This window comes from Camellia sinensis, chromosome 5 (assembly GCF_055761805.1).
Source record: "Camellia sinensis isolate YWXY chromosome 5, ASM5576180v1, whole genome shotgun sequence".
NCBI classification, from domain to species: Eukaryota; Viridiplantae; Streptophyta; class Magnoliopsida; order Ericales; family Theaceae; genus Camellia; species Camellia sinensis.
Window position 1 is genome coordinate 156416480 of NC_138965.1, and position 72089 is coordinate 156488568.

A 72089-nucleotide genomic window follows, 5' to 3' on the forward strand; every position below is an offset into this window, starting at 1 on the left:
CTTCACAAGCCCAATAGTACCCTTCAATCCGGGTGTGTTTGTTTGGACGAATTAGATAAGGAGGGATTGTAATCCATCAGACTGTTAGTCCTGAGATACATTGTCCTCGGACTATTTGGTTAGACTGGATTTGTATCCTATGTTTGTTTAGTCATGGGATTCGATGTCTGGATTGAACTATTTTTAGTAAATTCAATGTTTGGTTACACGGACTGGATAAGAATAAATGTTCAAAGGACTATTTTACTCTTGTAATTTATAATTTTTATTTAATATATAATTTTAAATTTGTAATCTATAATTTATAATTTAACAGCACTAAAAAAAATTAATTTATAAGGCCATAATTTTTAATTTATTATTTTCAATTAAATTAAATTTATAATTTATATTTTTTATTTAATATATAATTTTAAATTAACAATACTAAAAAAATTTAATTTATGAGGCCATAGTTTTTAATTTATTATTTTTAATTAAATTTAATTTATAATTTACAATTTATAATTTATATTTTTTATTTAATATATAATTTTAAATTAAAACCACTAAAAAAATAATTTTATTTAATATATAAATTTAACTTTTTTAACAACACTACAAAAATTTAATTTATAGTGCCATAATTTTTTATTTATTATTTTTAATTAAGTTTAATATATAATTTATATTTTTTATTTAATATAAATTATAATCCCTCAAAGCAAAAAATTATGTAATTTATATAATTTAAATTAACACTAAAAAAATAATTTATAAATGTTTAAAAGATTATTTTATTATTTTCTAATTGTTTATTGAGTAATAGCACGAGGGTAAAATAGACATTTCACATATTAGTTCCACGGGATACCAATCTCATGGAAATAATCTCATCCCTCCCCCTAGGATACAATAATCCCTCATATGAAGGACTAATAGTCCAGAGGGACTATTAATCCGAAATAAAAAAATTGAACCAAACAATAAATTATTAGTCCGGATGGACTAATTGTCCAATCCCATAAAATAATCTCTCAAAACAAACACACTCTTCAATCTGTGCCAACCTCTGTATTTTCAATCCAAATAATAATTTTTCCATCACCTTCCAAAAAAAAATACAATTTTATGCTTAAGTCAAAAGCGTTTACACATCAATTTGGAGCGTAGTTATTAGGAATGGCAACGGGGCGGGGCGGGGCCAGGGATCACACTCCCCATCCCCGATCCCCGATGCTCGAATTTTCCCCGGCCCCGATCCCCGACGGGGACTCATAGCCCGGTCCCATCCCCGCCCCCGATCGGGGATCGGGGATCCCCGACCCCGAAAAATCCCCGATTTTTTTTTATCTATAAAAATCTGTAAATAATGAACAATGAACATCATAAATAAATTTATCATCTACACAGAACCAATGAACTAATGAACAATGAACATCATCTAATGAACAATGAAAATCTGTAAATTTATCATTATTCATCTTCAATAATGAACAATGAACTAATACACAATGAACATCACAGATCTGTTTATAAATTTAGAAAAAAAAAACAGATCTATATACTCATTCAGATATATATATATATATATATAATCAGATATATTTGTATAAACAAATCTATATAGTCATATATATATATAATATACATATATGTAAACCTAGATCCAACCCAGATATGGAGGAGCTCGGTGAAGATCGGCGGCGATGACGGAGATCAAACCAAATATGAGATCTGAGATCTGTGTATCTGTGAGATCAACACAGATCTGAGAAAGAGAGAGTGGTGACTGCGATTGCGACGGTGGCTGCGATCTGTGACGGTGGAGAGGTGCGAGAGTCGAGAGAAGCATTGCGGAGGCATCGCAGACAGTGATGGAGGCACTGAGGAGGCACTGTGTATCTGCGAGAGTGAGAGAGAGAAGCCAAGGAGAGGCACTGTGTATGAGAGAGAGAGAGAGAGGAGACTTGAACACTGATCTGATCACCGTTTATGTGAATGAGTGTGAATGAGTGTGCCAAACATATATTATATATATAAACGGGGGTATATTAGTAATTTCATGTCGGGGAACCGGGGCGGGGATCGGGATCGGGGCCGGGGTCGGGCCGGGGCGGGGCTTGAACACTGATCACCGTCCCCGCCCCGAATAGATCGGGGATTGATTTTCAAATACCGTCCCCTCTCCGTCGGGGGTATTTTTCGAGGAAAAACCGCTAAAATCGGAGTCGGGATCGGGGATCTCCGTCGGGCCGGTTTCAAATTGCCATCCCTAATAGTTATCATTTAGGAGGTCAATACAAGAATTCAATAATCATTTATTTAAAGTGTTAATTAAAGATCTCCTCGAATTTAGAAAAAAAAATTAATTTAAAATTTTCCTTTTATGTTTACGCCTTTTAAATTTTGCTCATTCATCTTTCCACAAACTCGGTACATCATCAACTAGAACATGGACATAGGTTACTCATTTAATTCATAAATAAATTTTTTTTAAAAATGTTTCATTTATTTTGAACATTTGATCCACTAAATTCTAATTCTCATATTTAAGATATTTTATTGACAATTTTATCCTTACAAATATTTTTTGAATCCTTAGCAACTTTGGTAATGTAAACATTAATGCACGTTTCACCCTATTATTATTATGAGTGTTTTGGTAACTATGTCACTTATAGAATTTATTGGAACATAAGAAAATAATTTAAATTAAATATAACATAAGTAGGTGAAAAATGATTTATGAATAAATACTCCTTCATTTTATTTTGTGTATTTTATTTTTATTTTCATTTTATATTATTTGAGAGTTCTATAAATTTGATTGTTAAGAAGGTTTTATTATAGTAATATGTATGATTTTAGAATCCTTTAAAATATTGATTGTTGATTTTTTTTAAATACCAAATTGAACATTGTCTTTCAAATCGATCTAATTTAATAATGGGGCACTTATCAATAAGTTTTATACACAAAATTCAAAATCTATCTAATCTCAAAATAAAATATTTGTACCAATTAGTCCTACATATTTTTAATTGTTACCAAAAACTCTTCTTTTTTTTTTTTATAACTTTAAAAATGCTACTATATCCAACGAAACTTCCGTCAGACTCACCGAAAACTCACCGAAATATTCAACATCACTGAGAAGTTGTCGGAGCATCAGCGGAAGTTCACTGGAGTGTTTTGAGCATCACTGGAAGTTCGCCAGAGTGTTCTGAACGTCATTGGAAAATGTCAAGAACATTATCAAAAACTCATCGGAATATTTAGAATATAACTGAAAAAAATAAATAAATGGAGAAATTATAGTTAAAAAACATATCAACAACAAACAACAATAAAAAAAAGTATTATTATTTTTTAATTTTTGTAGGGCTTAAGCAAATAATCTGTAATATTGATCAAATTGAAAAGTAAATTTTGAAACTGTAAAATGTTACAGTTTCAAAGCATTATTCTATTAAGCTGGAAAACATGTTATGAAACTGCAAAATTTTGCAGTTCTAAATTATGATTCATTTCAGCACCAAAAAAGCTGAAACTGTAAAATTTTACAATTTTCACTGTCTATAGCTAAAACTTAAAAACAACTTATTCAGAACTTCAAATTTTTCTCCATTAAAACAGAAAAATAGACGTGTGTAACAGAGAAAAGGTAGAAAAATTGAGAGATTGAAGGAAAGAATAGATATAGAAACAATATTGTACTCTGGCAACTATTTTTTGTTTAGATCTAATCGGATCTCATGTAGATCTACTTAGATTCGATGTAAATCTGAGTAGATCTACATCAGATTTGAGTAGATCTACTCATCTTTTTTGCCGTCGGTGAGAATGAAGTCACGAGTTGATGCCGATGGTTGGTGGTTGGTGGTGAATCCCAATCAATGGTGATCGTCGGTCACCGATGACTATATATTAAAGAAAGAAAGAGAAGAAGGAAAGTGTGATCACTGGTCATCGGACATGACAAAGAGAATGAGAGGAAAATGCAAAAAAAAAAAAAAAAGAGAGGAAAACGTAAAGAATGAGACAAAAAGCAGAGAGAGAGACAAAGAGGAAAATGTGTAGGATTTTTGGATCTTCTGAAAAAGTTATTTGATTAAGGCCTGGTTTGGCATACCCCAAATAATTTTAAAAGTCAAAAAATTACTAAAAAATTAAAAAGTTATCATTATTCACAAAAAAATAATAATAATAATTTTACACACAAATTATTACAACTCAATATGACGTCCACGGACTGTTGCTGAGTTTTTTGAAAAAATTGTACAGGTGAGATGCACAAACAACACGGTGCTGTTCGGCCCGTGGAGGCCCATCACGGGTCCCTTTTTGATAATCTGAACTGTTCAATGTGTAGAACTTGTTGAGTATTATATGTCTGTAAAAAATCACGTTGATCGAATATCGTTAACTATATGACCAAATCAGTTTTGTATAAAAAAAAAATGATGTTATAGTTAACGGCTGAAAAAAAACTAATCCGATCAGATAACTATCAATATCCGATCAACGAAATTTTTTATAACAATATAGTACTCGACAAGTTCTACGCATTAAACAGTTCAGATTATTAAAATGGGACCAATGATGGCCCCCATGGGCCGAACAACACTGTCCAATGCAATGCCCGAAAAGTAGGCAACCATTTTTTATCATCAATACACTCTGCCCAGACGGTACGGCCGTACTGCCTACTGTTCTTATCTTTTCCTATACATAAATTTATACAATTTTTTAATACATATTTTTTCATAAAAAGTCAAAAAGTTAACCTAAACAACTATATTTTTTTCTTAACTTTTTAATCCAAAAAATTAAAAAGTACATTTATTTGAGACATCTCAAATAACTCTTAAATAGTGTACACATATTTCAAATAGGATTTACACGTAATTTCCCCTTTTGTCTTAGACATATATGTTCTTTCCTAGCCAAAATCCTCACTCCGCTAGTAAAGGTGGAGTTTGGAATGATCATGGGCCATCAAACTATGTATCGTGCTGGCTTTAGCCCAACACTTGGGCTGATAATGGGCAACTGTGGGCCAGGTATTCACATGTTTAAGCCCAACATGTTCTGGGCCGTCGTAAATTTCAAAGATGTGGACTGCAACTAAACAAGGCTTCAGCCCACCTTTTCCATAACCAAATAAATCTCCACTCTCTCTTTGCTTCACTATAATGAGATGGAATGTTCCATAGGTTATGTTTAGTTCATGTATTTGAATATAAATTTAAAAGTAAAAAGAAAATATGGATGAAATATGAATAAAATTTTATACATTTTTTTTCTTTTTCTTTTTAAGTCTTTATCTAAATTCATAAATCAAACATAGTTTTGTAAAATGATCATTCTCTTATAATAGTATGAATAATTATTCTATTTGTAATATATTTTATTTATTTATTTATTTAAATTAACAAAACATGTGAATGGATATTTTGGTGGAATAATAATTCCATTCTATTTTATTTCAGTAAATCAAACACTACCAATTCTATACAAATATTAATTATTTTTTTCGTATATTATATGCAATGAATTTCAAGAATTCGAACGTATTTTCTAATTCAGAATGTAACAATATTATAAACTCAAACTTAACTATCGAGAAATTATTCAAAATTATTATTTTGTGGGTTATAATTATTTTATATATAAATTTTACACTACACAAATTTAATTTTTACCATATAATCACTCACCCAAAAAAATCTCGTAATTTTATTTGAATTCTCATGTTTTTTCTCGTCTCATTCTGTATTTAGTGTCTGTGTGTCTAGGATTACTCATTATTTTGCATTTGGGCCGGACACATTTGTAGAAAGAACAGTGCTTGTCTGTAGCTAGGTTTCCCAATTGGAGCATCTTGCTGGCCCTCCGTGGGGCCACTATAGAGCCTGATCCCAACCGTTGAATGTTTAAACCTTGTCGAGTACTGTTTTTTTTCTTCTTTTTTTTTTATAAAAAATTATTTTGATTGGATATCAATAGTTATTTGATCAAATCATATTTGTGTCAATAATTTATTTTTAAAATCATAGTTACCATCGATACAAATTTAATCTGATCAAATGACTATTAATATTCAATTAATATAATTTTTTTGTAAGAATTAATTACTTAATAAATCTTAAATATTTAACGGTTCAGATTATCAATATGACCCGCACGATAGACTCGCAAAATCTAACGATACGTTTCAAACTGGATTGAAACTTGGGCAGTAAGAAATTAAGCAAAATTCAGTAGAAAACAAAACATCCATCAATCTCTGTCATGGTATGCTTAGGTGTTTCAAATTGAAATGACTTACCCACCTAAACGCGCGATGTAAAGTCTGTTTCGAATCATTTCATTCTTCAAAAGTCTGTTTCATGTCATATTATTACCAAATTGCTAAGAGTCCCACCCTGTAAGTTGTAGACATATTGCTCCACCTGCCAGTCTAGTAGGTGGGGGTGTGGCAAATATATATATATATATATATATTATTTTTTAAAGAAAAAATAATTATTAAAAACTTGATATATTTAACAAATATTTTTAAAAAATTGTTATTAGAAAAGTTGAGTTGAAAAATTCTTTTGTGGATAAATTACACTCACTTTTTTTGAAATTTTAAAAAAATATAATTAATTTTATATTTTTAACATAATTATATTTATCACTTTCAAAATTTTAATTCACATAATATTAAGATTCTTTTTCTTCAATAATTCGTTAGTGTATGAATAAAAAAAATTATGGTATTTGATTTTTATTAAAATATATATTTATATTCATTTATTTCTATATTACACATGATTTGTGTGTGGGTGATTTTCTGACCACACTGCCTACTTAGTAACCAGCAGGAGAGCACCGGCAGAATAGATGGCTTTAGTAACCTGTAACAGAAAGAAAAAGGCTCCGGCGGTGGCTCTTCCACCCGGGGCACTCCGACGATCAAGTCAGTATATCTCTCAAAGATAATCAAGTGCTAAACTCACAAGCTTGAGTATAAAACAGCATACCTTAGACCCATGGGGTGTCTCTCTTTTATAGCCAACACAATCCTAGTCCCAAAAGGAGCCTGGCCCTAATGGACTTAGGATTACTGCTAATCTGGCACTCCCAGTGGGATTAGGATTAACTCTCTAAGAGTCTTATCTTTACCCAAACTGAACTCTTGTCCATATCCAAGTTGAGTTCCCTGTTCATTCTAAGACTCTTGTCCCTTACCCACTTATCTCAGATTCCGATATCTTCGGAGGCAACCTCGGCCTAGCCGAGATGACCTCGGCACAACGACCAGGACACGTGGCAACTCGGCTGACACGTCAGCATCACTATGCCACGTGTTGGTATTCAAAAAATATATTCCCACAGTTTGCATTACTAATGAAATAATTATTCCGTTCCACTCAATTTTAGTGAACTAAGCACGATACTTTCATGCTCTCTTTGACTTACTGAAATAAAATATGTTATAATGATATCATTCGATTTTGATATTTATTCTCAAATTTAATTTATTAAAAAAATAATAATAAATATATTTCAAATATAACCATTATTTATCATTATAACAGGCCACAGAGAGGCTAAGAAAAATTATTTTATTTTATTTCATTTCTGGAACCAAACAGAACATACAGGATATTGGTCTATGTTCACACCATCGATTCGATGAGCATATCAAATAGTTTTATGTTTGTATATGGGTGTGTTAACACAGTTCAAACTATTGCACATAAAGTTTGAAATTTCTTTTCCCTTGCCAGTAAAATTATTAGATCAATGGATTGCAGAGCATAAATTATATTTCAGAAGGTTTATTTAGATTGTAGAAATTTAGTTTGGTATGAGTAAACTAACTCAAAATACTCTATCTTTCAAGATTTTTTGTATTTTTTTTTTTAAGATCTTAAGAATTCGTTTGGGATATGAATTAACTTTTTAGTTATTTTAGTTTAAGGTTAAAAAGTCTCATTTATAATGAATTTTTTGATTTTTATAACTTTTATAAAAGAAAAAATAAAATAATTATAATTTAGATGTGACATTTTATCTTATTAATTTTGTAATTTATTTTTTTTATGATTATTTTAATTCCAAACCACCCCAAACTATTATGCTAAACGAGTGTTAAATTTCAAATAAATCTTGAAATTGATTATCCATTTATATTTGCCCAATACTGTTTGTTTTCGTAAACAAGACATACTTTTCAGCTTTCAGCTAATAAGTTTTTTTTTAAAAAAAAAAGTTATAAAAGTCAGGCATTCATATCTTATCCAAAGTGAAGACATTCAAAAGCTTATCCAAATTCTATAAAAAGTGCTTCCAAATTCTACAAAAGTAGTGATGAAACTCAAATGCTTATCAAATTCTATAAAAAGTGCTTCTAAATTCTACAAAAGTGCTTCTAAAGTCTTCATGATTTATTTTTTAATTTTTTTTTGACTATTTTAAACTGAGATTAAAAAGTCTTTTTTTAGATAGATTTTTTAACTTTTATGAAAGAAAAAATAAAATGATGATAGATTGAATGTGACATTTTATTATATTTAACTAAAATAATTAATTTTATCTTATATGACTAAATTAGTCCAAGCAATAATGCCAAACGGAGCCAAAATCATTCTCAGCCTCCGTTTGAGAAGTGGGTTGACTTTTTGACTTTTTAGTTATTTTAGTCTGGGGCTAAAAAGCCTGGTTTGGGAAGGGCTTTTTGGCTTTTTTGACTTTTTTTATGAGAGAAGAATGTAATGATTATAGGTTGAATTTGATATTTTATTTTTTGTGACTAAAATAGTCTATTTTATTTTTTGTTACTATTTTAGCCCCTAACCCATCAAAACCAACTTCCCAAACTATGCCTCAACAATTTGTGCCTCAAAAAAAAAAAGTTCAAAAGACAAAAAGAGATCATATAAGGCCTCAATAAAAAAATCTTCATACATATAAATTTATGTTGTGTCTAATATTATTTGGGTAAATTATATTTTTCACATTGGGTCTAAATTTTACTTGACCTCTATTATTTTAATTTAAAAATATTAATTTTAAAATTTTAATTTAATTATTCTGTTCAATTTATTGCTAAAAGTGCTATGTGAATATGTACTATGAAGAAATAGAAAAATTAGACAATCTATACAAGCACTAACTAAAAGTTATTTAGGGTAAATTTTAATTAGCACCTTACACTTTACATGAAATTTAATTTAGTCATTTTACTTTTAATTGTGACAATTAAATAGATATATATATATATATATTTTAATCTAAATTATAATGTTATCCAACAAATGAGTCTGTGTTACAAAAAAACAATACAAAATAGAAATTTGACGATAATGTACAATTGCCATGTTACTATTTTTTGTTAATTTCTTAATAGAGAGTCAATGCTAAATAGCATTGTAACCTGATCAAAATATAAATAATTGATTATAACATTTAAAATTAAAGGGATTGAAATGAAATTGTGTAAAAAGTGTAGGGTGTCAATTATAATTAACACAAGTTAAAATGATAACTTATATAGATAGCCCAACCAGGTCGAAATGGGATAGAATTTCTCTTCTCAAACCTAACTCAAGGCTCAGTTTGATTATGATGTAAATTGTACAAAGTAAAGGAAATAGAAAAAAAAATAATATTTTGTTTTGAATTTGTTTAGCATGAAAAAGCTAAAAGTTATAAAAAAAAATTAATTTTCTTGTACAACTCCTAATAGCATGATAATTAAACTTATAATTTCTTTATTAAAAAAAAAAAGAAGCAGAAATTAAATATATATATATATGTTATAAAAGTAATTAGTTATAATTAGAATTCTTCTTTCTTTCTTTTTTTTGTAAAATTTTCATCCTAATTAAATTTATATAAAAATTATTTATTTATTTATTTATTTATTTATTTATTTGTTCTTTTACTCCACTTTCTATCATTTTCACTTGTCATCATTTATTTCTTTTTAATTAAACAGAATCTAACGGATAAATAAGCTCCAAATCAAATCTCAACTCATTCTACTCTTCCAAGCCAAAATATTTACCCCCTCTAAAACTAGTGAAGTAGATTGAACTAATCATTAATCTGGATCGATGGTCACCCTAATTTTACTCATTAATCATTAATTACAATTAATATTTCAACTTATCAAAATCTAACTATTAAAATTTGTTTGGAAAATACTAGCAATTATATATATATATATATAAATCCTAGGGTAGGCACTTTTGTACCATAGGAATTTTATTATGTATTTTTTAAGAGCCAAATTTGATTGTAGGGCTATTTTTGATAGGATTAGATACAATGAGATTATTAATAAAATTGTGAAGGATAAATTTTGGAAATGTTTGATAATATAATTTAACACTTAAAATTGAATTGATTAAGTTATAATTAATTAAATCCGTTTGATAACAAGAATTGATATCATTCAAAAATTTACATAACTTTTAAAATGGGAATTGGGGTGGCTGCTGTGCGGGGTGCACAGCAGCCACTGCTGTGGAGCCAATTGGGCCCTTTTTGGGGTCCATTTTGAGAATCCGAACCGTTCATATTTTAGAATATATCAACTAGAATATACCTGTAAAAAAACAAGTTAATCGGATATCGTTTACCCATTCATCCACACACATTTGTATTCATTTTAATACTTTAAATTACAATTGTTATTTGAATACAAATGTGTGTGGATGAATGGGTAAACAATATCCGATTAATTTGATTTTTTATAGATATGTTCTAGTTGATGGAATCTAAAATATGAACGGTTCGGATTCTCAAAATGGGCCCCGAAAAGGGCCCAATTGGCTCCACAGCAGTGGCTGCTCTGCACCCCGCACAGCAGCCACCCCAATTCCTTTAAAATGTAGGTTAAAATTTAAGAAAATTTTAAGTTATATAAAACTTACTTAATTTTGACTGAATTTATAAATATTAAACATAAATATCGATATACACTATTATAAACTTATTATCACCACTGCTACCATTACTACCATCACCACCACTATAACCATCATGCCACCATTACCACCATGCCACCACCACCGCCACCGCTACCACAATCACCACCATCATGTCACCACCACCACCACTATTACTATCACCACCATCACTACCACTATCACTATCACCACCACCATGTCACCGCTACTACTATCACCATCGCCACCACCATCACTACTACTACTACCATCACTTTCATCACCATTGTCATTATTGCCATGAACATTACCATCATTTTACTACTACTATCATTGCTACACCACCACCACCAGTACCACTACCACCACACACCACTATGCCACTCCACACCACCATCATCACAATATAAAAATTAAAACATACAATTTAAAAATAATAAATTTAAAATTTTATCTTATACATATCAAACAATTTATTTTTAGTTCAACTCTTAAATTTTTATAAAATAGCTTTTCAACTTAAAAAATTCAATATTCAATTTTGAATACTTAATTTTTAATTTTCAATTTTCAATTTTTAATTTTATCAAAACTACCTATATAATGAGATTAAATGGGATGAACGGTTTGATATAGGATGAGATTTTAACAGAATTATAAGCAATAAGTTATATTATGGAATAACATATGAGATAAATAATAATTAGATAGAATAGTGCGGTATTATAGTCGGTTATAATAAATAAATAAATAAATAAAGTTTATATTATTTTTAAATGTTAGAAAGAAAAAATAATAATTCAAAGAGGTCCAATCTTTGGATACTATACTACCTATGTTATTATTTCCTTTCATTTTTCTTCATTTAATCATTCATATCCATATTAAAAAAACAAACACTGAATTGAACTATTCGATTCACAGGTTTGACCCAGGGTGGAATCCTGGGGGAGGTGGAAGTGCTCTCTTTGAGATCCTTCTCTGTACTCCGGTTCGAACCCTCGGCGGTCAGTGGCGTATAATTGAGCTCCATTGGTGTCTCAGTGGTAGGTTATTTCCTATTGATTGTGTCAAGTCAGGCTGTCAACTAGTTATCCCGGGGCCTGGGCCTACGGAGGCAGTGATGACACCATAGAGCTTCCTTTTCCCTATGATAAAAAAAAAAAAAAAAACTATTCGATGAGATCTACATATTTTCCACCCTAATGTCTTTTTACTTATCCTACAATCAAACACTAAATTAATAATTCGATCAGTAAAAGTGAGTATGGTTCGATTTAGATCGATTTTGGAAGAAACCATGATCAATCTATTATCTACAGTTTTATAAAAATTGGAACCATACCAAATAATTAAAATCATGGAACTAATCAGAACCAAACCATTTAAACACAATTCAGTTCGATTTGAAACTACGGTTTCACATAATCTGTTTACACGAAAAAATCATATAACATTTAAAAAAAATTCAACCCATCATAAATTATAAAAATAATAGAAATTTTCCCATCAAACAAACTACTTTAATAATATTCACCAGTTACGTAAAAATATAACATTATACAAATATTGTTTAACATTAATCTGTCATAATTTCTCAAAACACAAATTTTTAAAACATAACTATGCATATTGTTCCACCATAAACTTAAATAAACATATAAATAATCATACATAGTTTAAGTTATACAGTCCAGTTTGGTTTAAATCTGAAACCATTAACCTAAATCCATAATTAATCCATGGAGATCGGTTTCCTAATTTTTCAATTAGGACCGCATCACAAATTAAAAAAATCAAATCAAGCCTACCGAATTAATCTAGACCAATTTAATTTGCAATTTTTTTTATTTTATTGCTCAGCATTTTCCATCGATCCCACATGTTCTTTCCACTTTCAATCCATAAATAGTGAGACAATCAAACGTGGTCGTTACATATTTTTATAATAAAATGTTTCATAATATTTTAATAGAATTATAATAATTTATGATTCAAAAAATAAGTTATGCATGATGAGATTAACATTTACACAAAAAATCATAATAAAGCATCTTATAATTTTTTTTGTGATTACATTTGTGCACAATATTATAAAATCAGAAATGATACATCTCTCTAATTTTGAAGTTCTAAACAAAACTCTAATAACTTGGCAATGAAAAAAAAAAAACAAAAAAACACAAGACACAATCATCACATCATCATGAGACCCACACACCATTAGAACTTTTTAGAACTCCACAATTAGGTAGCGTTTGGTAGAGTTTTGTAAATGTGATTTGAGAGTATGAGTTGTATTTTGAGTTTGTGTGTTGTGGAATTATGATTTGAGTGTAGAAAATTTGTTTGGTAAAGAGTTTTGAAAATAGTTTTGGAAAAGAGGTTTGATTTGAGTGGGGAATTATTAATGTGACATTTGATATGTGATACAAAAATTTACAACTCATAACTAAACATACAACTCAAAATTATTTTAAAGCACATAAAAAATTTAAAAATTTTCAGAAAATATTTGTCCCGATTATGTAAATCAATTGCAAAAAAAAAAAAAAAAAAAAAAAAAAAAAAAAAAAAAAAAATCTGGAAATCAGCCGGACATCCGGGTGGTCATCCGGGTGGTCTACCGGGTGGTCATCCGGGTGGTCTACCGGGTGGACAACCGGGTGGACAAAAAAGGCGCCTGTGCATCAGAGTTCTCTCTGCAGAGTGTAGAAAATTGATTTGAAAACGAAACCAAACATCATGCTCCAACACACGGGTAGAAAACTGATTACAGAGCCCAACCAAACAGAGCCTTAGAGTTCCCAATGTTTTTTCTTATAAAATTTCACCGCAAACAAAATCTCAAAATCACACCAAGTAATAGCATCTCCAATGGTGTTCCATTGGAGTTGCTATTGCTAAATTTTGGCAGCAGTGATAGAATAGCACCTCCAATAGCAAGTTTTAGCATCTGCTATCTTTGGTAAATGCCAAAGCTTATGTCAAATATGGCATAAGCTGCTGCCAAGTTAGTTTCAACCAACCGTTCCCTCCCTCCCTCCCTCCCTCCCTTCCTTTTTTATCATCTTTTCCAAACACAGTTTCAATATTCACCTAAAAATACACAAATTTCAACATATCAAATTGAGTAGTATAGAATCAATTTCCAAACACATAAGCAGAAAATCAACAATTTAAAATTTTAAAACACATAATCATCAAGTCCCAAATTTCCAAACATAGAATCAACAATTTCCAAATATAGAATCACCAAATTTCCAAATTTCAGTTTCAACTTTGAAGATAACAAATTTTTTTTAAAAAAAAAAAAATAGAAAATCAACACAGTGAAGTAAAAAAAAAAATGCCTGACAGTGAAAGGGAGAAGAGAGACAATTGATTTTCTTTGGGTTCTTTGATACAGATGATTCTACATATGATAGAACCACCAGATCTTCTTTGTGTTCTTTGATACAGATAATACAGTGAGAGAAACAGAGGGATAGGGGTAGACGACAGTGAGAAGGAGATGAGGAGGGATAGATTTGGAGGTGGGTTTGTGAGATTTGGGGACATGGACGATCGATTTAGAGGGTAAGTTGGCGTTTGGAGACAGATCTGGCAGACAACAGTGAGATGGAGAAGAAGACGACAGTGAGAAGGAAAGGGAAAAGGAAAAGGAGAGATAGATTTGGAGAGGAATAGATTTAGGGGTAAACGGCAGTGAGAGGGAGATGGAGAAAGATAGATTTGGAGGTAGGTTTGTGAGATTTGGAGACATGGATGATCGATTTAGAGGGTAAGTTGGCGTTTGGAGGCAGATCTGGTAGACGGCAGTGAGAGGGAGAGGGAAACAACAGTAAGGGATAGATTTGGAGAGGAGTGAGATAAAGCGAGGGGTGGAGGTAGAGAGAGACGAAGAGCAGAGAGATGCATATATCTGTGGGAAGGATGACCAATCAGTTTGAGAGAGGAAGATGTTTATAAAGAATAGAGATATAGAGAGAGAAGAGAGATTGGGAGTATGTAAAGAATAGAGAGAAGAAGATGATTATAAAGAAAAGAGATAGAGAGTTGAAGATGATTCTAGAAATAAAGATCTCACCATTGGAAATGAGATACAGAGATCTCAGCCGTTGGAAATGAGAGATAGTGTCTTGGAATGTGTAATATGAGCCTAACGACTCAATTTGAATCTAAAAGTAAAAAAACAGCTGTTTTTCTAAACAGGCAAGACACCAACAACTATAATTAAACAGCTATTTTTTCTTTCAATTTGAGTAGTATAAATACATATATCTTGTTTCACCAATTTGAGTTCACAGCAACAATTTTTTTTCAATTATATATATATTTTCTATTTTTCACACAATCAGTATGGAAGGTTCATTAAAAGCAAAAAGATGAAAATTATTCACTACTTAAGAAGATGTGTCAATTTGTAGAGTTTGGTGTCACATTACTAAAGACTCAATTGTTAGGAATTCGCAATTTCATACTCATTTTTGGAGAAGGGTTTTTGAAAATTATTATTCATTACAGAATGATCACTCAAGAACACAAGTGTCTATCTCATCTCGATGGGGTGTAATCATAAAATATTGTAACAAATTTTGTAGGTGTTTAGCGGAAGTCGAAAATCTACATCTAAGTGGGGCGTCATAAGTTGATATAGTAAGATTTCATTCTCATTTATTATGTTAGTTTTTATTTTTTATTTTTTGTCTTATATAAAAATTAACTAATTAATTAATTTAATATTTGATTGATATAGATGCTTCAAGCAAAACTGTTATACCATCAAGATAAAAACAAACATTTTGCTTTTGAACATTGTTGGCCAATCTTGCAAAACAATATCAGGTGGTAAGATGTAACTCTTACGAACACGGTGAAGTCAATGATACATACACCGTTTTTCTCTAATTTAACCCCCGATTCCCCTATGGATAATTGCATTTCTCTTGAAGATGACACTAGTCCAAGTGTTGATAAAATCCAACTATTGGTGAGGGCAGTGTCTCTGCAAGGGATAAAAGGCCTATGGGTAGGAAATATGCAAAAGAATTATTCGAAGAAATGAAGTTGTTCAAGCTGCAGTCCAAAAAATGAACATATAATTGGAGACATTTAACTAATACCTTACTGAGAAGGAAAAGAAAAAAAGATGAAAGAGAAGAAAAAAGGATTCAAGCACTGCAGGAGCTGAAAGAACTTGAGATGAAAAAATATGATTTTGAGATTAGAAGACAAAAACATGAGATGAAAAAGGAAGAACATATGATAATGACTATGGTCATTTTTTATTTGGACCCTCAAATGAAAGCGTATTATACAATGCGAAAAAATGAGATTTTTGCCAAGTGGTCCTCAAATGTCAGCAGCCCAAATTACTATTTCCCCTGCCTCTTGATGAATAATTACAAAATAATGTATTTTTAAATTTCGCAATGTCATTTATTTTTTAATGTAATTGTTAGTCTTTATCTGTAATGTCATTTTTTTATTTTGTAATGAAATTTTATTTCTTTTTTTTTTCCAGTATTTTCTACAACAGAATGTTATATTATTTTTGCAATGTATAATTTATTAAATATGTAGTGATATGTTTTTGGGTGAGATAAATTATATTTATTTTTTTTCCAAATTTTTAATTTTTCATATTTGTTTAGTTGGGAGTAACATAAATATATAATTTTTTTACAAACAATGAAAAAAATGTCAACAAAAAATAAATAAAAATAAAATTACAAAAAAATCTATATCCAAACAATACTTACAAACTTGGAGAGAAAGTTGGTTGATATTTGCGAAAATAGCAAATGATCATTAGAACACTATTGCTATAATTTGACAAAATAATACTATTCATTATCAAATTATAGTAATAATAATAGCATTATAGTAACAACCATTAGACATGCTCTAAATTGTTTTTGGAAAGTTGATTAAAATTTATTTAATTATTTATTTAAAAAAAAAATATAAAATATAATTAAAAAATAACGTGACCAAAGTTCCCAAATTTTCATGAAGCTTTCCACGTGCCCCGTCCTACCTCTCCTCTCTCTCTTCCTTAAAACCTAAGAAATCTCTCTCCCAATCTCTCTCTCTCTCTCTCTCTCTCTCTCTCTGAGCTCCATATTTGATGAAAGCCAACAAAAACAAGTGTCCCTTTCCTCTCGTTAGCTGACATTATTACCCCCGAGAAAATTTGCAGAGAAAACAAATTTGAAAACAAAAACAACCCGGACAGAGACAAAGAGAGAGAAAAAAGAGACAGAAGAGGAGGAGTTAGAGAGAGATAAGGAATCACCACCCCGGCTGAATCGCCACGCCTTTCGATTTGCACCGACTCATTTCCACTGCCTATTTCTTCATCATCTTCTTCTTCGTCTTCTCTTTCTCTCTCTTTCGCTCTCTCTGTGTTGTTCGAATCTGGTACTTATCTATATCTATTTACTCTGTATATCGTCTTGATATATTGGGAATTTCTATATTTCTGTTTCTGTTTCTGTTTCGTTTCAATCAGGCTAGGGTTAATTCGAATTAGGACTTCTGAGCTTAAATGTTGAACCGTGGAAAATAAAAACCCTAGCTTTCTCGGTTGTATTGATTTTCACTAGGTTTTATATACATATGTATTAGATATATGTATCAGAACACAATGCTTAATAAAGATTTGCGGCCACTGAATATAGCTCAAACAATGCCTGAGGAGACTCGCGTTTCTCCTGTTGCCACATCCGGTAGGAATATTGAGGGTTTTTACGTTAACCCGCCTCACGATGCTGGTAGCCCTGGGGCAATCCCGGTTTATTACCCGGCAGCCGTGCCTGATGCCGGGTTTGTAGGTTTAGCGTACAGTAATGCAGTCCCAGGGGTGACTGGTTGGTGCCCTCGGATGCCCACAGCAATGGTTGCTTCTCCTGGTGCTAATTTGACACCTGGGTATTCTCAAAATCCCAATTTTGGGACAATGGTTGGCAGCAATGTCTCGGATCAGGCTAGTGATGAAGGTGGAGATGATTCAGTTTCAGGGAAGAAAGTTAAGTTTCTGTGTAGTTTTGGGGGGAAGATTCTTCCAAGGCCAAGTGATGGGATGTTGAGATATGTTGGAGGGCAGACTAGAATCATTAGTGTTAGAAGAGACGTAAACTTCAATGAATTAGTTCAGAAGATGGTCGATGCTTGTGGCCAAAATGTGGTTATCAAGTACCAATTGCCTGAGGAAGATCTTGACGCACTTGTATCAGTTTCGTGCCCCGATGATCTTGAGAATATGATGGATGAGTATGAGAAGTTGGTTGAAAGGTCTTCTGATGGGTTGGCTAAGTTAAGGGTGTTTTTATTTTCAGCTTCAGAGCTTGATTGTTCTGGAATGGTGCAATTTGGCGAACAAGATAGTGGGCAGAGATATGTTGAGGCCGTGAATGGCATTACTGAGGGAGTTGATGATGGTATCATGAGAAAGGAGAGCATAGCAAGCGCAGCTTCCACACAGAATTCAGATTTGAGTGGAACTGAGGCTATTGATAACTCAAGCCATGGTAAAGGGGATGTTATCGGGCCCCCATCTACTGGTATAATATCACCTAAATCCAATTCTACTACCTCTCAAGAGCCTGCTCCCAGATTTGTGTGTATGGATCCTAGCCCTTCAATTTATGCTGAAGGTTCTAGTACTCCATTGGGTATTGTTATGTCAGGTCCCCCACAAAGTTTGTCATCTCAGCCGGAGTATGAGCTAGAGAGATCTGTGCCTGCCACTATACCACAGCAACAAATTGGAGTTGAATTGCAGCAACCTGGAGTCAATTTTCATCCTCCTATAGCTTACATGCATCCTCAGCAAGAAACGTGGAACCGTGCAGATTATGTACAGGTTCCTTCCCAGATGGGATTCCCAACTCATCTAATGGGGACTATTGGGCCTGTGTTCACTCGTCCGCAGTTCCATGATAATGCTGCGGGTGTTTCCCCTCACCAGTTTGTCCCTGCAGTACACATGACAATGACTTCGTCTCATGCCAACATGAAACCGAATATGGTTCTGCCCATGGTGCAACACCAACCAATTCGGTTGGAGCATCATCCTGATGAAAGCACATATGGTGGGAGAGTTGTCCAACTTCCTGGCGACCAAATCCTCAATGCATATCAAGCTCAGGCCCCACCTGCAATGGTGGGTGGAGTTTATGGATGGAATCAGGTTCCACAGCCAGAGCAGGTGGTTTTCTCCGAGGGATGGGTACCTCAACAACAGGTAATGGTTCCGGAGAAAATCCCAAGATTCAAGGACTGTTATATGTGTGAGAAAGAATTACCTCATGCACATTCGGATACAATTGTACAGGACCAAAGAGAGAGCCCTGTAAGCCCTGCATCTGACTTGAACCCTGTATTTCATAGTCTCCAATTGGAGGACAAAATGGGAGCCCCACCAATGAACAGAGCTGTGGTAACTGGAGCCCTGGGGGAAGTTGAACAAGGAGGAATTGGGGCACGACAAAATTTTTTGAGTCCTATAGATCATGAAGCTAGGAAACCTCCATTCGAGGTAGCTGGGCTCTCACAAAATGTTGTGCGACAGTATGAAAGTGATAGAATAATTTTACAAAAAACAGAAAATCCTGATCTTCCCAAAGTATCATTTCCCCAGGGTGTGGGAGGGCCAGCTGGCATACAATCTCCATATGGTGCAGCCATGTCTACCCCTCCTCAGCCATGCCATGAGAGTGCTGCCCAGCAGTTTGCAGTGCCACCCCAATACCATGTTCAACCAGAGGTCTCAATGAACAAACCTGTTGACTATTCTAGTAAACTTTCTGTTGTTGCTCCTAAAGAAGATACTGTAGAGTCATATGACCATGTGAAACAAATAGATGGGATGATGGAAAGTCTCTGGATATCTCCCACTGAAGCTTTTGCTAATAATGAGCAGAGTAAGTTAACAAGTGATAATCTTTGGAAGGAAGACATTTTAGATGCCAGACCACAGCAGATTGCTGGGAGGGAGCCGTGTCTAGTGAATACCAGTAGCAAACCGAGAATGGTGGTGGACAAAAATCAAAATTTTCGACCACTGGAGTCGTATGAAGTGGCACAACCACCTCTTTTGGGTAAGCCTACATATCAACAGTCAAAGCTGGGAATTAATTTTTTGGCTCCTGATGAAGGTTCTTATGGTACACCTGCATTTTCTGGTGTTGATTCAGCCCATACAACTGAAAGAATTCCACCTGTTGGTGAATGGAAAGATAATCCTTCACGATTCCAGCCTAAGGTGCCACCTGGTGATGTGGATACTGTTGCATTTAATGGGAACACGCCATCTTCTATCTCTCCATCTAACTGGGTTGGGGATACACAAAATATATCAAACTCACTTTTCAGCAACCAAGATCCTTGGAATTTGCAACATGATCACTTCCCTCCTCCCATACCTAACAAAATTGCAATAAGAAAGGCAGGTTTTGGTGCAACGGATTTTTTTGGTGAAAATCATTTGGGAAATGTTGGTGAATTACCTATGGGAAATAGGGGGGACTCAACTGAAGAAGTGCCGTTGGAGGATGGAGTTTACCAGCCTGCTGTCAGTACAAACATGGATTTTGGTTCAGAGCAAATTAGGACCACACAAGGTCAGGGTTTTTCTAATTTTTTGTAGTCCCTTTTTTGCTTTTTCATTACATTTTTGGAATTATCGTTTATTGCTTTCTTCTTCACTGTTGAAGGTTCAGCAGAGGAACTGATCAAGCAAGAACTTCAGGCTGTTGCTGAGGGTGTAGCTGCTTCTGTTCTTCAGTCATCGATGCCTTCTAATCCTGACATAGCGATGCACGAGACGAATGAAACCTTTCCTGAATCCAATCAAGACAGTGAAGTTCAAGATACTGATGTTGAATTGCACAAAGATGACTTTGAGGTCCTTAAATTACTGCATATTTGTTTTTGTTTGTTTTTTTGGGTTTCCCTTCCATTTGTATAGTGCATTTTCTAGTTGCACTTTCTGATTCAGCACTGTTCATATTCAGGACATCAAGCCCAAATTACCAGAAAAGACAAATCTTGTGTTTCCTATATCAGATGGGATTGGTCGCCTACAGGTCAAAGATTAGTATGTTTCCCATTCTGTACCTTGTAGTCTTTCATTGGCCTAAAAATCTAGCCCTTTTTTATTTGTCAGATTATAAAGAACAGTGACCTTGAGGAGCTTCGAGAATTGGGTTCTGGCACCTTTGGTACTGTTTATCATGGAAAGTGGAGGGGCACTGATGTTGCAATCAAACGGATCAATGATAGGTGTTTTGCTGGGAAACCTTCAGAACAAGAACGCATGGTCTGTGTGTCCTTTAATTGCACACAAAAAGCTCCAATTGCATTGATCTTCTGTAGTTTTTTGTTTGCTTATTTATAACTAGTAGTATTTTGTGTTTTATTAGAGAGATGACTTCTGGAATGAGGCAATCAATCTTGCTGACTTGCACCATCCAAATGTGGTAGCCTTCTATGGTGTTGTGCTTGATGGTCCTGGTGGTTCAGTGGCAACTGTGACAGAATATATGGTTAATGGTTCTCTAAGAAATGCTTTACAGAAGAATGAGAGGTAAAATGTGATTGTTTTGGTTCTTTTGAATACTCGTAGCTTTTTAGTGCCTAGTTTGTTACTAGATATACATCATAGGTATCATTGTGCAAAGTGTGAAAGAATTGATGAATGACTAATTATCAGGAATCTTGATAAACGTAAGCGACTATTGATTGCTATGGATGTGGCCTTTGGAATGGAGTACTTGCATGGAAAGAATATAGTACACTTCGACTTGAAAAGTGACAACTTGCTTGTCAATCTTCGGGATCCTCACCGGCCGATATGCAAGGTTAGCAAGCAGGCTTTTGGTTCCTTTACATTTCAAAGTGGTGCATTGATTGTGTTGAACATACGTTATTCATATATTTTATTACTCCTATTTGGTAAGCTACCCTTATCATTGTTGTTTTAAGTTGTAAGTATGCAATATAAGCAACAATTTCAGGAATTCTTGTAAGCATGCAATATGAGTAACAATTGCAGGAATTTGGGGCAAGTTTTCCAATTAATCAGATTTTAGGGGCCACTTTGACCATTTTCTTAACTCTGACTTTTTTGGGGATAATTTGATTGCTGGAAATAGGATTACAGTATGAAGATCTTGGAAGTTCTGCCATCAAATATTTATTATGCCATAAATTTTGTTCTAGTGCTGCAAAAAAGATGCCCTTTTGGAAGGGGGGTGGGGAATGAATGAAACCTAAAGTTTGGTATCATGAGATTTAATAGGAGGAAACATTTTTAGATTGTTGCAAGCAGTAGAGAAGGTTTGTTGGCCATGAAAATGTTTAGAAATTGTTAAAAATTAGTTAACGTCGATAATTTTGTTGTTCCAAAATTAGCTGTCCAATTGAGTTCTTATCACACTAAATATTGATTTAGATTTTATCACCTGCAGAAGCATCTTAAAGAGCTATCTATTCTACTTCTAAATAGTAATTTTGGTTTTGGACATTTTAGAACCTGTTTACTGAGAGCCACCTGGGTTAAAGCAGTCTCTTATTTGGTTAATAAATCATAAGTACTCTGCTAGGATAACTACATGAAGTTACAGGCCATTTACCTGTTTGGGGCTCTGGTACTGGACAATGAGAATGATCTCTCCAATAAATTAATCGAACTGTATGATCACAAATTTTGTTGTTTCTCCGGCTTCATCCCTGAATGCTTCCACTTTACCCCGAGGAAAGGAAAAATACAAAGAAGATAATTTTTTCTGTGATAATGTAAGGATTGCAATACAATGTATGAAAAGCAAACAGTAATAATATAAATTATTGTGGATGCTACTGTACAGGATGGGACCACCCTCAACTAAAGAATATAGCAGATAATGGAAGAGGAATAACCAAACTAGTGATTTGCTGTTTGTCCTATTGCATAATTGCCACCTAATCACTATCAACTGGGCAAAATAATTGCTTTAAGGGTTAGGCTGAGTATACCTTGAGTGTTTCCATAAACTAACAAAGGGAAGAAAGGAAGGCGGGACCACTAATGTGCGAAAGCCAGCTTCGTCAGTATTGCTTCATCTCATCAATCAAAGGCAATGGTCTCTTCTCCATTCTTTTGGCCTGTAATATTTACCCATAAAAATTTCCGGGATTAAACTTTTCATTTTTTGCAAATTGCCCCCTGTAAAATATCAAGTAAGCTTCTTTGGCCCTTAATTCTACAATAGAACTTGAGTAGGTGAGATGTGAATGCATTGAATAAACAATTAATATGCCAATTGCCAGCCTTAATGGGAGGGTTGTGGTATAGCTATTTCTCATGTATCTTATTTTGGTTTAACTTCTTCATAGTTATTTCCCATGTATCTTATGTCTGTCCTAACTATCTTAAACCTTTTTCATAATTTTTTGCTTCAGCATGGCCATATCAAACCATGTCTGTGTTTGCATTATCTTAGGTAATGGATTTGAGAATACTAAATTGTGAGGATTCAAAGCCCCTCTATCCCCAAAAGCCCATTTAATTCCTTAACTATTTATCCTATCCCTTTTCATTAGCAGTTCCAAATTTTTATCTTTCTCATTCACTCTACTTTTTCACTTAATCCACACCTGTGTTCTAACTCCTCCTCATACAACATCAAATTGGACCGCTATCTGTTGGATGTTAATGATGATGGTGGTGGTAATGCATGGTTCACTTTGGATGTTGATATTTCATCTTATACAAGCTCTATATGGCTAGGTTTCAATCTGTTGTATGTGAGACAGAAGAAGCATTTTGATACTTGCGAGATTTGGCATGCCACTCAAGATATTATCCATGTTTGCTGACATTTTTGTATCATATGTACTGATTGCAGAAGTTGCATAGCTCAGTATATCTGACTCTTTCTAGAACAATTTAAGTTGGATGTAATGGTTCTTCAATTTGATATTGCACAAATAATTTTTGGTTGTGTCTGCTAACTTATTTTCACCATTTCATGTGGCTTCTGTTCCAAATGAAATTCTAGTGGCATCAATGTTGAGATTAGTTTTTCAGAATTTGTTTTCTAAAAAGAAATTCAAAAACTAATTTGGTGAAAAACATGAAAAGAGAAAAAAAAAACACTTTTTTTTTTTTATATATGGTTCTCTCTTTTTTGGGGTGAAAATAATTTTTGATGTAAAATATTCAGAATGAGGATGTCTGCACACCTCAGGAGCTTTTGTCAAATTCCCAAATTAAATCCAACCAACCTTTCATATGGAATAAGAAGGAACTTAGTGCCTTAAGGAGATATGTCCTGCAGATTATTGCAGGGGCCATTGTCAATACATATTCATTCTCATGTCATTTACGCTCATGGTGATTTAAAATGATAATATCAACATGTTTTTTTCTTAGCAAATGACTATTTCAAATTATACTCATTCCTATTCCTGTTGTGTGTAGTATCATCGATTGACAGGTTCTCGCCTCTTGTGTAGGTTGGTGATTTGGGGCTGTCAAAGGTGAAATGTCAGACACTAATCTCAGGTGGTGTGCGGGGAACTCTTCCTTGGATGGCACCAGAGCTTCTGAATGGAAGCAGTAGCCTCGTGTCTGAGAAGGTTAATCCTCTCTCTCTCTCTCTCTCTCTCTCTCATGCATGCTTTCTCTAGACTTGGAGGTTTATGTTATGCTTGTTCTTGCATTTCAGGTTGATGTTTTCTCATTTGGGATTGTGCTGTGGGAACTTCTTACCGGAGAAGAACCATATGCTGACTTGCATTATGGGGCAATTATTGGTAATTTTCCACATCTACCCGTATTCTCTATTTGGCAACAGCTAATTAAGGCACATTTGTTTTCAAAACTTGTCTTCAGTGAATTTTTTTTTTTTAGTTTTTAAGATTTTTTAAAAATTGAAGTAATTCAAAATAATAATAAAAAAAGAGTATACTTTAAATTTTTTTTTTTTTTTTTTGGGGGGGCGGGGGGGGGGGGGGTGTTATTTAGTGGACTTTTTTTTCTTTTTGTTGAAGGTCTTGTTTTGTAGAATTTTCAAGCCTGTCTAGTATAGTAGAACTTAAAAATGAAAAGTTAACGGAAAAACAAGGTTCAAAAAAGCTGCTAAAAAGCAATTTCCAAACCCAATTCATTTCATTTACTTTACTTGACTCAGGTTTAAGCAATAGATCATATACTCTAATTATATACCCCAACAGGTGGCATTGTGAGCAATACATTGCGACCACCTGTGCCCGAATCGTGTGACTCAGAATGGAGAGCACTGATGGAGAGATGTTGGTCGTCGGAGCCACAAGAGAGGCCAAGCTTCACTGAGATTGCAAATGGGTTACGTGCTATGGCATCTAAGATTCCTCCAAAAGCACAAGCTCAGCAGCAAGTTCCCTCCACGCTGCCTCAGGTTAAAAGTTGATTTTAAGCAGTTGTTTTTGTTTCCCTGTAATGTCTCTCTTTTTGTGTTACCCACCTTCGTTGCATGCTCTGCATGTCAACAAATAGGAACGAAAATGTTTTGCTAAGTTATCGAGAAGAAACAGTCTACGGTTTGGAATAGAAATTCCAGTTTTTATTTTTTTTATTTTTTAAAATGACTTGTTTATGATAAAATGCTTGCCGCTCTGTAAATTACCAACCTATTTGATGCATCAAAGTTTTCCCTGTGGGATGGATAAAAGAAGTTGGGTCGTGTTTGTGGATTAAATGAAATTACCAATTTTAGTACTATTAATCCCGAGATTATCAGTTCTTTTGGATTATGTATCATGTATATTTGGATTGACTTAGGATTATAAAGTCATTGATAAAATTTTAGTAATTTTGTAATTTAGTCAATTAGTCTGAAACGCTCTTTAGTCTCCCATTTTGTATCCCACCACCTCTTGGGAATTCAAAGCCTTGTTTGTAGGCCACTTGGAAGATGGGATTGGACTAATAATATGTAGGCGCCTTTAAATTCATGTTTGGTTGTGCTAAAATGTCATAGGACTGTTAATTAATCCCACGAGATTACCAATTCCCTCCTAGGTAGGATTAGCATTCCTATGAGGAGGTTGAGATTGCTAATTCAATCCCACAGATTGAAGGTGAAAATAGTACTTTGCCCGTAGTTTACAAAAAAAAAAAAAAAAAAAGAAAAAAAAAAGCAACAAAGTTATTTTTTATGTAATGAAAATTTTAATGTAATTTTATATATTTAATCTCAATCAATTAATATCACGATATTAGTACCAAAAATTATATATTTTATCTTACATCTTCAATCTAATATTGTCAATAATCTCTCACTTGATCCTGTTCGTATTCATAATTTTATCTATCCTAATCAAATAATCAAACATGACTTATAGTCACTCATGGGGGAATATTATGTTGGGTGAACTATTAGTTTGAATCCTAATTTTCATTACTAAACATAAGATTATTTATTTTGTTGAATTATTAATTTAATTGTAGGGTAATGTTTATCTAAATAAATACGGTGTTATGTTATTTAGGAGTTGTTTGGGATGACCTAAATAAGTATATTTTTTGTCTTTTTACGAAAAGATGTGATGAAAAAAAGATAAAAGATGGATTATATTGGAGTTGCCATACTTGACCTTAATTCTTAGCCAGGAATCTTTGTACTAAATCCAATAATCAAACATGGCCTATAGCCATTTCATATGGGGATATTATGTCAGGTAAGATTATTAATTTGAATTCTAATTTTTATTATTAATCATGAAATTATTTATTTTGTTGAATTATTATTCAATTTTAAGGCCATGCTCATCTAAATAAACACGGCTTTTTGGTATCTTGTTCTGGGCTAGGGATCTATTCATAACAAGCGTGTATAGTAATCAAGCTAGTTTTAAAATTCTATTCCAAACAAAAAAATAAAAAAAGTTTTGAATTATTATTTAAATAATTTTTGTTTAAAGTATTATGGTATATTACTTGGGAGATGGGGCGGTTATTGTGTCCTTCACAGGTGTGTGCCTAATAGAGTTTATTTCAGAATTTATTTCCATAATCCGATTCATTCATTTTTTAGGATACATTGATTAAGAAAAAAACCTACAACAATCAAGTTAATTGAATACCAATAATTTTTTCATTAAATTACATTTATATTCAATTTTATATTTCAAATCACATTAGTCATTTATTTTTTTAGATACAATGAAATTTGATGAATGAGTTATCGACATCCAATCAACTTAATTTTTTTACAGATATGTTCTACTCAATATATCTTAAAAATGAACAATTCAAATAATTGAAATAGATTCTAGACTTCATTAACCGCCCAACAGTGACGCTGACATTAAACATTCCCTCCTCTATTATTTGATATTTGAACAAGTGATCATATTATAAATAATAATAAGATTTTAAAATTGTGATTTCAAACATATTTACTAGTTTTCGATAAATAAATAAATAAACATATTTACCAGTTGGATTTGTTTTGATTTGTAGATTTTGATTTTGTTTGTGAAATCTATTGGAAGGCGCGTGGCGGCCGAGTGAATTATTCTTCATTTAAGAAGAAACCGCGGACCCAACAATGAGCCGGCATAATAGTCTTCCATTGCAACTTCATTGTTAGAATTTCACTATCATCAACTTATTTGCTTCCAAGAAACTAAATAAATAATAAAATAAACAAACCCCCCCCCAAAATCTTCCATATATGGTTGTTCAAACCGTGTTTTATATGCCATTTTAATTTTTTTTATTATATTATTTTGAATTTGTAACTTGTTATTACCAACTATACATACATGGAGGATTCTTCTTGAATCTTCATTTCTCTGTTGCTTCTTCTCTCTCTCTCTCTCTCTCTCTCTCTCTCTCTCTCTCTCTCTCTCTCTCTCTCCATCTTTGAAATTTCTTGCCTTCCCTTTCTCCATATAACTTACCCATCCCACTAATTTCCCACAAACACATCTCATCTCTCTCTCTCTCTCATAACACATTACATATGGCTAAACCTCAAGAGAAAAAAGCTTTCATGAATAGTTCTTCATCACCCATAAATGAGCATGAGCAAGAAGGCAACGACGACTACGAGGAGACTTTCTCCGCTAGAGGGTGTTCTTGTTTTAGGCTCTTTTGCTTCGAAAGGCTACAAAGCAATGGATGGGAAAGTAATCGTCTGTTGCAACAACATAACGGAGAGCACAAGGAGACATGGTTGGCGAACATGCTGAGACCTGTAAAGGAGTCTTCGGAGATGCTGGCTGGCCCTAAGTGGAAGAATTTTATCCGAAGGGTCGGTAAGTATTTTGGAAAGAGGAAGACTCAATTTCGTTATGATTCCCATAGCTATGCTCTCAACTTTGATGATGGCATTGTTGAGGATGAAACTGTTTTTTTGGGTGAAGAGCGAAGGACTGGGTTGTGATCATTGTGTTCTTTGCTCTTCAATTCATATATGGTTGCTACTATAGTGATCATACACGTCTCATTTTTTTTATTTTTTGGATTTTATATATAATTTACCGCTTGTGGAAAGGCTATGTATGTTTTGCGTACTAAATTGCTCTTTTTAAGGGTAAATTGCAAATATACTCCTGAAATTTGCTTAAAATACAAATTACTCTATGGGGTTTGAAAAATTATAAATATCTCCTTATCAAATTTTTTTATCCAACAGAATTAATTAAAAAAGTAAAATTTCTAACTGTTCACTTATACAATAATAAAATTATCTAAATTATTAATTGAAATAAAATTTTAACATTATTAATTAATTTGATGATTTATTAATAAAAATACCTATTTGTTATGAAATTAGAAACTTTAAGGGTCACAATGTAATTTCTAGAATCATAGGGCTAATTTATAATTTAAGTAAACCTCAAAAAATGTTAGTTATTTACCTTTTTTTTTTCTTTTTTTTTTCATTTGTGTGTGTGCGCGGGCGTGTAAGTTCATATGTAATTGCATGAGTTTCTAGTTCCACTAATACTAGCTGGTACAATCAGGGGCTCTTGATACACAATATAGGGTTAATTATATTTTTTTGCCTGTAAAATATATGTGAATTTAGTCTCCAATGTATAAAAGTATTTCAATTTTGTCCTCAATGTATAAACAATATTTCAATTTAGTCCCTTAATTTAACTCTATTAATAGACACAATTTAAACATTAAGAAGTCCCCTAATCTACCTCTGTCATTAAATACAACTCAAACATTGAGGGACTAAATGGAAAAACTTTTTTATATATTAGAAATCAGATTGACACAAGTTAAACATTGAGAACCAAATTCAAATACTTCTATATATTAGGGACGAAATAGATACAATTTAAATATTAGGGATCAAAATGACATAAGATAAATATGCTGGGAGACTAAAAATATAATTAACTATACAATATATATTATATGTATGTCTAGCAGAAGTCATACACTAGGCACCCTCTAAAACTCATTTTACAGTTGGATGTGTTCCAAAGCTCAAATTACTATTTCTTGAATGCCCTAACCCACTCAAATGATTTACACTTGAGCTTTAATGTATATAATCCAACAAGTTCGACAGCATATGAATACCATTAATATATATATATATATATATCTATGAAGAAGATGTATAATTTGGCCTCCTTTAATAAAAATCCTGATTTCGTCCCGGGTACAAAGCCATTCAAATAGAGAGCCAACATTAATGCAAGATGAACAAGTCATGAAACCCTAGTTGATTTGAAACTGTTGATACTATCATCATCTAACTCATTACCATTCTTGTTACAACCACTGCCTGGGAAATTTTCAAGTTAATTGCAAATACAGGGTTGGAGCTGATATTATTCTTTGAAAATGTTCTAGAACACGATGCCTTGAACGCAAATGGTTTCCCAACGAGGCGTCCAAGCTACTTATCAAACATGTGCACACGCACACAAAAATAAAATAAACTAAATAAAGAAGTGCGTAAGCCATCAAAATAAAATAAAACAAAATTAAGAGGTGTTAGCCGTTGAATGGTTCCATGATTTCTGGAAGAACAGTCACTATCTGCTTCCAAATTCTTCTTTCTTTAGTGCTTTCTTTAATACAAACAATATAGTATAATCCCAAATTCTTAATAGTAAACCAAAACAATATGAATCTTGAATTTGTAGAGTGATTTTTGAAGAAAAAAGAAAGTGAAAAGAAGATTCAAACACGGCCTGAAAGTCTGCTGATATATTTCAGGCCAGCATGATCAACTACAGAGGTGTTGATCACTTCACAGCTCTTTGTCGATGCAGCAAACAGGGTTTCTGAATGCCCCCAGTTGGGCAGATTATAAATGAACTATAAAAATAAATGAAACAAATATAGAAATAAGTTTCTATCAAGAATCCAACTTTGGAGATAATTGGAAGAGGATTTCCCGTAAGTAGGAAATAGTACATTCTAGAGTAGATTTCCCAAGAATCTGAGGTCATGAAACCTCGGGTTTGTAGAGTCAGGCTTCCCGTTTACCCACAACAGAAAAGCCGCCCTCGCCAGGCAGGTGGCCACGGGTCATAACGCACTCTTCGCAAACAAATCCACCTTGAAGTTGACTTATTCACTTGGTCAATTGTCGGAAAGTGTACGAGATACACCATAAGGGCCCAATATCTCAATAGCACCTTTGTTTGGAAATAATTGGAAGAAGATTTCCCGTAAGTAGGAAATAGTACACTCCAGAGTAGATTTCCCAAGAATCTGAGATCATGAAACATTTCGAGGAGGTGTTTATGATGATTTTTCGAAGCAAATTGGTCAGAACTGAGAACAGAGTCTAATATATCCCAAACTATAGCCATTCTTATTCACATATATAAAAGGTTAAGAGCATGAATTTACAAATCCACCAAAACATTCAAAAAAACAAACATCTTCAACGGTTTCTGTTTTAGATAGATATGCTTTACCATTTTAACCAACTACAATGAGATAAAGCTACAGACTTCTTGTGTATCAATGTTCCTTTCAAGCATACCTGCCAACAGGCATTGCTCGTTGTTTGGGTCAACCACTTGCAACCTCATTAAAATCTTCCATTGTATCCCGGTTCTCTACTTTCATATTGGCTCCACAAGCATGTGTTTCAGCAATGAGCTTCTCACCAATTATATAGCCAAAAGAAGAGACAAAGCCAGGTTAATTTTGGATTTGAAATCATCCTTGTCTATTTATATGAAACGCTCGCTGTTGGCCTCACCTGCATTACTTCCTTCCAAAACAAAGTCAGGAAAAAAGGATTTCAAGTGAATTAAGATTTTAAACAATAAACCACAACCATGATCAGCCTACCTTTTGCGTTTGGTCTTTGGTGTGGTAGAAGAAGATGGGTTACTGTGCCAGTTCCTCTTCCTCTGGTTGATGAACCAATTATTAATCTGCTTCAATTGCAAACCTGTTTCCTGCACCAATCTTGCTTTATCTTCCTCCTGAAACAATGTTTTGTTGGAAATATAAGTTTGTGAGTTTTGAAATAAACTGAAAGCAAAAGATGAATTTATGATACACTTACTGTTGGATAAGGCCACTTGGAATGCGATTGCCACCAAGCTTTTAAGAGGGAGGTGGTGTCACCGGGCAGCTTTCCTGCTCGCCTTTTACGCAGAATTTCCTCTCTGATGTCCACAAGCTTTTCCTTGTAACCCTACGAAGCAGAAAGCTGATTTAGCTGTAGTGAAAGCACAAACACTAAAGAAATGTATTGATAGATAGAGCATCGTGTTTACCTGTTTCAGCTCGTGCTTTAGCTCTTGCCTCACACGTTCCATCAAGGACCTCTCACTTTCAGTTGGGACAAGGGGACCGAATCCCATGGTGTCTGGACCATCTAGACTTCCATCCAACAAGTTGGTGTCGCTATCTGCTTGGTCATCATCATCATCTGACATTGTTGCACCTGTGCCTTCAACCGGGGCTACACCTGTTTACATCATGGTTAGTTACAAAAGATGGCCACATTGTAGACACAGATTTCAAAACAAATTTATTTAACAACAATGATTCATCCCCTCTTTTCCCCCCACCCCCTTTGACCCCCTCTCTCTCATTGGTTACATTTTTTTTTTTTTTTTTTTTTCCTGCTCCTCCAATAGCAAAAGGGGTGAGGGGGTGACCCCCAAAAGGGGGTCCCAAGCATTATTCTTTATTTAAGTAGGCAAAGCTAACATAAGTTCATCTGCTAAACAGGTTAGACTCATCAGGCACTCTAGAATGGATATCAAAGAATCTTTCCAACTTTCTTGAGTTAACCTATATATTCAGGTTTTGCAATAGGAAAATGAGCGACAACGTTTTAGCATACTGAAAATGGGATTTATCAGTCATATTGTAAGATACAATCAGAGATAGAAGGACGGTAATATAATTATCTCCATGAAATTTTGCGGGTTTCCTTGTCAAATGTGAGTCCAAGCATCATATAACAGTGCATCAGAAAAACAAAATAACATTTATAAGCACAGGCAGCTTTCGTGCTCTTCTTTTATGCTGAAATTCCCCTCTCCAAAACACAACCTAAACAAATTAAAGAAAGCTGAAGCCGATTCATTACTTTTCCGACAAATGAAAGAATTTTTAAATGAAGCAAACTAATACTTTCAACATTGGCAGAAGGTGCCATCAGATACAACGTGGTCTGGTGTATATAATACAACATGAAATTTCAAGTTTCAATTGTATCAAACTCAGAAACATGTTGAAGGCTAGGACTGTAACTTTGATCGTGTTGAACTAGTAGCACTCCACCCAACCCAACGCAGAGGCAACACTTCTGTCTGAGCTTCCTAGACATGGGTTGGAACGAAAGTTGGTTTGTGCTTTGGCTAAAGCCTTGAGCAACATGAATGAATCGAATACTTACTTTAATAGCTCAAAAATTACATGTGATACAATTGTATTTACGTGTGTAATAATTAATATTTTAAGCTTTAAAGAAATTTTAGATAGGAATTAAATTCAATGCCATAAAACTTCTCAAACTCTTAACAAACATAAGATGCCCTTGCTCTAACTGATTCGAAATGATTTATATTTATTTTACTGTAGTTACTTCCTCACATGGTTATTGAATATATTTGAAGATGCACTTAAGGTATGTTTTGACCAACTTACCCAATTATAAATGCATATAACCTCTACATACAACTCGTGCCACCAAAATAGAACCATACAAAATTGGTAAATCCTATGAAAGTAGAAACTTTATTATTTACTAGTGTGATTGTATATGACAACTCCACACATAAAATATAAAACGCAACAATAAAATAAAAAATAACAAGAGATCACCTGTCAAGCTTTGTAGAGATTGCTCAAGCTCCCAACAAGCCATGACTGCTTCCATTGCATGAACGCGGACGTGTTGTTGCAATTGTTCTTTGAATGAACAAAGCAATAGAACATAATGTGTCTACATCAGAAAGAACAAAGGAAAAGGAAGAAAGGAAAAGAAAAGGAAATAAATAAAATATTCAGATGAAAAGGGACAAATTGACCATGTCATAAAAAAATTAGATCATAAATATTTAGAAGATCACTGATGTTTTATAAACTTCACGATCACATACTGATCAGTAAATTGATATATGTTTGCTACACAATATCATGGTAAAGGCCTACAAGGTTTTCAAATGAAATCTGTCAAATTATTTCTCACAGCTAAATGACACAGGACCCTATGCAGAAGACTGGAAATAAGTCAACGAACCCCATGTATCAAGCAATTTGTGAAAGAACTACCATCATTATTCCTACAGGTCATCCATTAATATCCATTAATTACAGAAAAATAATTAATTTAATTTTTCAAATTGCAGCAGTATTTTCATACAGAAAATTCCAGAAAGCTTCAAAGGAAAATTTTAATCAACGATAATATCATTCATTCAGGGTGAAATGGACCAAAAACTTTCATGTGAAGCAAGATTAAAATAATTCTAATATTAATAATCAACACAATTCTTTTAACATTAAACAGATTTTGGCTACTATTTTTGGAAAAATGAAATTTAGATCACAACTAAGTTAGCTTAGAAAAGTACTCAACTTTATGAAATAGGGAGCTTGAGTCATCTTTGATAAGGCAATTTTGCACCTCGGTGCATCAAAATTTATGTATAACAATTTACAAGTGTTATAATGAAATAATCAAATCCTCCGAGACCATTTATTTAGAACTACGAATAACCAAGTATACCTTAAAACATCATCTTCAACTTTCATTAATGATTAGCTCCAACCATTTAACTTCAGAATTATGCCCCAATAAATTAAGCTCCAGTTTTGATGCTAAATCATATTTGATATGAGTCATATGAATGAATAGACAAGTTTCATCTGAAGAAATTGGAGGTGATTCATTTTCGGAACCAGAACACAACAAACCATCCGACCAGTGGTGAAGTAGGTATTAAACGAACAAAGAGATTCGCCAAAGCACTCCCAGAGTCTAAATAATTAGTTTACCAAACAAAATGATTCCTCTTGTTGCTGCAACAATAGGCATTCATAAATAAATAAATAAAACTAAACTCCATTGTATATTATATCCAGTAAATATCATCAAAGCACAAAATAAAAAGGGAAATAAGTTCAAAAATAATTTCATGTCCGTGAAAAAGTATATAAAATTATCTTCTAATGTTGTAGCGTTTATCATTAATACGTAATTATATATATTTTTAATTTGCACTGAAATGAAATTCCCCCAAAATGAAAAGCATGACAACTCGGGTTCAAACTTGAATCTTCACCAAAATTGTCCTATTTTCACACTCTGCTAATCCCTCTCTTTCTTTCTCTCTCTCTCTCTCTCTACAAACACACATATGACAGATGGCAAGAACAAAACCCCCAAGAAATTGGACAATTTACAGAACCAGCAAAATTTGAATTGTAACAAGAGCCAAAAAATTCCAAAAATTGATAAACCAAAATCAAACTATTGTTCTAATAAATCACATCATACTGCGATAACAAAACAATCAAATTTGAACAAAACCTACATAATCAAACACATAAAGAGAAATTATACAGACATACATACAAGTATGAACCAAGCGAAGAGCCTCACCATGAATTGATCAAGGTCCTTATCATCCAGAGGCTGATTACCATTTCCAAGAACCGAATACTTGGCCACCACATGCTGCGATTGCGCGAGCTGCGCATCGATCCTCGGCAACTGATCCACCGGGGTAGCTATTCGAAGACACTGAACATGCGCCGATAACAACTGCTCGTACAGAGGATGAGACAACACATCCGATTTACACTTGGCGCTATGCCAATTGCTCTCTTCACCATCGCTCTCGCTCCTTCGACTCGCCTTCTCCTGATTCATCGCCGTCGCAATCTCCGGCACGTCGTCGGTCTCGCCGTGGATGGATCGAGGCATCCACTGGTTGGAATTGGAGGAGTCCGAATTGGTGTTAGTCTGCAGGTTGAGGAAGCTGCCATCACCGGCGTAGTGGTGGCGGAGAATGGAGCTGTTGAGCCAGGTGGGAGGTTGTTTTGCGGCGGAGTCAGGCGGAGAGGAGTGGTTGAGTTGGTCAGGAAGCATGGCACGGAGGTGTTGGTCGGCGAAGTGCTGGAGTGCCATTTCTTGGGAGAGATGGTCGTGGAACGCCATTGACAAGCTGTGTTTTTCAAAACTCTACTCTCATTCTAGAGAGAGAAGCAGAGATTATTCCAATATGATTGTGTAAATTACACGTAGAGTAGAAAGAGACAACATTAGTACAAAAACATTTAATATATTATGTATACAGGAAACATATATATAATATAATAATCTATATATATTTATACACCCAGAGAGAGAGAAGAGAGAGAGAAGAGAGAGAGAGAGGTGTCGGAAAAGCTCTTACGGCGGAGGTGAGGAGGATTGTGGGCTACCGACGCCGCCGAGTTGGGGGGAGAGAAGAAGCTGTGAGTGAGAGAAAGCTGTTTTTGGGTTGGGAGACTTTTTGGGTTTTGGAAAGTAATAACGCCAGGATCCTGGAGCCTCGAGGGGAATGTTGGACGGCAGGGATGGTGCCACGCGGGTTGAACTCGTGGTTCGATGTGTCATTCCAGGGAGTGAGAGCGAAAATAAGGAGCGTCCATGCTAAAAATTAAGGATTGATGAAAAAATTATTCGATATTTTTGGATTATTTTGTGATTTTTAATCGATTATTATTTAATATATTATTATTATTATTTAACCAATTAATTAATTTTTGTTTCTCTTATCTCTCCACTTTCGTTTAATATTTTCTCATATTTTATATATTAATTAATTAAAAAAATTATGAATCATCTCAAAATTATTTCTAAAATTTATAATTAAATAATTTTTTTTTAAATTTATAATTCAAAAATTTAAAATTTAAAATTTAAAATAAAATTTTATATTCAAATCATAATTTTAAAATTAAATCAAACGTAGCCCCTAATATTGTCAACTTGAGGCATCCGAGATAAGAAAAGTCACGCACTGCAGAGGAATAGAGTTAAGTTGGGAAATTTTTCTGTTCTCGACCAGTCCGCGGACAATGACTTTTTATCCGTACTATGGACACGCGTAAGCCCAACATTGAAGGACCACAAACAGGGGGACCCTTTTAGAAGAATGCGCCAGCAAACATCCAATCACTTTGAAGCATGCGCTACACAAATACCCAATCCCATTCGGGATAGGCTGCTTCCCCACTTCATACTTCTTTATATTCTTTTATACGTTTGAATTTATAGTCACATTCATAATTTCAATAGTTAATTTTATAAATTTTGTAATAAATGTTATTCATACCAAAAAAAAAAAAAAAAAAACTTGATCAAAAAATTATAAATATAAAAATAAAATTATTTTATTTTATATAATTAATAATTTAAGTTTACAATAACATTTGTCATCATGTTATAAAACAAAATGTAATTTTTTTTTAAATTTATAATTTTTGATAAAATTCATTTTTTTATATAAATAATTTTTATTATAAAACTTACACGACAGATAGTTCGAATTATCAATATAAGTCTAAATTAAAACTTACAAAAAAATATATGAAGAAATATAGAGAGATGAAAATATAGAAGAGAGCTTATCCAATCATATGCCCTCGAATCTCGCACAACCAAATTCTGCTAGTTTTGACAAAAATAAATTTATTCACACTCAAAATTCAAAATTGTATGCGCTTAAAATTACAAATTTTATTATTTTGTACCAATCAAAAAATTGTTTGATGACATTTTTTAGAAATTGATTTTTTTAGTAAATTTTTTATTTTATACCAACCAAAATTTTTAGTAATTTTTTAGTAAATTTTGTACCAACCAAATTCCGCTTTTAAAAGATGTATAAGAAAAAGAGAAAATTAACTTTTTGTATCCACCCAAAAAAAAAACTTTTTGTAATAATTTTTTGATTTTTTGTGTGATTATTTTGGTAACTCCCCAAACAACATCTAAATTAGTACTCAATTTTGAGCCCTCTCCCTCTCCTTTTTGAGTTGAGGATTCTTGCTGTGACTTATTGCATAGTAGGCTGCTGTGAGATCTATGGAGGGCATGTCTCGAGTCTTGTTCGATAACTTGAACTATTCATATTGTAAGGTTTGAGAATAGATCATCCATTCAAAAAACAAGTAAATTGGACATCTGTAGCTTCTTGATAAGAGCATATTTCTTTTTCAAAAAATAAACAATTAATATGATTTCAATAATTTTTTAAAAACAATTAGAACGTGATCATTGGGTTTTGAATATCCGATTAACTTAATTTTTTATATGGATGATATACTCGATAAACCTTACAATATGAACGGTTTATATTATCAAAATATAGTCAAAAAATTCCTTTCTACGACCTCACAGCAGTACTACTGTGCCATAAGACACAACAGCAAACTCAACCCCTCATTTTCTAGTGATTATTCAATAGTTTCTAAATCAACAACATGGCCATTTTTTCACGGATGAAAATATGTTGATTCATACTTACTTATCATACGTTATGATTTATTATTTTTTGGGAGTAGCACGTAAATAATACTTTATAATATTTTACAAGTATCTAATAATTTTTCCTTTTTCTTTCTATGAGTGTTTCTTTGGACGAATTGGATAAGAGCATATTGCAATACAAAGTCTTACTATTTAGTTAAAAATTATATGCATTAATTATTAATCCAACTTTTATTTCTCTAACCAAATGATGAAATAGTAAATCTATTAAACATGAAATCAAATCTCACACCTCAATTCCATAAAACAAACACCCCTAAGCATGGGTTTCATGGCCAAGCCAATCCAAGTCCATGTTTTTAGAATTTGTAATAAATATTTAGGTTTGTTTGAAAATTGAATTTTTTTAAATAATTTTTTTTATTTATAAAAATACGGATAAAAAAAGTAGAAAGAATGGATTGACTTTTATAATGAATTTTTTACTAAAATTTTATGTTCCTAAATAAGGCCTTAATCTATAAAATTAGGTTGAATCGAGATTTTGAATATGTTTAATTTTTAAATCGAACTTAGGAAAATAAACTTATTTCTTGCCCAGCTCAACTAACCTATTTATAAAATCCCCAATAAATTTTTTTATAAAATATTAATTTTAATATTAAATTTTTAGTTACATAAAGTCTAAAAAAATAAAATATACTTTATATATGCTGCATTTTATAACTTAAATCCGAATTTTTTAAAAGTTTAAATTCATTAAATAGTCAGCCATTTACAAGCATGCAAATATTAGATGCGGAGATTTGAAATCGTTAAATTAGATTTGATATTAGATTAAGTTAGATCAATTTGAAATATATAACCTTAAAGTAATAATATTTAAAAAACAAACAAAAAATTTAAAAATTCATACTTAACTTTTATACACTTTATACCTGTCACTTTAAAATACGACGCTCATAAAAATAAATTTATTTAAAAAAATGACAGTACTATATCATTGTTGTAAAGATTTTTACATGAATATAATTATTCATATTGTTAGAATGCGTTTAGAAAGTGGTTAAGGCCCCGTTTGGGAACCTTTTCTTTTAACTAAAAAGTTAAAAAGTTACTAAATTAGTCAAAAAGTCAATAACTCATACCAAAAAGTTTCTCTCTACTTTTTACACATTTTTTCGTAAAAAGTCAAAAAGTCATCCCAAATATATTAGTTTTTTTTAGCTCATATTTTAGCTAAATAGTCAAAAAGTTACTAAATTAGCCTGTTCCCAAACGAGGCCTAAGTTAGTTAAAAAGTCATAAAATTATTCAAAAATTAGATAAGAAAATCAAAGATTTCTCTATATTCTTTTTATTTTTTACATGTCTTTTTGAAAAAAAAAAAAGTCAAAAAAAGCATTCCAAGACATTGTTTGGTTTGTTTTTTTCAAACTATTTTCAGTTTTTTTTTTTTTGAAAAAATAGAAATTAGTTTGAAAAAAATAAACATCAAACAGATATTTTTAAAAATTATGTCTATCATACCAAAAGATAAAACTATATAAAAAAACGATAAATATATTTTTTATTTTTTACCAAATTAAATTTTAGTTTTTTAAGAAAAAAATATTTTGAAAATCAAACTAAATAAAATCTTCATTTTTTATTATTTCAATTTTAACTAAAAAGTTAGAAGGTCACTAAAAAAAATATTTCCTAAACAAACAATTATGTTATGTTTGGATCATAGATTTTGTTAGGATTTGAAAAGAAAAGAAAAAAAAATGTGTGCAAAATGTAATTATATTTCATTCACATTTCACTAACTTTTTCTCCTTTTTTTTTTTTTTTTTTTCCCTTCAAATTTGTACCTAAATCCATGAACCAAATACAACATTAATATATCATGTGTAAAATGTAATTATATTTCATTCACATTTCACTCACATTTTTTTTTTTTTTTTTTCTCTTCAAATTTGTACCTAAATCCATGAACCAAATATAACCTTAATATATCTTGTAACCCAAACTCAATCCGAACAGCTCTACCAGCTCTATATCCATCCACGAACCAAATACATCTCTATATCCATGAATAAACACAGCCTTAATACCCCTCTTCCTCTTGGAATTGGGATTCCTATTGTGACTGTTGTGAGGCTTGTTGAGGGTTTGTTTCAAATCTTTTTCGATAATTCATATCGTTCATATTGTAATATTCGTTGAGTAGATTGTTCATGCAAAAAATTAAGTTAATTAGGCATATGTAATCCTATAAAAAGAGTACATTTATTTTTTAAAAAAATAAACAGTTATCATAATTTTAATATTTTTTAAAAAATAATTAGACATGATTATGGAATTACGAATGTTTGATTAATTTAATTTTTTATATAAATGATATATTTAACAAATTTTATAATATAAACCATTCAAATTATTAAAATAAGTCTGAAAAATCCATTAAAGATCTTTCTAAGGTATTACTAATGCCCTTGTTTGTTTGCAGAGATAGCCTTGGGACTATTAGTCCCTTGGTATTACTAATACCCTTGGAAGGGGGATTGGTAAGAAGGAGGTAGAGATGGTATTAGAAAATAGCGAGGGGATTAGAAATTTTTTTATTTTTTATATATTGGGATTTTTTTTAAATATAATGTTTAATTTTTTATATTTTTTTATTTGTTTTATTATTTTATATAAAAATAATTTAACAATTCCTCATTATCAATCCCTTCACTATTAATCCCCTTACTAACAATTTCCTCACTGTTAATCCCCTCACTATCAATCCTCCCCATTCTATCTCCCAAAACAAACGGGTCATAGTGTATTGCCATATCTGTTTTGAAATTATGGGTTGAGACTTGTAATCTCAACTAGGGGTGTGCATAATACCGCCGAAACCGCCGAAACCGCCAAAACCGCACCGAACCGCACCGCCAAGGCAAATTCGTTATTATTTGCCAATCGAACCGCCGATTTTTGGTAAGAAAAATGACAAATTCTAGTGACACTTTTATCAATCCGCCGGTTTCTATTTTTCTTCCAACCCGCACCGCTATTAAATCATGTTTTATAAGATTTTAAAAATTCTTTTTTACTTAAGTTTGCTTGTTGTTCTACACCTTAGAATATAGTATTACATTATTGCTCGAGGGGAATTCAAGATGTCAGTAATCCAAAATAAAGTTGGATTCCAATTCACTTTTCAATCTTTTTTTTTTTCTGGCCATGTTGCAAACTTGCATCAGCTCACTTTTCAATCTAAATACTTTTCAACCGTAAACATTTTCAATATATTGTAAACCCTTAATGATATTAATTTTATGTATTATATTTGATCATTATAGCTTCCACAGATGCTTGTAATGAACTGATGGCACAGTCGTTGATATTATCATATTGTTGCTACACTTGCTGCATTAGAAGAAAGCTTCGCAAGATGCTTAACATCACGGTATCTCTCGTCTATTTTTTACTCTTTGATTTAAGTTTTGTAATTTGAATTATATTTTTTATAAATCGCCAATCCGCCCAAACTGTCAAGGCAAATCCGCCATTATTTGCCAATCGAACTGCCGGTTTTTGATAAGGAAAATGGCAAATTCTAGTGACACTTTTATCAATCCGTCACCCGCCATACGGTTTCTATTTTTCTTTCAAACCGCACCGCGCACACCCCTAATCTCAACACACTCCTACAGTCCTCTATCCATGAGATTGATAGGGAGGTAGAAAAGATATTAGAAAATGAGTAGTTGGGATTGATGGTAAATGATCATATTGTCCTTGTTCAAATTCATAATGTAATAACTTTTAGGACTTTTAAGGGAGATTTATTAGAAAATTAATTTTCAAATATTTATATTTTAATTAGTTCATAACATATTTTTACATTTTAATAATTTAGATATTTGACCTATAAAATCTTAATTATTATATTTAAAGTATTTTATAAATAATTTTACCTTTACAAATATTTTTTAAATGCTTTGTCACTTGGTAATATAAACAATCATATTTGAACAGTATAAATATTCACATTGACAGTTTGAATGTTTACATCACGAAACGTTTATACTATCAATATAAATACTATTATTAGAGGTATTTTAATAACTATCTCACTTATAGAACTTATTGGAATATAAGAAAATAATTTAGATTAAATGGAACATAAGTAAGTGAAGAGTAATTTATGAATAAATGTTTCAATTTTTGATGTTAAAATATAATTATTTACAATAATTCATAATATAATAATTTATAATTTATAATATAAAATTATACCCCCAACAAATAATATAGTACCAAAAAAGATATTTATAAAATATATTTTTTAATATTAAAATATATTAAAAACATTAAAGTTTTTGTGGAATTTGCATAGTTAATCCCACCATATAAGAACAAAACGAACCTGAATTCTTATTAGTGCAGTAATTATCAAACAAATATAATTTTTGTAGTCTCTTACCTTTGTTTGGGATGGGGTTAGTTTTTGATTATTTTATTTTGGGACTAAAATCTTCATTAGGATAGATTATTTGATTTTTTTGATTTTTATAAAAGAAAAAATAAAATGATTATGATTTAAATGTAATATTTTATCTTATTAATTTTTTAACCTATTTTATTTTTTTATAACTATTTTAACCTAAAATCAAGCCAAACATAGCCTCATAAGGCATAGTTTGGAAAGTTGGTTTTGGTGGGTTAGGGGCTAAAATAACCACAAAAAATAAAATAGGCTATTTTAGCTACAAAAAATAAAACATCAAATTCAACCCATAATTATTACACTTTTCTTTCATAAAAAAAGTCAAAAAAATCAAAAAGTCAAAAAACTCTTTTCAAACTAGACTTTTTAACTCCAGGCTAAAATAATCAAAAAGTCAAAAGATTAAAAAGTTAACCCACTTTCCAAACAGAGGCTAAGGGTATGTTTGGTTTGTGTTTGAGAGATGTGTTTTAGAGATAAAAAGTACGAAAAATTGTTTGGTTTGGTTTTTTTCAAAAGATGTTTTGAAAAATTATTTTGAGAGAGAGTTTTGAAAAAAGTGATTGATTTGACGTGTGTGAGAGAGAGATTTGTTTGGAAAACTTGTTTGGTTTACAAGTTTTGAGAAATTTTTTTGAAAAAATTTGTTTGGTTTCATTACTTTTAAAAACTGATTTGTAGAGAAAATTTCTCAAAAAATTTTCCGAAATTCAAACCAAACGAACCCTAAATAATTTTCATACTAACAAACTCTTATATCCAACATGAGAACAAACAGGGCCTTAGACCTCCCTCTCTCTCTCCGTTCTTTTGGGGCGGCTAACATAACAAAGGGGAGGATTTACGCGCGTGCTTGGGGGTGTGGGGTCACCGCCGGTGCGATGCTATACGCTGACAAACTCCAGTGGACCCCACAAGAGAATTACCAATTCGTCTCACCACGTGTCCTTAAGGTACAGTTGGTCCCTCCCTACCCCACACACACACTCACTCACACTCTCTCTCTCTCTCTGCATATATGCCCCGCCGTCCCTCGGACGGCAATGACTCCTCCATCACTCAACCTCCTGGAAGGTCAAGACAACATTAGATATTTTTTTATCAATAATGTTTGAAATCATTAAAAGTGGTGCTCTAAAAACACCATTAGTGATGTGATAGTGGACGGAACCTACTATTTATGTCTTGTTTTTTTTTTTTTTTTTAGTTAAAGGGTTTGCCAACTCATTAGTGGTGTTTTAGAGCATCACTTTTAGTGAGATGTATCATTACCTTTTCTTATAGATATTTCTTATATAATATCAATTATTATTTTTTTATATTTTTTTTATCATATGTTCAATTTTTATAGTAATTATGGCTTCATAAGTGCCCAAGTCAACAAGTGCCTTGATTAGGAGAAAAAAGTTGCCCTGTTTGGTAGAGTTTATTTTTAGTTTATTTTAATTTTTAACTTAATTTAAATTATTTTAATATATTTAGTTCAATTTAACAATACAATTTATAACTTTTTGTAAGTTAAAAATCAATTTATTCGTTGAGTGAGGGAGGAGAAACTTAATTTATAAGTCAAAAATCAGTTTATGTTCACAGTTATAATGTATAACCTGTTAAACTATAAGTTATAATCACTTTTCTACAGCTCTACCAAACGGGACCGTTATAGGTTTCAACCTTGTGGATTAATGGGCTATTTTGATAAGTTTGTTAGAAGTCAATTTTTTATTTTTTAAAGTTCTTGTGTCCGCTTTTTAAAAAACACTTTAAAAGAATTTTACTTTTTTATTTTTCGTATTTTTTTATTTTTACTAATTTTTTTTAATATTTTAAGCAAATTTTTTACTTTTTAGACACACCTAGCATAAATATACTTAAAAAGTAAAAAAATTATAAAAAAAATCTTTTAAAAATTTACTAAATACCAAAAATACAAAAAAAATACAAGAATTCAGTATATTTTTTTAAATATTTTTATGTATTTATGAATTTTTTAAAATATTTTTTCAAATTTTTTTTACTTTTTAGATACATCTAAGTAAAGTGCACCTAAAAAAGTAAAAAAAAATGTTTAAAATTTAAAAAATATTCACTAAAAACAAAAAAACACGAAAATAAAAAAAAGCCAATTTTCAAAAAACTTAATCCAGAAAACTTAAACCAAACACACTAATTATTTTTCTATTTTTTTATACTTTTTTTAAAAAAAATTCAAAAAAAATTAATTTTTAACCAACGTCCTTAAATAACCCAATATTTTATTATTCCATTCTTCACTTTCTTTTTTTTGCAAGACTTTTTTTTTTCAAGCCTTGAGTTCGATAATAATGATCTCATATATGTTAGATAAAAGATACATATATTTAAGAATTAATGGATTAATCAAGTAAAGCTTAAACCCTCTTGGTCAATATTCTTTCCGTATACTTAAATTTGATTGTTGTTAGCTTTTATTGCTTATTTGAATTATACGATCAGATAATATTACTTGATTCTCGAATTTACACTATGGGGATAGGCTCAAAAAACCCTACCTTCCTCTTTGCCTACCTTACCATTTTCTGGGGGTAACTAGTTGGACCCTCATGCGCTTCGCGCATTGGTGTCGCGCCATTATCGGCTAGGAATAAATTCATGGTGATTGCGCTATAATTGGTTAGGAATAATAGAGTGAGGCAAATGCACAATAAATTGTCATTAAATTCTATAGACTTTATTGTATGAATTGAAATTACAAGCCAAATGGATCAAGTATTGAACCATAGAACATGATTTAAGAATTGTGGACCATTCATAGGCAAATATAAAGCGAATACATTGGCTAGTTTAATTATATAAGCTAATATGTTAGTTATCTGCATTGGAGTGAGGTTTTTGAGCATTTGAACTCCATTGCAGCGGAAATTGTTTCTCAATATTTTGATTTTTGATGTACATTTAGTTTAAGGGGTCTCCGTGTAAATAACCCATCATTAAATTAGTATATCATGCACCTTTATAGATATAAACGGTACACATAACTGAGGCATGAAAGGTTGTCTTTAAGTTAAAAACAAAGCTATAATCATCAAATCATATAGAACTCACTATCTTAGTCTCACTCGGTTTAGTATAAAGCCAATGAGGAGACAGATGAATACTACTTTTTGATGCTACTTGATCTGAAGCTAGTGAACATGCACAATTTCATGAGCATAGGGATATGCAAGAAAAAGCGACAGCAATGAAACACATAAGACCAAACACTCTTGTTAATTGAGAAAAATTTTGGTGCAAGAAGATTGCAGAACCAAACTAACCTTTTGAATCATCAAGTAGCCCTATTGCCACCTTTTCATCATCATTACCTCTTCAACTATATCGGCATCAACCCAACAGGGCAAGTATTAATTTTGTAGCTCCATTAGGAAATTCAAACATAATTTATATAATTAAGCATCAACCTAGCATTAAGGAATCAATCCAAACCATATCAAAGAGTACGGAACAGAACTTGCAATTCTTATAACAAACATAAAAAATAATCAATAGAAATTGTAAGCAACACAAGGAAAACATATATAGATGTAATATGGTATAACACCAGAAGAAGAAGAAGAAGAAGAAGAAGAAGAAGAAGAAGAGGTCAGTTAATAGGGGAAACAAATAAAGCAAGCATTATATTCAACTTAGAAGCTGTGGATAAATGAACAATGTAGATGTGACAATCATATAAGCCTAATCAAATAAAGAACTTCAACAAAACCACTTCAATACCATTACATCCCACTCCAACCAAAACAAAAAAATGATACAATTTTATTTTTTTTTTGTTTTAATTTTTAGTTTTTTTGTTTTTTTTAAAAAGGCCCTTTGAAAAAGAAACAAAAAGAGGAATCTCACAAGCAGAGAAGTAAAAAGGGCTCCTACAGATTAATTTCCTGGATAATTTCAAAATAAAGTAGAAAATGACAATTAAAGTGATAGCTGCTAATGCTTAACCATATGGAGAACAAGAAAATAATGTGTTAAGGCTATCATAACTCAAAATCAACAATACCCTACAAAATAAATACTAAGCCAAACTAATAAGAGGAAATTTCCAAATTAGCCATCCTAACAGGCAAAGGATCTCTAACTGTTTAAAAGTATACGACAAGTTTACTTAATTATGGGTAAAATATTGAGACATTTGAAGCACTAATTGACAACAAAATTTAACAGATTATAAACCGTGCATTGCCAAAATAGTCAGCACCAACAGATATCATGGCAGGAAGAGGGAAGTGATACTGATTTACCAACACAACATATTAACACTAAAAAAAAGAAGTGAAACATTAATTTGATTTGAAGCCTCAATATCAAGAGATATACACAAACCATAAAGTGCAAAGAAATAAAAATGTAAACCTAAAAATCCGAACAAATGCCAAGTTTTGTTAATTTTTCTTCCTAGCAATCAAACACACGAATTATATAGCAGGTTCACAACTAAAGCAAATCAGTTCATGAAATTATTAATAGAATTGCAAAGACGAAATCCAGAACACAACTGATTTGAAATACATAATTAAAAAAACGCTAAGAATTTTCAGCATAAGACAAAGTTGTTAATTAATCAGCAGCAACACAACCGAATAAGTTGCATCTTATTGGCGTATTGTCAAACACATGGTATATAAGGTATATCTCTATGCTCACAAAAAAACAAAAAAACATGCATATCAAATCAATACAGATCTATAATCATATATAAATCCGAATTGAAAGAACATACACACACACCAAAAAAAAAAAAAAAAAATGGGAGCCATGACAGGTTGATGTGCAAAAAGAAATCTAAGGTTTTTAACAATCTGTACAATTTGAGATGTATTTGAAATCATATACAAAGTAGATATGATTTGTAGAGTCAGCCATCACCACATTGAATTCTTTGGACAACATATAAATCTTTGCTTGACAAGCAGTGTTGTTGGTCGGATAATTTATTTTGTGCTTGGGTTCATTGGGAGCACAGTGAGAGAGAGAATCGTTTGATTGCAAATTTGATCCACCGAAACACAATAAGGACATGTTTGTTTGACAGGATTAAAATATGTGATTGTGATTATTAATCCGTGAGCCCAATAATCCTGTGTTTATTTTGAAATTTTGTTTCAGGATTATTAATCCAATGGATAATTAATCCAACAAATTTGTAGGATTATTAGTAATGGGGTAAGGGTGAGATTATATATCCTGAGCTGAGAAATAAAATAAAAAGACTCTTTTACCCTCGACTAAAAATTAAAACACTTATTATTTTTATATAATTTTATATTTTAGAAGGCTAAAAATAATTTTTAAAAATTTAATTTTTTTTTGATGTTTATTTTATCAAATTAGTTTATATTTTTTTAAAAAAATTAAAAAACAAACCAAACATGGCCTTTGTATTTTTTATTTTTATTTTGCTTTTATTTATTTATTTATAATTTTTTCAAAGCGACATTTATGAAATTTTTTTGATAAAGTAAAGATTGTGAAGAAACATTGATGGAGGGTAAGATTGGAAAAGAAGATAAATATAGTTCTAATCCTACATTCATATATTTTCTTATCTAATGCAAATTAAACAATGGACAAGGGAATAAGTTATTCTACTAATCTAATTAGATAGTAAACACCACACTAATTTGATGGAATTATTAATACTTTTAGTATTAATCTTGTGAATCAAACATGACCTAGAATTCTAGGAGAGAGAGATGGTGGGCTTAGGTTGGCTGGGCAATCGGTTAAGATCGCACATGGTTTTGTTGTTGCACGTAGCTTCACCCAAACAGTGCAAGGCCAAGAAGACATGTACTGTAACGCCCAAAAAAAATACATAAAAATGGTGCATAAAAATGTGCATCAAGAATTTACACATTTAGCGACCACTTTTGCCGACTAAAAAAATTTTAGTCGCAAAAAAATGACATTTGGCGACCAAATATTAATTAGTCGCGAATGATCATTGTTTTTGGCGACCAAATATTATTGGTCGCAGAAGGTTATATTTTGGCGACCAAAAAATGAGTTGGTCGCAGAAAGTGGTATACTTTTCCCGACTAACTACAAATTTGGTCGCGGAAGGTCACATATTTTTTGGCGACCAAATTTTTGGTCGCCAAAAATTTATTTTCAGCAACCAAAAAAAATTAGTCGCCAAACTTGTATTTTTAGCGACCAATATTTTAGTCGCCGTTGATTGAGATTTGGCGACTAAAAAAGTTTGTCGGCGAAGGTACTTTTTCTGCGACAAATTTGGTCTTTTGGTCGCCAAAAGTTTGAGAGGGAAATTTTATTTTTAGTGGAGCGGGAATTGAAATTGTTTGGCGACAAATAAATTTGGTCGCTAATTTTAAAACGACGTCGTTTTGTACCATGAAATCAGAAAAAAAATAAAAAAATAAAATCAAATCGATGCCCTTTCTCTTTGTTTGTCGGTCTGCCCTCTCCCTCTGTGTTCTTCCTCTCAATCGGTGCCCACTCTCCGCCTCTGGGACCTCTCCACTGGCATCACTGCTCGCCGCTTCGTCTGCCACTCCAAAGATGTCCTCTCCGTCGCTTTCTCCTTCGATAATCGCCAAATCGTCTCTGCTTCCTGAGACCGCTCGATCAAGCTGTGGAACACTTTGGGTGAGTGCAAGTACACGATTTAGGATGGTGATTGAAACTCGATTGGGTTAGTTGTGTTCGATTTAGCCCTAATAATCTTCAGCCTAGGATTGTGTCTTCGTCTTAGGATCGGACTGTGAAGATTTGGAATTTGACCAATTGTAAGATTAGGGCTTCGCTTGCTGGGCATTCTGGGTATGTGAATAAGGTGGCCGTGTCGCCCGATGGGTCGCTGTGTGCGAGTGGTGGGAAAGATGGGGTTATTTTGTTGTGGGATCTGGCTGAGGGAAAGAAGCTTTACTCACACGATTCGTGTTCTACAACTTAGGGCTCCTATCAAGATATTTGGTGATTTGCATGGGCAATTTGGGGATCTTATGCGACTATTTGATGAGTATGGCTCACCTTCAACTGCTGGGGACATAGCGTAAGTGTTTTTGTTCGTAGATTATGTTTCATTTTTTGACATTTTATTCCAATATTGTTTCCATCCTTTAACAAAGAGTTCATCATTGGCCCTAACTTCTTCTAATGTTTCAGAGGCAAACATTAGCCTCTGTAACTTGTTTTATGTGTTTTTGTTTTTATATTGAAATTTTGACAAATCTGTGCCTTGATCACATATTGCGTGGATACATTTTTTAAGTTATTGGTGTAAGAATCAGTATGGCATTGCCACGGCCTGGTGTTTGGTTAGACTTGAGATGTGATGCAAACAATCAAAAGTTAAATAGGATTGAATATGTAAAAAGCATTCATTGAAACCAAGCAATAGTCAAAAGTATAGACCGGAACCACCTGAGGGTGGTGGACTGATGGTGGCTTCTTTGATTCGAATATTTCTTCATCGAGGAGCTTGATCAGGTGGCCTGATGGTGGTTTCTTTGATTTGAATATTACTTCTTGTGAAGCTTGATTTGAATTTTGAAAATCTATGATACTTTTCAGACCCTGTTTTGTACTGGGTACTGTGAATTGAGTCCAAGGTACAATAATATGAGGCAACATATGATTTTGGCTAGATGCAGGGTCTTTTTATTATGCATAAAATGCTAGAAATAATTGTTGTTTATTGTCATGTTTCCATGGGCATTCCCATGGAACTACATTTTTCTATTGCTCTTGCAGGTCTACTGTCTGCGTATTATGTTTTTTTCTTTAATGAAAGTGATTACTTCTGTTTGGCTTTTTTAAAGCATGTTCTAGGTCCTTCAGTGAGATTATGCAATTACTAGCAATTTTTTTCCCACCCTTTTATCATGATGCTAATTTCATGTATGACTATCAGATATATCGATTATCTCTTCTTAGGAGACTATGTTGATCGGGGCCAGCACAGCTTGGAAACAATTACTCTTCTGCTATCTTTGAAGGTATAATACTCTTATTTGGCCTGTATGTTCTTCCTTAGTGGTTAATTATCTTAGGGCTCAAACATTTTCTTAAACTAAAACATGTTGGCTATGTTTCTGTCCATATTGATCGGTTGAACTAGAAACTTGTTACAAAGACCTAGAAGGGATCAGGTGAGTAGGTAGAAACTGATGAAAATGAACTGTTAACATGAATGATGTCGACTGTCCCAGTCAGTATTAAGTGTATGCTTAAGTAAGAGGATATGCTTGGAAACACAGTTACAAGTAACGCTTTTGAAATCTACATGGGATTGGTTAAACCTAGTTTGAGTAAGAGGATATGCTTCGTTTCTGTTTTTTGCCCCATTTTCTCTAGTTCAGATTAAACAAGAAGCTTAGAGCCTTTATGGTTTTTTTTTTATTGTTTTTGTCGTAATTTTCTCTGTGTGTGTGTGTGTGTGTGTGTGTGTTTTGTGTGTGTTTTGTGTGTGTGTGAAATCAAATAATGGGACTTTGCAACGTAGTTGTTTTCCTACTATTTGCATTTTCTTATAATTTTTAAGATTGAAATGTATACATCTAATTCAATGTTGAAGACTAATTCAATGTTGAAGACTGGATGTCTGAAAGAAAACTATGGATCAATTGAAGACTTTGGATCAATTCATATTGTCAACCTTTCACATGAATTAGTCTTCATATTGTCAACCTTTCATGAAAAACTAGTTTTCATATTGAATTGATCGAACCTTTCATGTTTGTTAACTTTACATGAATTAGTGATTGTCAACCTTTCACATGAATTAGTGATTGTTCGTTGCACTATGAACGTGTGTTAACTTTACATTTTACATTGATATTCCTATTCTAGGTCCTGTTTTGGAACTCTGAAGTTTGTCCAGTTGTGTTCAAGCTCAACTCCAGCTGACTGGTCCATATAAAGAAGATTATTTGTTTGTATTTAGTTTATCTAAATTGCTAATTGAACCAGTTCTATAATTATAGTTGTATATGTGTATGTATTGGGCCTTGAAAAGAGCAAGTTAGCAAAGAACTAGAAAGAGGAGGATTCCAACCAACCTCAAAACATGTTAGGAAGATAAGTAGATAGAAGATAATTCAATTTACTTTTTTAATGAAATTTTAGGTGGTTTTACCTTGTCTTTCCTTCATTGGATTTGAACTCTTATGAATATTTATGGTTTCTCCATCTGTTTAACAACTCCTCAAGCTTCCAAGGTTCCCTTTAACTTTCACATGTGTTTATGTGAGGATGAGGTAACCATTATTACAGCAAAAAAGAGAGAATATGATTGAACTACATGAATATTTTTCATGCATGTTTCTTTTTAAACAAAAGTATATATCTTCTGTGTCAAATTTTTGCAAATTCATTCTCCATCCCTCTGTCAGAATTTATGTTTCTTTGGTTAATAGTGTGTTTAAATTGAAGTTATACATAATTAAGGAAAGAAAGATGACAATGAAATCTATTTGGTGGTTGGGATTGCATAAAAAATAAAGTAACATAATTTGGAATTATTTTTACTGTGTGAAACAGTGGAAAACAAATGACATGATAGCCAATTTTGATGCACCATTCTAGAAAACATTTATTAAAATTTTCTTGAAAATATGTTTACTCAACAAAATATTTAAGATAGTTTTTGGTTTGATAATGGACATTAGAAGCAAGATCAACTTTAAAATAGTTGAGCAAAATCATCTCATGTGTTATCTTTATTTTGAAATAAGGCGTGCCATTTCTGACATAACATCAAGGGAGAAATTCCCTTTTTACTAAACTTGGACAGATTCTGACCCTTTGTGTGTGGATATCATAAAATATCATTCAAAACATAATAATAGCTATTGATACCCTTTTCTCATTGTCTTTTCTTTGGCTTTGGCCTTGGTTGCCTTCACCTTGCGGTGGCCGTAGCTTGCCTCGACCTAGTGATGGCAGATGTGATTGGTTGTTGCATAGGATTCAATACTAATAGTGATTGATTCCCTCACTTCCTCATGAACTCTTTTAATATGATCTGCAAAAGCCTAACTCAAGCTAGCCTCATGTTAAATGGTTACTAAATTAAGAACATGTTGATTTGTCTTTCATGCATTCTGCATTCTGCAAAGTGATGCAGTGGTAACATGTATGATGGATTGTCCGCTTATACAAAATATTTCCTATGGTCATAAGCAGAAATTTTGATTTGGTCATAAGCCCTAAACTCCATTGTCTCTATCTCGCTCTGTGTCTCGGTCCGCCCTCTCCCTCTCTGTGTTCTTTCTCTCAATCGGTGCCCACTCTCTCTAGCTCACCGAAGTCCCTCACCACCGTTGCTCACATCCGTCGCACATCGCCATCGCCCTCTGTCTTTCTCTCACACAAAGGGAGCGATTGCTGGGTATTCGCTGCTGTGGTTGTTGCTGGGTATTCGCCAAAAGCATACGTATGCATACGGTACCGTGATTTTTGCACTCTCGATCGTCGGTTGAAGACATTGTTTACTGGGCAAGGCTGGATTCTTCTTTCTACCTGGTCCTCTGTCGAACGGGTATCCAGAAAGATTTTTGGGAAATGTCTCTCCTGATGTTGTTGCAGAGAGTAGTGCCCTAATTCAAGAGTGTTTACGATCCATTCTGCACTCCAGGTTTTCATCCAGCCTTCCAAGTGCTCTAAAGGGTACATTGCTCATTCCTTTGTCTTTTCTATTTGATTCCTTTTATCTTTGTTTTCTTGTAAAAGAATCGTTGACAACAATTTTAATTACTAGAATCTGAACTGTAGTCTTGAAAGCCACTGTTGTGCAAACCTTAGCTTTATATGCCTTATTGTAATTTCTTGATCCACCATTTGCTCTTGTGGTTCAGCCTGCAAACCTAAGGAATTTTTAGGGTGCCTTGCATCAGTGGATGGCACTGACACTCTGTCCGCATCATGAGTTGGTTGGCTTTTTTGCGTGTATATATATATCCACAACATACATATTTTTGTGACTTTTGGCTGTTGATATATGGTAAGTGAAAGAGGGTGGAAATACTATAACCACAAATAATACGTCTTATGGTAATAAGATTCTACTAATGCAAGGTCAATAAACAATGTATATATTACATTTTTCATGTTGGTGAAGGCATGCTATCTTCATTTCTTTCATTTTTTTCTTACGTCTATTAGCCTTTACTTGCTTTGTACTTATATTGCTTTGAGTAATATCTATTCTTTCTTATTGTGATTGACTCGCTAGAATAACATTGCTTAGTTGGTGCCCATGGTGAAACAGGTAAAAGACTGTGATATCTGTGGTGATGCTGGTCGGGAGGATTTTCTTGCAACTTGTAGCAAGTGCAGTGATGGGGTAGAGCACACGTAAGTCATTTATGATTTGTCACTTAGACATTACTAGTGTTACTGTAGTTCATTTGGTATCTTCTCTTATTCGTTTCTTTGAAATGTGAACATTCACATTTTGTTTTATTTTCAATCAATCAGTTACTGCATGGGTGTTAGGATGGAAAAAGTTCCTGAAGGCAATTGGATGTGTGAAGATTGCTTGCTTCAGGAAGAAATTGAGAAACAGAAGCAAAATAAATTGGAAAAAGTAGGTAGGACTCCGCAAGGTCCATCCTCAAATAAAAACCTCCAAAATGCTGGAAATCTAAATACCAATATTAGAACTCGTGTGGAATTGGACGCTAAAGGCTCAGATGTTGAGAAAAGTAGACGAGACAAAGTTGGTTCAATTTCACGCATCTGTGCTAAGAGACCAGCGGGCAATTTAGAATTTGACTCTATTACGAAAAGAAGGGCTCTTGAAACGAGTGTTGGATCTCCAAGGATGTCCAACCCTTGCAAAAAAAAGTCCACTTTCTCAGGGTTCTCTGCATAAGAATGTGGATAATGTGAAAGTAAAACCGACGTGTCACGTATCTACTTTCAGTGACCGCTCACCCTCATCCATGATTTCTTTTTCTAATTCACCCAAGACTCGAACAAGTCGTCAGATTTCATGAGGTAATTTTCTAGCCTTCCAAATGATATTTTAGTGATTTTAGTGATTTTCATCCAGCCTTCCAATTGCATATGTTTCATGGAGCTAACATCTTTTTAATTTAGTGATTTTAAAAATTCTGGCTTCAATGGCTTCTCCACAATCAAAATGTGCATTTAAATGAATAATGCTCAGCAACTGTTGAGCATGGGAGTGTATTCTAGAGACCAAGAATAAGCAATAAATTCAGTTAATGATATTTTCGCTCATACTCCAATGAGGCCACATTCTAAATGCTATATATATGTACTAAGATAGGCATGCATATTAAATGGGCTCATGTTCAGACCTTGAAGTCCTCTCTTGATGAGCAAACTCTGGAATTGCAGGTTAAAATATAAGATAGGCATGCATATTTAATGTCAAGGAATCAACTCAATAAGCTTCAATCCCAACATACTATTGTGGGTATATGGATCAGGTTTTTGTAATCTATAGTACGTAAAGCCACCTCAGTCAAATTCAAGACAATCAAGACCTCTCACACAATTGTAGATTAACTCTCGGTAGAATTTTTTGGAAAACGTGGTGGCCAATAAATCACTTATGAATTTTTAAGTTAAAATCTCTTATAAACATGAAAAGCAGCAACATTAAGGAAATAAACTCATAATAAGACCAGAAACCAAGCTATATTTATTCACAAATCATCTTCATGTGAGTCCTATTAATCAACTTTCCAAACCCTGTTTTATTTTCACCAAAACTCTAGTGATTTTTTTTCATGTCTGTATTTCTCCTGCAGTGTCCAAGTCTGGAATAGTGGAAAGTCTCTTGTCATGGGCAGATTCTGGAATAGTGGTATGTTTTTATTCTTTTATTGCATTTTTATGCATTAATAAGAAGTTTAAAGTAGCACTTAATGATTTTTTCTGCATTTTGACTCTAGACCTTGGGTATTTCAATTCCAGAATTTCTATACATAAATATCTATAAATTTTCTGAAACTAAGGTGACTCATGCGTGGGCATGTGTGCATCCATCTATTCATTCCTGCAGTAATCTTTCCTATTCATTTTTTGATATGCACAGGTAAAGCATAGTAGAACATCATCCCCATCTTCTTATGAGAAGGATTTTTGTGAATTGGTAGATATATATACCAGAAAGAAAAGGCCTGATAAAAAGAAGCATAATGTGATGCTTATATACATGTATATATGCATGTGTGCATCCATTTATACATGTTTCTTCTAGTGACTCTAGTCACTTCATTTATCTTATTACTCTTCTAATTGTCCAATCCATGGTAAAGTGGGGATCTTTGAAAAATTATTCTCTTCTTAGCAGGTTGAAGAGCATAGACAAGGGATTGAGAGATTGATGTGGAAGGCCATGGATGAAAAATGTCGTGCTGATAATCTGTCTCAGTAGGTTGAAGAGCATAGACAAGGGATTGAGAGATTACGAAAGGAGATAGATGAACTTGTATCCTTGAGAAAGTTGGTTGAGGCTCCTGATGACCTGTCTGATAAATGTATGAATGATGTAACTGCAAAAGTGAAAGGTGGGTTTCCGGCAAGAAAAAGTAGTGCTGCTGAAGAAAGGAGACTTGCTGATATTGAACGAAAAAAGGTTGAGGAAAATCTTATTCAGTTGGAGAAGTTAAAGAGAGAAGCCGATGACGCAAGATCAAAATTGGTTTTGGAGACATTCAAGTCTGAAGAGGCAAACAAAAAGATTGAGGCAAAAAAGAAAAAGGTGATTACAGAGAAAAAACGTGCAGATTCAGAGATGGCCAAAGCAGAAGAGCTAAGGAAGTTTGCAGAAATTAATCAGAAGAAGGTCATGGATGAAAAGTGTCATGCAGATTATTTGTCTCAGCAGGTGGAAGAGCATAGACAAAGGATTGAGAGATTACAAAGGGATACAGATGAACTCGTACCCTTGAGAAAGTTCGTTGAGGCTCCTGATAAATGCATGAATGCTGAAGCTGCAGAAGTGAAAGGTGGGCTTCGAACGGAGATATTAGAGAGAGAAGCTGATGAGTCGAAGTTGGTTTTGGAGTACTTAAAGTCTGAACAGGTAAACAAAGGGCTCAAGGAAGAAAAACAATAGGTGATCAGAGAAAAAAAGCATGCAGATTCAGAGACAAGGAAAGCAGAAGAGCAGAGAAAGGTTGCAGAAACAAATAAGAAGGCGGCCATGGAAGAAAGACATTGTGCGAATCAGTTAGCTCAGCAATTAGAGGATAATAAGCGAAGAATAGAGGAACTACAGAAAGAGATATTGGAACTTGTGTCCTCTAGAACATTGGTTGAGGCTCCTGCTGTTCTGCCCGATAAAAATATGAATTCTGAAACTGCTATAATGAAGCTGCAGAGAAAAAAACTAAAGTTTAAAAAGAAGCAAGTAAAACATGCAAAAAAAGTTGCTGAGTTTGAAATATAACGTAATAATATACTACAACAAGAACTATGTTGCTTAAGGCAGGGTTTTGTTCAATTTTCGCATCGCCTGGATGTACTAAATAACTACTTCTCACAGCAGGGTGAAGGTAGTGATGACCTGGTAAAGGTCGGTTTCTCTTTTGCTTATTATTTATTTAAACTATCTGAACATACTCGAATTAAATTTTTGTTGATTATTTGATAGGTACAGTGATGTCATTTATCAATAATAGTCTATAGCATACAGGTTTCTAGTGTTTGTTATTGGACTATATTTTGGTTGAGTTTACTTAGAAGCAAGTTAATTGAAGTACATACTTATTTGACTGATGGCTGTTTAGCTTTTAATCTGATGGGTGAGTAATCCAATCAGGGCTTATGCTCTTATAATTCATCATGGACTTGCTTGTATTTGTATTTTAATAAATATTAGGAGATAGTTATTTGGTTGAAGATTATAAATAATGCTATTCATATGTAGCTGTTGTCAGTCAAGTTTTGTAGCCTGAGAATATATAGTTTCAACTTTAAATACTTGAGTTATGTGTTGAGTACTTATTCATCCTATTTTCTGTATTCTTTGCAAGTGATTAGATTTCGATATCTTATGCTTTTTTATTTTTTCTCCTTCCTTGAACCAGAGCATACACAAGTTTCTTCACATGGTATTTACTTAACTACTTGTCTAATTTTTGCAGACTGGCAACGCCTTTAATATTCCAAGCTTAAACTTGAGGAGGGAACGCTTCAGTAAAAAGCGGCGCAATAATGAGCTTGTAAAGCCTATTTGCACAGCTATGGATGCCTCTGATTTTATCAAGCAAACCATAGAATATTTGAGATTGCTTTCTCAATAACATTAATCTGAAGGGCAGATTTTGATTTTGAATCTTGCTCACCCCATGATTCCACATCAAATTGATCATCTTGTAACTCAACCTTTTGTTCCAATGGAGTTCTTAGTTCTACATTATGATGGATAGGTGAAGATACAGTGTCTTCTGCAATCTCAATATCATTAATCTTCTGGGCAGATTTTGACTCTGAATCTTGGTCATGTTGATCTGAAGACAATGGGACTGTGGTAGCATCAGCAATATGCATTTTTAGCTCTGCATTATGATGGGTAGGTGAAGATACAGTATCTTTTGCAATCTCAATAGCATTAATCTTCTGGGCAGATTTTGACTCTGAATCTTGGTCATGTTGATCTGAAGACAATGGGACTGTGGTAGCATCAGCAATATGCAGACTGTTTCTGGATGTTGCAACCGTAGAAGAGTCAATAACACTGTTGAGGAATTCTGAATTAGAATCATCACAAGAAATTGTATTGACAAAACAGAGTCCAAATTTGATGAAGCAACTGCCTGTTGATCCACCTCCTTTTCTGTGCAAGATTCTTGAAAATGCTCTGGGGAACATGCCTCATTGATTTCCATACCATTTTGATGTAAATCCTCGAGAATAGTAATAGATTCTTCTTGCAATTTTGTGGGACTGGTAGAAAAAGATTTGTTGTCGCCTTCATTATCATCACAATGCGAGCCAACAACAGCAGTAGCCACAATCACAACTTCCGAATGAACAGTTTCAGTTACTACATCATCTAAATGCACATCGGGAACTGGTGGAGGATTTGGAGATCTTTGAAAATCAAGTGAAAATTTAAGGCTGCTATCATCCTTTCCAATGATATCCATGTCAGTGGAGAATCCACCCGATTCTTCACAATCTGCTGCATTGGAAGCCACATCAAGATTTTTCTCTCTAGAATATGAAAAACCCACTTCTGCTGAATCAAGTTCATGTGGGGAAATATTTTCTGATATTCCTGAGAACTGATGCTTTGTAAAGCTAGTAGCCTCTAGATTGTCCACTGTCGGAGTTGAGCTAATTGCTCTCTCCTCGGGCATTGGAGGAGCATCATCTACTTTAGAAACTATGCCATCAGGCTTCATATCAGGATGACAAGTTTCCAGTTTTGGGAAGGCTGAATCAAGATGCTGCTCTTCTGCATGTGAAGCAACTGAATGTGGTCAGACAATCTGAATCTTGGAAGGAGAGTTTGGGAGGCAGAAAGTTCTAGCGTTTTTCTTAACAAGGTCACGAAGCTAAATTGTACAAGACTACTTGGCAGTATGAGCATTTTTGGGAGGATTAAATATTTTTGGATGGATATGTATGGATAACAAATATTAGTAGTTTTATTTGTTGATAGCTGCGCATGGATAACAAATAGTTATGTTTCAAATTGTTAGATGGATGTGACTTGTGAATGAAAACTTAGAATAGTTGTATTGTGTCGAATGTTAATGAATTATGTATTGTGTCGAATGTTAATGATTCAGTTAATTTGAATGATGCTTTAAACTTATAGGTTTATTATGGATTGAATGAATTATTAGGAATTACAGGTGTATTGTTTTCCTACTTTGGCGACCAATTTATTAGTCGCGGCATCCAAAATAATTTTTTTTCGCAAAAAATGACAATTGCCGACCAAGAGTTTTGGTCGCAAAAAATACATCTATTGCCGACCAAAACAGCTCTTGGTCGTGGAAACTCACTTTTGCCGACCAAAAGTTTTGGTCGCGAAAAGTAACAAATGGCGACCAAATTTTTTGGTCGTGGAATGTCACAATTGGCGACCAAACTTTTTGGTCGTTGCATGTGATAATTGGCGACCAAACTTTTTGGTCGCGAAATGTGCCAATTAGCGACTAAGATATTTGGTCGGGAAAATATCACTTTTCGCGACCAAAGTGTTTTAGCGACAAAATGAATTAGTCGCGGTAATTAAATATTTAGCGACCAAAAATTTAGTCGGCAAATCCAACTTTTGCCGACCAACCAAAATTTTGGTCGCGAATTACTTTTGCCGACCCTCAATTGGCGACCAAAGTGGCGACCAAAAAAATTGGTCGCGGATAACTTTTGCCGACCAAAAATGGACTTTTAGCGACCAATTTTTTTGTTGCCAAAAGTGTTAATTCTTGTAGTGACCACTCTTTATGATAATAGAAGTAATTCTCCAACGCTTGAATATATTATCATAAGGTGATTACAAAATAGTCCCACATGCGGATATACATTCAATGGCTTCGATACATGAATCTATAGCATGTAAGACATTTAGTCAAAATAAATAAATGCCCTCTAAGGCCACAAAGTCCAAGGTTTAAGCCCGGTTACACAAAATGGTTGCTCGAACCCATACAAGTATAGCCCTTGGCTTGCAAATATTACAATCACAACAAAATAAAAGCCTTGTGCTCTCAACACATATATCCACACCCTTAGTTTGGCGGAATCACAACATCCTTACCTGCACCAAAATCCCATAGGGTGAGCATAAAGTCCAATAAGAAATTCTTAACAAAGTATATACATTTTATACAAGTTTCATGAAATGGGATATACATGCTATGCCATGCCTTTAAATAAAAATCTCATTTTCATCTTCTGAAAACAATCATGCACAATGAAATCTTAAAATTTCAACAAGATTTAACAATTTAAATTAAGTTCAAGAGGCGGTAAATACGACTTAGGTAATCACTAAGTTGGTGTTTGTAAGTAGGCATAACTAGCACTACCAAATCCCCACTTTATTGGTAGCTAACTGGAAGGCACGTGGTACCTCCTCCACGCGTGTTGTCGATCTTTCACTCTGGACACTCAGGCCAACTTAATCAATTTCATCTACACCCCTTATCTGGACTTACCAACACATTTGCCCCATAAACCAAACAATGAGATCTTGTTTCACAATCATTCTTTCTATCAATGCAAAGGTTTCAAACCTTAGTTCAAAATTTGTAACAAACAAAAGTATGGAAATACCAATGCAACAATTATCAATGCCATGAAACGCCCTTCCATTTTCAATTATTCCACACACAATTCCCATTTCTTTTTTTAATTCCATTTCACAAGATAGCCATATATTCATTTAAATCCATCATTGAGTAGCAACATTTTCACACTTCATGCATTCTCAATGATTTAGTCATTTCATGACTATATCAACATTTTGAACGACAACTTCAAAAATCAACAATTCTCATAGTCCATGAAATTTGTCATTTATATATAACAATAGGAAATTTTCCAATTATTCATTCATTTTGGCACATTAACGAGTAACAAAAAAAAAAAATTCATAGATTCTCAACCCCTTTCAAAAATCCCAAATTTCTAGGTTTTTCACCAAAAATAGGCACCCGTTCATCTTTTGAAAGAATCTCACCCAAAACATCTTCCCTCATACAATGTAGTTCAAAACTCTCAAGAAGTAATTTAGAAAGAGCCAAGGGGTAAACCCACCTTTAAAATCACTATCATTCTTGAGCCAAAAACCAAATTTTCAATACCATCAAGGAAGTTCCAAAATCAACACAATCTTGCAAAAATATATATATAACTCTAAGAAAAGCCCTACCTCAAAATTTTGGAGAAGAAAAGATAAGAAAACCCCAAATTTGACGGTGTTGAAATCCGATCTCCACCGCATAACACAAAGCCCTTGGTTAGCTTTCCAAATTTAATGAAGGGTGTTGGACCAAAACTCCAATGGATGACAAGAAATCAAGAGTTTATGGTGTTTGGTGGAGGTTTTTAGAGAGAAAAGAGAGGAAATGATATTTTTAGAGAGAGAGAGAGAGATGTGTAAAAAGTGAGATACACTCAGCCCAAGAAGAGAGAAAAAGACAGATTTTCGGACTCAGTTTTATCTCGTACGTGCGACACCCCCATCCGCACGTACGGCTCTCACCCCCGCACGTGCGACACTCTCTCCCACACCTCCTTTCGTTCGTGCATATAAAGCAGAATGTACCATGGACATCCCCATCTTCTCCGCACGTGTGGCCTCACCTCCCACACTTGCAGCCCAAGCCCCCGCATGTGCGGTTTTGCCCCCTAGCCAGAAAAATTTCCCAGCTCGACCCATAACACCTAGGATCCAACCTTGCACCGTCCGAAACAAGTGAAACTCGGAATATACATAAATAAGAGTGAGAATTTTGAGAAAAAGTTTTCAAAAACAACGAACCAAACAATTAACAAGATCTTACATTAAAACCCGACACTCTAACAAGAGTAAACCCCACATAACTCAAAGAGGACGAGGCGAATTATGTACCCGGTCATCACAACCTCCCCACCATAAGAAATTTCGCCCCCGAAATTAAATTAAACTACTCAAACAAAAGGGGCTTTAAGCGATCAAACCATGCTATCATAATCTCAAATTGTAAAATCAATTCTCAAACAAAATTCACCATTACCATCATGGTTTCCAAGTGCCTCAGTCACAATGTTAATAACAACGGTTCGTGATACCACATAAGCATGAAACTTTCCAACAACAATAATAACAATCTATAGTAATCCCATGCTTGAAATAACAGCACACATAACAACACATGGTTAACAATTTAACACAATTCCCTCAAACACTAAGGAATATTACAAAATTAAAATAACCAAGCATTTTCAAACAAATCCGGATATTTGAAGCGAACCTCCGCCTCTTGTTCCCAAGTCGCTTCCTCAACCCCATGGTGTCTCCACAACACCTTCACCAATGGTATAGTCTTTCCCCTCAACACTTGTTCTCGGGTGTCTAAAATTTGCACCGATCGTTCTTTGTAAGAGGCATCCTCATCTACCTCCAACTCAACCCAATCTAGGACATGAGAAGGGTCAGGTTCATACTTCCTAAGCATAGATACATGAAACACGTTGTGAACCCTCAAAAGTTGTTGCGATAAAGCCAACCAGTATGTCATTTCCCCAATTCGATCCAATATCTTGAAAGGCTCGACAAACCTTAGAGACAATTTACCACTCTTGCCAAATCTCATCAAATCCCGCCTGAGTGAGATCTTAAGGAACACGTGGTCACTAATCTCGAAGGATAAAGGTCGTCTCCTCTTATCGGCATAACTCTTCTGTCGGCTTTGGGCTGTAACTAACCTCTTCCGAATGAGAGTAACTTTCTTAGTTGTCTTTCTAACAATTTTCGAACCCAACAACGGTGCATCACCCACCTCATCCCAACAAACCGGTGATCTACAAGGTCGGCCATACAAGGCCTCAAATGGTGCCATCTCAATGCTAGCTTGATAACTATTGTTATAGGCAAACTCGATCAATGGTAAATGTCTTTCCCAAGACCTTTTGAAATTAAGGATGCAAGCTCTAAGTATGTCCTCAAAAATCTAAATGGTACGCTCCGACTGCCCATCGGTTTGAGGATGGTAAGCAGTGCTAAAGGTTAACTTAGTTCCCAACACCTCTTGAAGACTTTGCCACAACCGGGCGGTAAAACGAGGATCTCTATCTAATACAATGGTTACAGGGACACCATGAAGGAGAACTATCTCTCTAATGTACAACTCTGCCAAATGCTCAACTGAGTTACCGGTGCACATCGGAATGAAATGTATAGACGTAGTCAACCTATCAACAGTCACCAAACGGCATCATTGCCTCACTGTGTTCTAGGAAGCCCAACTACGAAGTCCATGGTAACTTGCTCTCATTTCCACTCAGCTATCGGTATGGGTTGTAGCAAACTAGTAAGTCACTACGCCAAAATTGGGCTTTAGCGGCGGTTTTTTACCGCCGTTAAAGGCTGTAAAACCGCCGTTAAAGCCTTTAACGGCGGTATTAACGGCGGTTTTGTTACTGCCGTTTATGTGCGTGTCGGAAAAAGTACAACCGTCGTAAAAAGGTAAATTACCGTCGTTAAAAGTCGACAAAAAACGGCGGTAACATAGGACCAAAAACGGCGATTTTTTACCGCCGTAAATAGGTTCAAATTTTTCAAAAAATAATTCTTTCTTCTTGCACTCCCCAAGTCTTGAACCCTTAACCTCTCATCCACCTACACTAACCACTCTACCATAGCCACTCTTCATGAAATATATTCCCTAAATAAATATTTAAACATTACTTTTACTTTATTGTAGATGGTTTCGCCGGAGCACGCCGGAGTTTCGCCGGCAAAGACCGCCGTCATTAACGGCGGTAATGATTGGGCATTAGCGGCGGTTTTGTTACTGCCGTTAAAAACGGGCATTAACGGCGGTTTTTTTAACGGCGGTAACAAAACCGCCGTTAATGATACCTTTAACGACGGTTTTCGTTACGGCAGTTAATGCCCTGTTTTGGCGTAGTGAGTCTTTGGTGTTCGACCTTCACTTGTTGACAAGTAAGGCACTTCGATACAAATAAGGCAACATCCCGTTTCATACCCCTCTACCAAAACTGGCGACTAAGATCATGGAACATTTTGGTGCCTCCCGGATATATCGCAAGGCGTGAGTGATGGAAATCTTGAAGTACTTCCTATCTACAAGATTCTGGTACGAACCAACGGTCTAGAAAATGCACACTCAGATCCAAGTGGATGTTCAAACCCTTATCTTTCTTCCTGTTGGAAATTCTATCACAGATTGACTCCACATCACGGTCCCCCTGTTGTGTTTTTATGACCTTACTAATCAAGGTAGGTTGAGCAACCAAGGTAAACAAGGTAGCACCCTCGCTGGACTCACCCAAATGCAAATCAAACTTGCCGATATCGCCCAGTATATCTTATTCTCGTATGGCCACATTTGTTAAACTATTCACAAAGTTTCAACTTAAGGCATCGACCACTATATTGGCCTTCCTCGGATGATAGTGTAATTCAAAATCATAATCCTCTATAAATTCCATCCACCTCGTTGGGGTAAATTCAAGTCTTTTTGCGAAAACAAATACTTTAGACTCTTATGATCGGAGAAAACCTCAAATTTCTCACCACACAAATAATGTCTCCAAATTTTCAAGGCAAAAATTACCGCCACTAATTCTAAATCATGGGTGGGGTAGTTTTTCTCATGAGTTTTCAATTGTCGTGAACTATAGGCCACAACCTTTCCCTTTTGCATCAAGACATAACCAAGCCCATCCCGGGACGCATCACAATAGACGGTGTAACCCAACCCTCTTTCCAGGATTATCAACACCAGTACGGTGGTCAATCTAGTCTTAAGTTCTTGGAATGACCTTTCACAAGCTGCACTCCACAAAAATTTGACACATTTCCTTGTTAACCTAGTCAGAGGTGCGGCTAGTCTAGAGAAGTCCCTTACAAAACGGCGATAATACCCGGCTAATCCCAAGAAACTCCGGATCTCAAAAACATTTTTAGATTGTTCCTAATCTTGCACGACATCTATTTTAGAAGAGTCTGCAGTGATCCCTTCTCTTGACACCACATGCTCTAAAAACTTCACTTCAGTCAACTAAACTTGCATTTCTCAAATTCAACATACAATTGGTGCTCCCTAAGTAAATCAAGCAATAACCGCAAGCAAGTCTTGTGTTCCTCCTCCTCGGTGGAATAAATCAAGATGTCGTCCACAAAGACGACCATGAGGCAGTCTAAGAATTCTCAAAAAATTTGGCTCATCAAATCCATAAAGGAAGCAGGTGCATTGGTTAAACCAAAAGGCATTACAAGAAATTCATAATGACCATAACACATATGAAAGGCCGTTTTGTATATGTTCTCCTTCCGAACTCTCAACTGATGGTAACCGGACCTCAAATCTATCTTCGAGAAGCAGCGAGACCCTCTAAGTTGGTCAAATAAATCATCTATTCTGGGTAGCAGATACTTGTTCTTAACGGTAAACTGATTCAACTTGCGGTAATCAATACATAACCGCAGTGACCCATCCTTTTTCTTCGCAAAGAGAACTGGCGTTCCCTGAGGTAATGTACTAAGACGAATGAAGCCCTTATCTAAAAGTTCTTAGAGTTGAATCTTTAACTCATGCAATTTGGCAAGTGCAAATCTATACGGCGCCATGGAAATTGGTGCCGTGCCAGGCACTAAGTCAATGGAGAACTCGATCTCCCGGTGGGGTGGCAAACTAATAAGATCCTCGGGAAAGACATCTGGGTATTCACAAACTACCCTTGGTAATTCAATATGAGCCCCGTCACTCTTACTATCCAAGAGAGTCACAAGAAGACCACTAAGCTTGCTCCTACTACGAGGGTTAAAAATCGATGATAAGACCCTATCAACTCAATCCCTCAGAAAATAAAAACAGTCACCACTCGATGTGCACACTGTGACTCTCTGATGACAACAATCAATCACAGCACGGTATGAAGATAACCACTCCATGCCTAAGATAACATCAAAACTTGACATGTCTAGCAACACAAAAACAAACGGAAGTCAGCGCCCGGCAACCTCTATTTCACAACCATGACATCCTCGGTCTAAGTCAAAGTACCCTCAACTGGTGACTCTACCCTGAGTGAAGACGCTAACCGTGCCACTTCTAACCCCAATGCAGAAGCAAATGCAGTAGATATAAGTGAATGAGACGTACCCATATCTATCAACAAATTAGCCAAAGAATTACACATGACAAAAATACGTCTCACAACTGAGGATCCTAGTAACTGCTCTGGCTCGGTGACAACATATACGCGTCCCTGTGGCCTTTGATCAACCTGCTTATCTCTCGGAGAATAGGCCTGCTGCACTGACTGAGCCGAAGCGGCTCCCTGATTAACTCGTGAAGTCTGAACTGAATGAGCCTGTTAGTGGCTTTGAGTCTACCTCGACCCTAATGCACTAGATACGCCTCCCAACTGCGGGCAAGCTCTCCTTATATGTCCTGACTAACCACACTAAAAACAAGTAAGTCGTTGCCCTCTGTTCTGAGACTGACTTTGAGATCGGTTAGGTGGTGGTAGTGGTAACATCTGCTACCCTCCTGCTGCCCTCCTTCTTTTTCTGGGCATGTAAAGGCCTTGTGACCCAATTGGCCACACTTGAAACATGAAAAACTACCCGGTGCACTCTTCCCTGAGCTCGCACTAGATATGAGGAAAGTAGATCTAGACTACTGTGGTTGAGACTGGGATAAAAAGGTGCCCCTGTTCTTTTTACTGGGTCTAAAATCTCCCTGTGACTCATGGCCCCTAGACTTCAAACCCTGAAGTCTCTCCTCCTTGGCTTGCACAGTAATCTCTACATGTGTCGTTGCCTCCACATGATGGTCATAGTTCCGAATCATATTTCCAGCAACTTTGAACAAAATTTTTGTCCTCAACCTCTTCCCAAATTCTATGCAACGACACTTTTTCGTTGCCACCAACTTCGATGCAAACCGGGACAAACTAGTGAAGGCCGCCTTAAACTCAACCACAGATAGGTTAAGTTGCTTGAGGTCTTGAAACTTTTGCCTCAATCTCTCCTTAGTAGTGGGAGGTAGATACTTGTCTTGGAAAACGACCACAAAGGCTTCCCATGCCGGCTCCACCCTACCTTTGGTGTACTTCCACCATTGACCCGCGTCTCCCTTGATGTAGTAACTCGCTAGAGTCACTCTTAACTCACTATCTTCTATGTGAAGCTTCTCAAATGTCTTCACCGTTGTTCAGGCCACTCATCCACCTTCTTGGGCTCAGGGCCACCATGGAATTCATCTGGTTTGGCCTATAAGAACTCTCTAGTGAGAAAACTCGCCCTTATTTCTACGGTGTTCTCTCGGGCTTGGTTCTCTGCCCTCAACAAATTCATTGACTCTCTGAAAGCCTCTGTCATTTCTCGAGCTGAGGCCCCTATTGCGGCTTGACTTGCTTGTCCCACTTGCTCGGCCACATTAGCTTAGCTCGCTTGCTCCTCCGTATTAGCTTGGCCGAACGCTTTCTCTTGCACCGGTACCTCATGGATCAGTACTTCATGTACACCTTGGCGAGGTCTATCGCGCCTCCTGCCTCTACCACCACAGGCTTGACCCCTTTCTCACATCCTAATGAAGGAATAAAGTAAACAATTTAGCACATAAACTCAATTGTGCTCACAACTTGCCTCATACGTTCAACCACAACAATTTTATATATTTCTCTACCATATAAACTATTTAGTCTCATTCCACATAAGCACTTAGTCATGGAAACACATACGGATTATTCCTTTACGACGAAATTCGCCCTACGAAATACCAAGAACTCTTAGTAGAATTAGTATTGATCAAGTACCTTTCTAATAAGATCTCAAGGAATTTAATAGGCGCGAACCACATCCCAAAAGTCCAACCTCATACCCATCTAGTCATATAAATAGGTTATCACATAGCCACAACATATACAACATCTCCTAATCATGCGGAATGAACCCATTGTGGCAAACAACCATTTCCCACGAGCCCAAATATTCAAACTCGGTAGCTCTAATACTAAGTTGTAACGCCTAAAAAAAATACACAAAAACAGTGCATCAACCACCACTCTTTATGACAATAGAAGTAATTCTTCAACGCTTGAATATATGATCATAAGGTGTTTACAAAATAGTCCCACATACGGATATACATTCAATGATTTCGGTACATGAATCTATAGCATGTAAGACATCTAGTCAAAATAAATAAACGCCCTCTACGGCTACAAAGTCCAAGGCTTAAGCCCGATTACACAAAATGGTTGCTTGAATCCATACAAGTATAGCCCTTGGCTTGCAAAAATTACAATCACATCAAAACAAGAGCCTTGTGCTCTCAACACATATATCCACGTCCTTAGTTTGGCGGAATCACCACATCCTTACCTACACCAAAATCCCATAGGGTGAGCATAAAGTCCAGTAGGAAATTCTTAACAAAATATATACATTTTATACAAGTCTCATAAAATGGGATATACATACTATGCCATGCCTTTAAATAAAAATCTCATTTTCATCCTTTGAAAACAACCATGCACAATGAAATCTTAAAATTTCAACAAGATTTAACAATTTTAAATTAAGTTCAAAAGGCGATAAATACGACTCAGGTAATCCCTACGTTGGTGTCTGCAAGTAGGCATAACTAGCACTACCAAATCCCCACTTTACCGATAGCTAATAGGAAGGCACATGGTACCTCCTCCACGCGTGTTTTCGGTCTTTCGCCCTGGATATTCAGGCCAACTTAATCAATTCCATCTGCACCCTTATCCGGACTTACCAACGTATTTACCCCATAAACCAAACAATGAGATCTTGTTTCATAATCATTCTTTCCATCTATGCAAAGGTTTCAAATCTCGGTTCAAAATTTGCAAAGAGCAAAAGTATTGAAATGCCAATGCAACAATTATCAATGCCATGAAATGTCGTTCTATTTTCAATTATTCCACACAATATTTCCATAATAATCACAATTCCCCTTTCTCTTTTCAATGCCATTTTACAAGATAACCATATATTCATTTAAATCCATCATTAAGTAGCAACATTCTCACAATTCGTGCATTCTCAATGATTTAGTCATTTTATGACTATATCAACATTTTGAACAACAACTTCCAAAATCAACAATTCTCATAATCCATGAAATTTGTCATTTATATATAACAATAGGAAATTTTCCAATCATTCATTCATTTTGGCACATTAATGAGTAACAAAAAAAAAAAAAAAAAATCCATTGAATCTCAACCCCTTTGAAAAATCCCAAAGTTCTAGGTTTTTCACCAAAAAATAGGCACCCCCTCATCTTTTGAAAGAATTTCACCCAAAAACATCTTCCCTTACACAATGTAGTTCAAAACTCTCAAGAAGTTGTTTAGAAAGAGACAAGGGGTAAACCCACTTTTAAAACCACTATCATTCTGGAGCCAAAAACCAAATTTTCAATACCATCAAGGAAGTTCCAAAATCAACACAATCTTGCAAAAATATATATATATAACTCTAAGAGAATTCCTACCTCAAAATTTTGAAGAAGAAAAGATGAGAAAACCCCAAATTTGACGATGTTGAAATCTGATCTCCACCGTACAAAACGAAGCCCTCAATTAGCTTTCCAAATTTAGTGAAGGATGTTGGACCAAAACTCCAATGGATGACAAGAAATCAAGAGTTTATGGTGTTTGGTGGAGGTTTTTAGAGAGAAGGGAGATGAAATAATTTTTAAAGAGAGAGAGAGATGTGTAAAAAGTGAGATACACTCAGCCAAGAAGAGAGAAAAAGACAGATTTTCGGACTCAGCTTTATCTCGCACGTGCGGCACCCTCATCCACACGTATGACACTCTCTCCCGTACCTCATTCCGCTCGTGCATATAAAGCAGAACGTACCATGGACACCCCCCATCTTCTCCGCATGTACGGCCTCATTTCCTACTTGTGCGGCCCCCGCTCCGCATGTGTAGCCCTAGCCTCCATACATGCAATTCTGCCCCCCAGCCAAAAAAAATTCTCAGCTCAACCTGTGACACCCCAGATCCAACTTTGCACCTTCCGAAACAAGTGAAACTCGGAATATACATAAATAAGAGCGAGAATTTTGAGAAAATTTTTTCAAAAACAATGAACCAAATAGTTAACAAGACCTCAAATTAAAACCTGACACTCTAACAAGAGTAAACCCTACATAACTCAAAGAGGACGAGGCAAATTATGTACCCAGTCATCACACGTACACCAAAAAATTAGAAAGAAGAGAAGAAATGCAAAGGACACCTAAGGCAGTTCTTTGGGCAGAAAGTTATATTGTGAACACCCAATGGGCATTTATGGTAATTTGATGCGTTAGATTCACAGCACTTGTATGCTTTCATTCTTTTATAGAATGTTATAGATAACAATTTTTTATTTTATAAATTACGCTCCGTTTGGCAAGCAGTTAAAATAACCAAAGGGTCACTAAAAAAATTAAGAATAAATTACAAATACTCTCCTTAAGATTTGCTTAAAATACAAATTGTTACCTGTGGTTTTAGAAATTACATAACAAATTGCTCATTTTATTAATAAATTATAAACTCAATTAATAGTTTTTAATGATTTCAAATATATATTTTAACTAATAATTAATTTTATTATTGTATAGGAGAGTAGTTAATTTTTTTTTTGTTAATTCTATTAATAAATTTTTTTGATACTGGGGTATTTGCAATTTCTAAAATCACATGGGTCAATATATATTTTATGAAAACCTCAAGGAGTGTATTTTTAATTTACCCAAAAATTAAAAAGTCAAAAAATGATATAAAAATAAAAAATTGTTTCTCATTCTCTTTATTTTTACATGTTTTTTTTTTTTTTTTGTAATAAGTCAAAAAAGTAATTTATAAATATTTCAAATTTTCTACCTCATATATTAGCTAAAAAATCACTAAATGAACCCTTATTTAAAATGCAATTTGTCTAATGCAAAATAAAAGAGACATTTTATATTTTATCATTTTTAAAAGTTGTATGTTGCCCATTATAAAATCCAATGTTGCATTTTGTATTTTATCAAGGAATTTAGTGTAGAAAATTATAGAATAAAAAATTGTAACTTTTAATTTGTGAGCGGAGTACCTTGGAGAAACCAATATTGATACCAGAATTACTACTTTTTCCCTTTTCCAAAAGTATGCATTCTATTCTATTTTATTCATGGGAAAAAAATATGTATTTGTGCTTTATTCCCCTTTAACAATACATTTTACTTGTCAAATATTATAGGCTTATGTAAACCCACTGATTTGAGTAAAATGGCCCAAGTGTTATTCTATTTCGTTTGATTTATATAAAATGCTCCGTCTAAATTATGCTGAGAGTTATTTAAGAATATTTAAATTTGATTTTTAACTAGAGTTTATTTATTTATTTATTTATTTATTTTTTTTATCTATGTCTAGCCACGAGCTAAACCCAAATTGTCCACAAATTTGGATTTTTTCATTTTTAAATTACAAGTAGGTTGGTTCATTTTTAAAAGTTGGACCCTATTTATTTATTTATTTTTTACAAAATTATAAATAGTATCAAAATAAATAACTAGTAACGATAACATAACAAATAAATGTTTACTAAAAATAAAATAACTATATAAAAACCATTACGGTAACAATACATAGAATGACAAACATATAAGGTGTTTGAAATGTGCTAAATAAGTCAAGTTTTTAGTTTTTTTTTTGGACAAATTACATATACACCCCTCGAGGTTTGGTTAAATTACAGATACCCCCTGAGGTTTCGGAAATTACATCCCGCCCCCTGAGGTTTGTATTTTCATAACAATTTACCCCCTGAGGTTTATATTTCATAACAAATTACCCCCTAATTTCTTATGCAAATATAGCATTCAGGGGGGAATTCGTAATTTCTCAAACCTCAGGGGTATCTGTAATTTAGCCAAACCTCGAGGGGTGTATATGTAATTTGCCCTTTTTTTTTTCTTCCAAAAAGTAAATATGTGTTCAG

At 33.9% G+C, this 72089-nt stretch overlaps 5 protein-coding genes across 13 annotated transcripts; 4 read left to right on the plus strand and 1 right to left on the minus strand.

The window, feature by feature from the left end:
• The first annotated feature begins 16938 nt into the window (after positions 1-16938).
• LOC114305712 (kinase superfamily with octicosapeptide/Phox/Bem1p domain-containing protein) lies at positions 16939-25633 on the plus strand. 6 transcript variants are annotated; one of them, XR_014328592.1, is made up of 10 exons: positions 16958-20560; positions 20654-20844; positions 20954-21025; positions 21106-21258; positions 21362-21525; positions 21652-21799; positions 22808-23062; positions 24438-24560; positions 24650-24737; positions 25115-25633. XR_014328592.1 is itself a non-coding variant. In XM_082867844.1 (9 exons), the coding sequence occupies exons 1-9, from the start codon at positions 17569-17571 to the stop codon at positions 25370-25372; spliced, it is 4146 nt and encodes a 1381-aa protein (XP_082723970.1). In that variant the 5' UTR covers positions 16939-17568; the 3' UTR covers positions 25373-25633. The 6 variants fall into 6 exon arrangements, 2 of the variants coding, with proteins under 2 accessions (XP_082723970.1, XP_082723971.1); XR_014328590.1 differs by having other exon boundaries at positions 25158-25633; XR_014328591.1 differs by having other exon boundaries at positions 22808-23056.
• A 2298-nt stretch (positions 25634-27931) lies between these two features.
• LOC114305742 (uncharacterized) lies at positions 27932-28354 on the plus strand. The gene has a single exon (XM_028250876.1). The coding sequence runs from the start codon at positions 27932-27934 to the stop codon at positions 28352-28354; it is 423 nt and encodes a 140-aa protein (XP_028106677.1).
• Positions 28355-30739: 2385 nt separating this feature from the next.
• On the minus strand, positions 30740-36060 carry LOC114305713 (homeobox protein knotted-1-like 3). Of its 3 annotated transcripts, none has more exons than XM_082867847.1 (7): positions 35823-36060; positions 35027-35619; positions 33244-33364; positions 31683-31876; positions 31469-31600; positions 31249-31385; positions 30740-31156 (listed from the first exon to the last, which is right to left on the minus strand). In XM_082867847.1, the coding sequence occupies exons 2-7, from the start codon at positions 35582-35584 to the stop codon at positions 31153-31155; spliced, it is 1146 nt and encodes a 381-aa protein (XP_082723973.1). In that variant the 5' UTR covers positions 35585-35619; positions 35823-36060; the 3' UTR covers positions 30740-31152. The 3 variants fall into 3 exon arrangements, with proteins under 3 accessions (XP_082723973.1, XP_028106650.2, XP_082723972.1); XM_028250849.2 differs by having other exon boundaries at positions 30740-31164; XM_082867846.1 differs by having other exon boundaries at positions 30740-31168.
• Positions 36061-49046: 12986 nt separating this feature from the next.
• LOC145790247 (serine/threonine-protein phosphatase BSL1-like) lies at positions 49047-51621 on the plus strand. Its single transcript, XM_082868034.1, has 3 exons — positions 49047-49443; positions 50305-50389; positions 51243-51621. Exons 1-3 carry the CDS (start codon positions 49241-49243, stop codon positions 51297-51299), a joined length of 345 nt encoding a protein of 114 aa, XP_082724160.1. The 5' UTR covers positions 49047-49240; the 3' UTR covers positions 51300-51621.
• Positions 51622-53760: 2139 nt separating this feature from the next.
• LOC114320088 (uncharacterized) lies at positions 53761-56751 on the plus strand. Of its 2 annotated transcripts, none has more exons than XM_082867848.1 (3): positions 53761-54392; positions 55175-55230; positions 55717-56751. In XM_082867848.1, the coding sequence occupies exon 3, from the start codon at positions 55909-55911 to the stop codon at positions 56485-56487; it is 579 nt and encodes a 192-aa protein (XP_082723974.1). In that variant the 5' UTR covers positions 53761-54392; positions 55175-55230; positions 55717-55908; the 3' UTR covers positions 56488-56751. The 2 variants fall into 2 exon arrangements, with proteins under 2 accessions (XP_082723974.1, XP_082723975.1); XM_082867849.1 differs by having other exon boundaries at positions 55720-56751.
• The last annotated feature ends 15338 nt before the right edge of the window (positions 56752-72089 follow it).

Coding starts and splice junctions, on each gene's coding strand:
- LOC114305712 (XM_082867844.1), top strand. CDS start 17,569: ATGTATCAGAACACAATGCTTAATAAAGATTTGCGGCCACTGAATATA. Junction 20,845..20,953: donor TGCACAAAGATGACTTTGAG/GTCCTTAAATTA, acceptor GTTCATATTCAG/GACATCAAGCCCAAATTACC. Junction 24,738..25,157: donor GCATTATGGGGCAATTATTG/GTAATTTTCCAC, acceptor ATACCCCAACAG/GTGGCATTGTGAGCAATACA.
- LOC145790247 (XM_082868034.1), top strand. CDS start 49,241: ATGGGTCGCTGTGTGCGAGTGGTGGGAAAGATGGGGTTATTTTGTTGT. Junction 49,444..50,304: donor TCAACTGCTGGGGACATAGC/GTAAGTGTTTTT, acceptor TATGACTATCAG/ATATATCGATTATCTCTTCT. Junction 50,390..51,242: donor CTCTTCTGCTATCTTTGAAG/GTATAATACTCT, acceptor TTCCTATTCTAG/GTCCTGTTTTGGAACTCTGA.
- LOC114320088 (XM_082867848.1), top strand. CDS start 55,909: ATGAATGATGTAACTGCAAAAGTGAAAGGTGGGTTTCCGGCAAGAAAA.
- LOC114305713 (XM_028250849.2), bottom strand. CDS start 35,584: ATGGCGTTCCACGACCATCTCTCCCAAGAAATGGCACTCCAGCACTTC. Junction 33,365..35,026: donor AGGACCTTGATCAATTCATG/GTGAGGCTCTTC, acceptor TTTCTGATGTAG/ACACATTATGTTCTATTGCT. Junction 31,386..31,468: donor CCAAGTGGCCTTATCCAACA/GTAAGTGTATCA, acceptor ACATTGTTTCAG/GAGGAAGATAAAGCAAGATT.
- LOC114305742 (XM_028250876.1), top strand. CDS start 27,932: ATGGCTAAACCTCAAGAGAAAAAAGCTTTCATGAATAGTTCTTCATCA.